The sequence below is a fragment of the Heptranchias perlo genome, chromosome 7, assembly GCF_035084215.1.
Source record: "Heptranchias perlo isolate sHepPer1 chromosome 7, sHepPer1.hap1, whole genome shotgun sequence".
In the NCBI taxonomy this organism is placed as follows: domain Eukaryota; kingdom Metazoa; phylum Chordata; class Chondrichthyes; order Hexanchiformes; family Hexanchidae; genus Heptranchias; species Heptranchias perlo.
The window spans coordinates 81,736,915-81,809,003 of record NC_090331.1 but is presented as its reverse complement, the minus strand read 5'-3'; the positions used below and the strand labels follow the sequence as shown (position 1 = coordinate 81,809,003).

The following is a 72,089-nucleotide window of genomic DNA, read 5'->3' as shown; positions in this document are numbered from 1 at the left end:
GTGTTACGGGGAGTGGGTCTGTGTGTGGTGTTACGGGGAGTGGGTCTGTGTGTGTGTTACGGGGAGTGGGTCTGTGTGTGTGTTACGGGGGATGGGTCTGTGTGTGTTACGGGGAGTGGGTCTGTGTGTGGTGTTACGGGGGAGTGGGTCTGTGTGTGTGTTACGGGGAGTGGGTCTGTGTGTGGTGTTACGGGGAGTGGGTCTGTGTGTGGTGTTACGGGGAGTGGGTCTGTGTGTGGTGTTACGGGGGATGGGTCTGTGTGTGTGTTACGGGGAGTGGGTCTGTGTGGTGTTACGGGGAGTGGGTCTGTGTGTGTGTTACGGGGAGTGGGTCTGTGTGTGTTACGGGGAGTGGGTCTGTGTGTGTTACGGGGAGTGGGTCTGTGTGTGTGTTACGGGGAGTGGGTCTGTGTGTGGTGTTACGGGGGATGGGTCTGTGTGTGTGTTACGGGGAGTGGGTCTGTGTGTGTGTTACGGGGAGTGGGTCTGTGTGTGGTGTTACGGGGAGTGGGTCTGTGTGTGTGTTACGGGGGATGGGTCTGTGTGTGTGTTACGGGGAGTGGGTCTGTGTGTGTGTTACGGGGAGTGGGTCTGTGTGTGTGTTACGGGGAGTGGGTCTGTGTGTGTGGTGTTACGGGGAGTGGGTCTGTGTGTGTGTTACGGGGAGTGGGTCTGTGTGTGTGTTACGGGGAGTGGGTCTGTGTGTGTGTTACGGGGAGTGGGTCTGTGTGTGGTGTTACGGGGAGTGGGTCTGTGTGTGTGTTACGGGGAGTGGGTCTGTGTGTGTGTTACGGGGAGTGGGTCTGTGTGTGTTACGGGGAGTGGGTCTGTGTGTGTTACGGGGAGTGGGTCTGTGTGTGTTACGGGGAGTGGGTCTGTGTGTGGTGTTACGGGGAGTGGGTCTGTGTGTGTTACGGGGAGTGGGTCTGTGTGTGTTACGGGGAGTGGGTCTGTGTGTGTGTTACGGGGGATGGGTCTGTGTGTGGTGTTACGGGGGATGGGTCTGTGTGTGGTGTTACGGGGGATGGGTCTGTGTGTGGTGTTACGGGGAGTGGGTCTGTGTGTGTTACGGGGAGTGGGTCTGTGTGTGTTACGGGGAGTGGGTCTGTGTGTGTTACGGGGAGTGGGTCTGTGTGTGGTGTTACGGGGAGTGGGTCTGTGTGTGTGTTACGGGGAGTGGGTCTGTGTGTGTGGTGTTACGGGGAGTGGGTCTGTGTGTGGTGTTACGGGGAGTGGGTCTGTGTGTGTGGTGTTACGGGGAGTGGGTCTGTGTGTGGTGTTACGGGGAGTGGGTCTGTGTGTGTGTTACGGGGAGTGGGTCTGTGTGTGTGTTACGGGGAGTGGGTCTGTGTGTGTTACGGGGAGTGGGTCTGTGTGTGTTACGGGGAGTGGGTCTGTGTGGTGTTACGGGGAGTGGGTCTGTGTGTGTTACGGGGAGTGGGTCTGTGTGTGTTACGGGGAGTGGGTCTGTGTGTGGTGTTACGGGGAGTGGGTCTGTGTGTGTTACGGGGAGTGGGTCTGTGTGTGTTACGGGGAGTGGGTCTGTGTGTGTGTTACGGGGAGTGGGTCTGTGTGTGTGTTACGGGGGATGGGTCTGTGTGTGTGTTACGGGGAGTGGGTCTGTGTGTGTGTTACGGGGGATGGGTCTGTGTGTGTTACGGGGAGTGGGTCTGTGTGTGTTACGGGGAGTGGGTCTGTGTGTGGTGTTACGGGGAGTGGGTCTGTGTGGTGTTACGGGGAGTGGGTCTGTGTGTGTTACGGGGAGTGGGTCTGTGTGTGTTACGGGGAGTGGGTCTGTGTGTGTTACGGGGAGTGGGTCTGTGTGTGGTGTTACGGGGAGTGGGTCTGTGTGTGGTGTTACGGGGAGTGGGTCTGTGTGGTGTTACGGGGAGTGGGTCTGTGTGTGGTGTTACGGGGAGTGGGTCTGTGTGTGTTACGGGGAGTGGGTCTGTGTGTGTGTGTTACGGGGAGTGGGTCTGTGTGTGTTACGGGGAGTGGGTCTGTGTGTGTGTTACGGGGAGTGGGTCTGTGTGTGTTACGGGGAGTGGGTCTGTGTGTGGTGTTACGGGGGATGGGTCTGTGTGTGTGTTACGGGGGATGGGTCTGTGTGTGGTGTTACGGGGAGTGGGTCTGTGTGTGTTACGGGGAGTGGGTCTGTGTGTGTTACGGGGAGTGGGTCTGTGTGTGTTACGGGGGATGGGTCTGTGTGTGGTGTTACGGGGGATGGGTCTGTGTGTGGTGTTACGGGGGATGGGTCTGTGTGTGGTGTTACGGGGGATGGGTCTGATTTACTAAGAATGAGCATCTGACTCTTATGTAAAGTCCTTGATGTCTGACTCTTTCCTTATTTTCCTGCAGGACGATTTTCGAAGTAAAGTGCAGGATTATATTAAGCGCTTTGCAAGATGATTACATGAGTTGCCTTATGGGACACTTTACTTCAAGCTGCAGAAGCCGAGTCTTCTGTCTTCTGACGTCGATCATCAATTAAACACTGGATTGTGGCAGTCCAGTAACAGTGTTGTTATGAAGAAAAGGCTGTTGGTGCTACTTTGAATTCAGCGTCAGTACAGTACAGCAAGTGATGGGCAACTTTGGGCTAAGATTCAGGAATTATTACTCTTATTGTGACAAAATAGTCGGGTTTTCTTCAATTATAAGGATTGTACAGAGCATCTGGAGTCTGTCTCTTTACTAATTGAGTCACAAAGGACAGTTTTTCTAGTGTAATCTGGTGTGGTTCGGAAACCACAATATTTTGCAACAAATGTCTAAGACAGCAGTGTTTGATTGAAGCATTCGCAGCATGTGGCTTGCAAATATTAAACGATTGTGTGTGGAAAACCCAGTGAGCAACACTTGAGCCAGTGTCTCTATTCTCGGGAGGGGCACTGCCTTAAATAAATTGGACACATATTGCCCACAGCTCCCATTTCGTAAATTAATGCATAAAGTAAGTCTGTTGGTGTAGGTGTGAATTGAATCTGTTTGAGAATTGTAATCCCCTAGATGAAACCTAGGTGTATGTGTGTGATATATAGGGCGTACCTATAAGTACATATATCACCAAATGTGAAATATATTTTCTGTACTTGTATGTATGCATATATATTGCCGTGTGTGTATTATGTAATGTGACTGTGCATTTGCATCCATTACAGTGTGTAGTGTACAGTGCTCCTGTACGCATGCATCTCTCTCTCTCCTAACCACAGTCTGAAGTGTTGAGTTACGGAGTGTGTCCTGCAGCACACTTCTCATTAACAGCTGGTGACCGCTTACTCTCCCCAATCAAGCGATCTGTGACCTCTTCCAACAATGCCCACTGAATTCTCCTCCGCGGGGCGCTGGCCCCCCTCTCCGCAGAGCGCAGGGCGCTGCTCTTCCCCCCCCCCCCCCCCCCCCCCCCCCACAGAGCGCAGGGCGCTGCCCATCTACCGCACCCCACCCCCGGCAGAGTGCTGGTCCCCGGCCACCCCCCTTCGCAGGGCACTGGCCCCCCTCCCCTCCCCCCCCCACAGAGCGCAGGGCGCTGCCCATCTACCCCACCCCACCCCCGGCAGAGTGCTGGTCCCCGGCCACCCCCCTCCGCAGGGTGCTGGCCCCCTCCCCTCACCCCCCCCCCCCCCCCCCCCCCCGCAGAGCGCAGGGCGCTGGCCCCCAGCCACCCACCCCACCCCCCCCCCTCCGCAGGGCGCTGGCCCCCAGCCACCCCCCCCCCCCCCCCCCTCCGCAGGGCGCTGGCCCCCTCCTTCCTCCCCCCCGCCCCCCCCCCAGCACCCTGTGTTACTGACTGGCTCTACTGGTGTTAATCCAGCTCCCTTACGCTCTCGGGCTGGTGTTTACTGGGGCTATTACTGTATATTTGGAATGTAAGGATGTTGCTGCATATGGAGAAAGGATCAAATTCAGGATCAAACGGAACAGTCATTGCCGCAGGACCGCAGAGGTGGGCTCAATGGGCCGAATGGCTAACCCTTGTTCCATACTCCTGGTAAGTATCCTCTACATCGTGTAATCTGCTGTGTGATCTTATTGATGGTTATAAGTTAAGTCTCCCAATCCGTGTACAGATTCAAAAACATAGTTAAGCAGCAAAATGAGTGGGAGATGAGCTTAAGGCCTGTGTGTAACTGAACAGCATTTACAGCAAGATAGCGCTTCAAAAAATATCCACAATGTCACAGAAAAGAGGGAAACACTTCACTAATGAGGGGGCAGCATGATTGTGAAGGAGATCGTAGCCAAGAAGATGTGATTTTCGGAACTAACCGGAATCCTCCAAACTCGTGCACAGGGCGAGACCTATTACTGGGGGCTGGTCGAATTTCTATTTGGCTCCAGATAACTTGCAGGCCAAACTGCTCATGGGCAAGGTGGTCCTAACTGGACAAGCAGCCAGCTACCAGTGCTTTGTGTGAACAAGATTTAGATGCTACCAAGTTTGTGCTGCAGCACTGCTGAATTTTAACCAGCTAAAACCACCCAGCTTCCTGCTTAGCAAATCCCACTATCTGGTCAAATAATCAACACATATAATATCAACAATATGCAGTAAAAGAAACTTCAACAAATGGTAAAACAAAGAGTACCAGGCAGTAAAACAACTCCACTGTAAAACAAACAACTCCCCTGATACTGCATGTTTAGTTACTAGTCTATGACATGGATATGGTAGTGAAACATAGAAAATAGGAGCAAGAGTAGGCCATTCGTCCCTTCAAGCCTGCTCCCCTGTTCCTGCTTTTTCCCCATATCCCTTGAAATATATCTATCTCCTTCTTGAATACATCTAATGACTTGGCCTCCACTGCCTTCTGTGGTAGAGAATTCCACAGGTTCACCACCCTCTAAGTGAAGAAGTTTCTCCTCATCTCGCTTCTAAATGGCATACCCCGTATCCTGAGACTGTGACCCCTGGTTCTGGACTCCCCAGCCATCGGGTACATCCTCCCTGCATCGAGTCTGTCTAGTCCTGTTAGAATTTTATATGTTTCGATGAGATCACCTCTCATTCTTCTAAACTCAAGTGAATATAGGCCAAGTCGACCCAATCTCTCCTCGTACACCAGTCCTGCCATCCCAGGAATCAGTCTGGTAAACCTTCGTTGCACTCCCTCTATGGCAAGGACATCCTTCCTCAGATAAGGAGACCAAAACTGCATACAATACTCCAGATGTGGTCTCACTAAGGCCCTGTATAACTGCAGTAAGACATCCCTGCTCCTGTACTCACATCCTCTTGCAATGAAGGCCAACATACCATTCGCCTTCCTAACTACCTGCTGCACCTGAATGCTCGCTTTCAGCGACTGGTGTACAAGGACACACAGGTCTTGTTGCACCTCCCCTTTTCCCAATCTGTCACCATTCAGATAATCTGTCTTTCTGGTTTTACAACCAAAGTGGATAACCTCACATTTATCCACGTTATACTGCATCTACCATGTTCTTGCCCACTCACCCAACTTGTCTAAATCACATTGGAGCCTCTTTGCATCCTCCTTACAGCTCACATTCCACCCCAGCTTTGTGTTATGGAGGTTATGTTACTGGACTAGTCATCCAGAGAAGGTGAGTTCAAATCCCATCATGGCCGTTTGGAATTTGAATTCAGTTTAAATAAAAAAAACAAATAAATCTGGAATAAAAAGCAGGTATCAGTAAAAGTGAAGCTGTCGGCAAGTCATAAAAACCCAACTGATTCACTAATGTCCTGTAGGGAAGGAAACCTGCCTTACCCAGCATATGTGACTCCAGTCTCACACCAATGTGGTCAGTTCTTAATTTCTCTCTGAAATGGTCTAGTAAACCACTCCATTGTTATATAATGCAATATCGCACGAGTGGCTTGCCTCACATAAAGGCAGCCTACACTACTAATTTGCAAAGTATAAGATACGGGTCCACATGGAGTCTGAACGGAGATCAGACATCGCACACGTAAAACACAGATGCAGGTCCCGTCCCTATATTTACAAACTGTTGAGTTACGTTGAAACATTGAATAAAGGTTGCGCACTACTAAATTCCACATCCTCCAATCTGCACCCCAGACCTCATCAATCTGCCGATCTGAGTTTGTATCAGGCATGCAAGAGAGCGTGCATCAAGGATGTCTGATGATGTGGCCCATGGAATAAAGGGGGCAGTAGCAATATGGATACAGAATTGGCTAAATGACAGGAAACAGAGAGTTGTGGTGAACGGTTGTTTTTCGGACTGGAGGGAGGTGTACAGTGGTGTTCCCCAGGGGTCAGTGCTGGGACCACTGCTTTTCTTGATATGTATTAATAACTTGGACTTGGGTGTACAGGGCACAATTTCAAAATTTGCAGATGACATAAAACTTGGAAGGATAGTGATAGACTTCAAGAGGATATAGACAGGCTGGTGGCATAGGCAGACACGTGGTAGATGAAATTTAACTCAGAAAAATGTGAAATGATACGTTTCAGTAGGAAGAATGAGGAGAGGCAATATGAACTAAAGGGCACAATTCTAAAAGGGGTACAGGAACAGAGAGATCTGGGGATATATGTGCACAAATCGTTTAAGGTGGCGGGGCAAGTTGAGAAAGCGGTTAAAAAAGCATACGGGATCCTGGGCTTTATAAATGGAGGCATAGAGTAGAAAAGTATGGAAATCGTGATGCACCTTTATAAAACACTGGTTTGGCCACAACTGGAGTATTGTATTCAGTTCTGGGCACCGCACTTTAAGACAGACGTGAAGACCTTAGAAAGGTTGCAGAAGAGATTTACTAGAATGATTGCAGGGATGAGGGACTTTAGTTACGTGGATAGACTGGAGAAGCTGGGGTTGTTCTCCTTGGAACAGAGACGGTTGCAAGGAGATTTGTTGGAGGTATTCAAAATCATGAAGGGTCCAGATGGAGAGAAACTGTTCCCATTGGTGGAGGGGTCAAGAACCCAGAAGACATAGATTTAAGGTGATTGGCAAAAGAGCCAAAGGTGACCTGAGGAATAACTTTTTTATACAGTGAGTGGTTAGGATCTGGAAGGCACTGCCTGAGGGGATGGTGGAGGCAGATTCAATCATGGCCTTCAAAAGGGAACTGGATAAGCCCTTGAAAGGAAAAAATTTGCAGGGCTATGGGGATAGGGCGGGGGGAGTGAGACTAGCTGGATTGCTCTTGCATAGAGCCGGCTCGGACTCGATGGGCCAAATGGCCTCTTTCCGTGCTGTAACCTTTCTATGATTCTATGCACTAGAGGCCTTGGTGCAAGAGGTGGACAGAAGGAGGGGCATCCTACACCCGCAGGAGAGCAAGAGGCCCTCCAGATATATGCTCAAGAGGCAGTAGGGGACGAAGTCAATGCTAGGTGCAGTGCAGGAAGAAGTTCAGTGCTTTGACACAAGTGGTCAAGGTGAGGTCAACTGTCAAGTGGCTTCACCTACCAACTGCACCACTAATCCATGCACTACACCCCCATCACCCACCGACCAACAAACTCTTTCAATCAGTACTCAACTCTTCCAATCGGATGCTTCCTTTCACCCTCACACATTACCACTGTTGCAAGCTGCCCACCCACAACTCTCAGGTTGCACACATTGGCAGCTATTCAACCATGACAGGCACATCACCCAAGCATCCTGCAGGATACTCACCGACACACATCCTGCTTTCTTGCAGGAGAAGGTGGCGCACAACAGGAGGCAACAAGTGGCAGTGGCTCCATGGAACATGAACATGCTGTCCTCTCTCAGGATGACAGCATGACTGCATTCTTGTCCCACTCTGCCCGTGCCCTTGCTGTTGCTTGTCAGCTAGCCACTCCCTGTAGAGTATTGAAACTTTATTATAGGAAGATAGGAACAGGAGGATACCATTTATCCCCACGAGCCTGTTCCACCATTCAGTGAGATCATGGTTGATCTGTGACCTAACTCCATATACCTGACTTGGCCCCATATCCCTTAATACCTTTAGTTAACAACAATCTATCAATCTCAGATTTAAAATTAACAATTGAGCTAGCATCAACTAGCAGAAGAGAGTTCCAAACTTCTACCACCCTTTCCCTGTAGAAGTGTTTCCTAACTTCACTCCTGCAAGTCCTGGCTCTAATTTTTAGCCTGTGTCTCCTAGTCCTAGTATTCAAGTATAGGAGACCTCCAAAAACAGGTACAAATGCATCAGCAGCCAGAAGCAATAATCCATCAACTAACCTGTAAATCCTGCATGATCCCTTTAAAGTAGCACTGGTGGGGGGGTTGGGGGGGGGTCCACCGTGCTGTTTACGATTTGTTCAGCTGTACATTGGCTGGAGCATTGAGTTCCAAAATGCATCTGTCCCTTTAAATCAGCGTTGCACACTGATCTACCACATATTCTCCCTACTTTACAGGCTGCTGGCGTTCGTTATCTGCACGTGCGCAAACACGTTTACCAAGATGGCGTGGGCGCACGTCACGCTATGTGCATTCTGGATGTCATTTTGGGTTCTTAGGAGGCCACGCAGCACCTTCAAAACGGGTGCTCCTCAGCCCAATTCATAGCCCCATTTCATCGGCATCCTGAATCTATCTCGATCTATTCTGTCACACAAATTTCTACCCATTTGTTTTACATAACACACCATCAAAAATATTATGACTATCGTTGTGCATTGAATGGTGAGCAAGGGTTTAGAGCCTATTTCTCCCCAAGTACTCCCATATATCAAAAAGTCATCCACTGGAGTTAAAAGATCCTCCGGTATTCTCTTGCTGCTATCCGTGTTGTGGATAATCTTAATCAGATGATCCTTTTACGTGGCCATTAACTGGTCTAATATTAGTGTCAGCTTGGGGGACTCCACCTTAAATTTTGGAATTTCCAATTTTATATCTTTCTCTACTTGAAGTCCCATTCCTCTGATCAGTACCTATGTGTTTAACCCTATCCTAGTTGTTTCATGAATATGTATGCAGAAGGTTGATTTCCTTTTGGGACATTTATGCACAACATGAATGGAAGTGTTCACGTTGGTTGTGCTACAATAAGTATTCTCACTCCCCCGAGCCACATTACAATTACATGTTAGTGTGGCTGTGCGTGTCAGGAACCTGTTCTTCAGTGCAGTTTCATTATGCGTTCCGCATAGTGGTTGTCTCGCGTATAACATGTCACACCTCCACACATCAGTATCCCAAGATCATGCAACATGATGTATCAGGTTCAAACCACTCTCCTTCTTCCAGACTGTAGACCAACAGGCCAGGCGTATAGATGTGCTCTATGAGCACCTCTTGCATGGTCCTGATTTTATGGGCAGTGGCTAGTTTGTGGAATACATCACCTCGCTTAAACACTGGGAGTGAAATGTAATTTCAAGAAGGAAACAGTAACGTTATGGCCTGGCATATCCCGACCTCCTCCATCACCATCAAGTCAGATGATCAACCCTGGTTCAATGAGGAGTGTAGAAGAGCATGCCAGGAGCAGCACCAGGCGTACCTAAAAATGAGGTGCCAACCTGGTGAAGCTACAGCACAGGATTACATGCATGCTAAACAACGGAAGGAACATGCTATAGACAGAACTAATCGATCACACAACCAACAGTCAGATCAAAGCTCTGCAGTCCTGCCACATCCAGTCGTGAATGGTGGTGGACAATTAAACAACTAACGGGAGGAGGCTCTGAAAACATTCCCATCCTTAATGATGGTGGAGAGTAGCACGTGAGTGCAAATGATAAGGCTGAAACTTTCACAACCATCTTCAGCCAGAAGTGCTGAGTGGATGATCCTTCTCGGCCTCCTCCCAATATCCCCACCATTGCAGATATCAGCCTTCAGCCAATATGATTCATTCCACATGATATCAAGAAATGGCTGAGTACATTGGACACAGCAAAGGCTACGGATCCAGACAACATCCTGGCTGTAGTGCTGAAGACTTGTGCTCCAGAACTAGCCACGCCTCTAGCCAAACTGTTCCAGTACAGCTACAACACTGGCATCTACCCGACAATGTGGAAAATTGCCCAGGTACGTCCTGTCCATAAAAAGCAGGACAAATCCAAACCGGCCAATTACTGTCCCATCAGTCTACTCTCAATCATTAGCAAAGTGATGGAAGGTGTCGTCGACAGTGCTATCAAGCAGCACTTACTCACCAATAACCTGCTCACTGATGTTCCGTTTGGTTTCCGCCAGGACCACTCGGCTCCAGACCTCATTACAGCCTTGGTCCAAACATGGACAAAACAGCTGAACTCCAGAGGTGAGGTGAGAGTGACTGCCCTTGACATCAAGGCAGCATTTGACCAAGTGTGGCATCAAGGAGCCCTAGTAAAATTGAAGTCAATGGGAATCAGGGGGAAAACTCTCCAGTGTCTGGAGTCATACCTAGCACAAAGGAAGATGGTAGTGGTTATTGGAGGCCAATCATCTCAGCCCCAGGCAATTGCTGCAGGAGTTCCTCAGGGCAGTGTCCGAGGCCCAACCATCTTCAGCTGCTTCATTGATGACCTTCCCTCCATCATAAGGTCAGAAATGGGGCTGTTGGTTGATGATTGCTCAGTGTTCATTCGTAACCTCTCAGATAATGAAGCAGTCCGTGCCCCCATGCAGCAAGACCTGGACAACATCCAGGTTTGGGCTGATAAGTGGCAAGTAACATTCGCGCCAGACAAACAGGTATGAGGAGTACAATCAAATCCAAAAAGATTTAGATGTGCTAGGGGAGTGGCCCTCACAATGGCAAATAGCGTTTAATTGAGATAAATGTAGTGTCATGCATGTTGGTAGGGCCAACACAGAATACACGTATCATTTGCAGGGAACAATACTGAATGAGGTTGAGAGAGAAAAAGATCTTGGTGTTATTGTGCACAGATCACTGAAGGTTCATGATCAATGTAGAGAAACTGAAGCTAAAACTCAAGAAGCTTGACACCATCCAGGACAAAGCAGTCCGCTTGATCAGCAGCCCATCCACCACCTTAAACACCCACTCCCTCCTCCATCGGCACACCGTGGCTGCAGTGTGTACCATCTACAGGATGCATTGCAGCAACTTGCCATGGGCCCTTCGACAGCACCTCCCAAACCAGCGCCCTCCACCACCTAGAAGGACAAAGGTAGTAGACGCATGGGAACACCACCACCTCCAAGTCACCCACCATCCTGACCTGGACATGGATCGCCGTTCCTTCATTGTCACCGGGTCAAAGTCCTGGAAGGTCCTACCTAACAGCACTGTGGGAGTACCTACACCACATGGACTGCAGCGGTGCGAGAAGGCGGCTCACCATCACCTTTGCAGGAGATACTAGGTATAGACAATAAATGACAGCCTTCCAGGCGACACCCATATCCCAAAAATGAATTAAAAAACACATGATACTTCATGTCCACTTTCTAGCCCATGACACTTGATACTGTGTGTCCAGTTACTAGTCTGTGACACGAGATACTGTGTGTCCAGTTACTAGCCCATGACACGTGATACTGTGTGTCCAGTTACAAGCCCATGACACATGATACTGTGTGTCCAGTTACTAGTCCGTGACACGAGATACTGTGTGTCCAGTTACTAGCCCATGACACGTGATACTGTGTGTCCAGTTACTAGTCCGTGACACGTGATACTGTGTGTCCAGTTACTAGTCCGTGACACGTGATACTGTGTGTCCAGTTACTAGTCCGTGATACTGTGTGTCCAGTTACTAGTCCGTGACACGTGATACTGTGTGTCCAGTTACTAGCCCATGACACGTGATACTGTGTGTCTAGTTACTAGTCCGTGACACGTGACACTGCATACCCAGTCCCAAGTCAGTGACACTGCGTGCCCAGTCACTAGTCTGTGACATGTGACACTGCGTGCCCAGTTACAAGTCCATGGCACATGATACTGCATGCCCAGACACTATTTTGTGATACTGCATCTACAGTCACTAGTCTATGACACGTGATTCTGCATGCCGAGGCCCTAGTCTGTGACACGTGATACTGCGTGCCCAGTCCTTAGTCTGTGACACGGGACACCGCGTGCCCAGTCCCTAGTCTGTGACACGGGACACCGCGTGCCCAGTCCCTAGTCTGTGACACGGGACACCGCGTGCCCAGTCCCTAGTCTGTGACACGGGACACCGCGTGCCCAGTCCCTAGTCTGTGACACGGGACACCGCGTGCCCAGTCACTAGTCTGTGACACGGGACACCGCGTGCCCAGTCCCTAGTCTGTGACACGTGACACCGCGTGCCAGTCCCTAGTCTGTGACACGGGACACCGCGTGCCCAGTCACTAGTCTGTGACACGGGACACCGCGTGCCCAGTCACTAGTCTGTGACACGGGACACCGCGTGCCCAGTCACTAGTCTGTGACACGGGACACCGCGTGCCCAGTCACTAGTCTGTGACACGGGACACCGCGTGCCCAGTCACTAGTCTGTGACACGGGACACCGCGTGCCCAGTCACTAGTCTGTGACACGGGACACCGCGTGCCCAGTCCCTAGTCTGTGACACGGGACACCGTGTCCCCAGTCCCTAGTCTGTGACACGGGACACCACGTGCCCAGTCCCTAGTCTGTGACACGGCACACCGCGTGCCCTGTTACTAGTCTGTGACATGGGACACCGCGTGCCCAGTCACTACTCTGTGACACGGGACACCGCGTGCCCAGTCACTAGTCTGTGACACGGGACACCGCGTGCCCAGTCACTAGTCTGTGACACGGGACACCGCGTGCCCAGTCCCTAGTCTGTGACACGGGACACCTCGTGCCCAGTCACTAGTCTGTGACACGGGACACCGCGTGCCCAGTCCCTAGTCTGTGACACGGGACACCGCGTGCCCAGTCACTAGTCTGTGACACAGGACACCGTGTCCCCAGTCCCTAGTCTGTGACACGGGACACCACGTGCCCAGTCACTAGTCCGGAGTGGGAGTGGGAGTGGGATGGAGAATTCTAGTGGCAAACGACCGGAAGCTCAGGGTCATGCTTGCGGACTGAACGGAGGTGTTCAGCAAAGCGCTCACCCATTCTCTAGTTTGTCTCCTCAATGTAGCGGAAACCTACATAGGGCTTCTACAATAAGATGGCCGACTCCCACAGCTACCTTGATTACACTTCCACCGTGTTTTCTGCAAAGACTCTATTCCATTCTCCCAGTTTCTCCACCTCCGTAGCATCTGTTCTGATGATGCTACCTTCCACACCAGTGCTTTCAAAATGTCTTACTTTTTCCTCAGCCAAGGATTCCCCTCCACTGTAGTTGACAGGTCCCTCGACTACATCCATCCTATTACCCGCACTTCTGCCCGAATCCCTTCCCCTCCCTCCGAGAACCATGATAGGGTCCCCCTTGTCCTCACCTTCCACCCCACCAGCCTCCACATTCAATTAATCATCTTCCAGCACCTCCAGTGCGATCCCACCACCAAACACAGCTTCCCTTCCCCTCCCCTATCTATCAGCATTCTGAAGGGACCGCTCCCTCTGCAACAGCCTGGTCCACTCTTCAATCACCCCCAACACCCACTCCCCTTCCCCCAGCACCTTCCCTTGCAAGCGCAAGAGATGCAACACCTGCCCTTTCACCTCCTCCCTTCCCACTGTCCAAACACTCCTTCCGGGTGAATCAGCAATTTACTTGTACTTCTTCCAACTTGGTTTAATGTATTTACTGCTCACAATGTGGTCTCAACATTTGGAGACCAAATGCAAATTGGGTGATCGATTTGCTGAACACCTCCATTCAGTCCAAAGTGTGACCCTCACCTTCTGGCCACTTGACATTTTAATTTTCCATCCCATTCCCTCTCTGACCTCTCCGTCCATGGCCTCTGTTCCAATGAAATTCGAGCAACAGCGCCTCATCTTGCTATTAGGTAACAGTCTTCTGGACTCAACATTGAGTTTAACAACATTAGATCTGAACCACTGCTCCCATTTTCTTGGACAGCGGGTGCTGGTAATGGAGGATGGTTGCACCAGAGCCACTGGGGGTGGAGGAGAGGTGGGCTGGTGCTGGGGGGGGGATTCCCTATCTGTACACGACCGGCAGGGTGGTCCGCACCCCTGGGGTTTACCCACCTTTCTCCGCCACATTCCCGGGCCATGGCAGCCGTCTCTTTGCCAGATTTTCCATGCTTTCCACCCCCTCTGTTATTCTGCTGTTGCCATTTACACCTCCTCTGGACCCATCTTTTGTTTCTTTATTTGTCCCATTCCCACCCTCCTTGCCTTGCACCATCATCCCTTTTATCATTTAATCATTCCTGCCCTTCACCCGATCACAGACCTTCACCTTTGTTCTTTCCTCCTCCCCCCCGCCCCCTTACCCCTTGCTCTGTATTTGCTCATAAACTGTTAAATCTCTAACTACTTCCAGGTCTGGTGAAAGGTCATCGACCTGAAACGTTAACTTTGTTTCTCTCTCCACAAATGCTGGCTGACGTGCTGAGTGTTTCCAGCATTTTCTGTTCTTATTCCAATCTGTTACTGCTATTTGCTGTTTAATATTTCTGCGGTTCCATTGCATTCTGTTGGTTTAACATATCTTTAATCACAGTGTGACAGATGTACATTTTATTTAATGAACCAATTTTTACAAAAATATTCCATTCCAATTTTCTCCCACTGTTCTCTCCTCCTCTTCTGGAGGTGCTGAATCTTTTTGGGATGCAGTTCCATTCTTCATGTGTTAGCCCAGACAGTGAGTGTTAGAGACTATCTGACAGCAGACACAGTCTAGCCCAATTCTGACCTCACTGGACATCTGAAAGTGAACTTTCCAGCAGGGATGATGGATAGTCAATGGTAGCAGAAACCACTACCAATGTTCCCCTCCTTGGTCCTTTTATTTTGGGCGATGTGGGCGTCGCTGGCAAGGCCAGCATTTATTGCCCATCCCTAATTGCCCTTGAGAAGCGCCTTCTTGAACCACTGCAGTCCGTGTGGTGAAGGTTCTCCCACAGTGCTGTTAGGAAGGGAGTTCCAGGATTTTGACCCAGCGATGATGAAGGAATGGCGATATATTTCCAAGTCAGGATGGTGTGTGACTTGGAGGGGAACGTGCAGGTGGTGTTGTTCCCATGTGCCTGCTGCCCTTGTCCTTCTAGATGGTAGAGGTCGTGGGTTTGGGAGGTGCTGTCGAAGAAGCCTTGGCGAGTTGCTGCAGTGCATCCTGTGGATGGTACACACTGCATCCACTGTGCGCCGGTGGTGAAGGGAGTGAATGTTTAGGCTGATGGATGGGGTGCCAATCAAGCAGGCTGCTTTATCCTGGATGCTATCGAGCTTCTTGAGTGTTGTTGGAGCTGCACTCATCCAGGCAAGGGGAGAGTATTCCAACACACTCCTGACTTGTGCCTCGTAGATGGGGGAAAGGCTTTGGGGAGTCAGGAGGTGAGTCACTTGCCGCAGAATACCCAGCCTCTGACCTGCTCTTGTAGCCACAGTATTGATGGTGGGGGATTCAGTGATGATAATGCCGTTGAATGTTAAGGGGAGGTGGTTAGACTCTCTCTTGTTGGATATGGTCATTGCCTGGCACTTGTCTGGCACGAATGTTACTTGCCATTTATCAGCCCAAGTCTGGATGTTGTCCAGGTCTTGCTGCATGCGGGCACGGACTGCTTCATTATCTGAGGGGTTGCGAATGGAACTGAACACTGTGCAATCATCAGCGAACATCCCCATTTCTGACCTTATGATGAAGGGACGGTCATTAATGAAGCAGCTGAAGACGGTTGGGCCTCGGACACTGCCCTGAGGAACTCCTGCAGCAATGTCCTGGGGCAGAGATGATTGGCCTCCAACAACCACTACCACCTTCCTTTGTGCTTGGTATGACTCCAGCCACTGGAGAGTTTTCCCCCTGATTTCCATTGACTTCAATTTTACAAGGGCTCCTTGGTGCCACACTTGGTCAAATGCTGCCTTGATGTCAAGGGCAGTTACTCTCATCTCACCTCTGGAATTCAGCTCTTTTGTCCATGTTTGGACCAAGCTTTAATGAGGTCTGGAGCTGAGTGGTCCTGGCGGAACCCAAACTGAGCATCGGTGAGCAGGTTATTGGTGAGTAAGTGCCACTTGATAGCACTGTCGATGGCATCTTCTATCACTTTGCTGATGATTAGAGTAGACTGATGGGGCGGTAATTGGCTGGATTGGATTTGTCCTGCCTTTTGTGGACAGGACATACCTGGGCAATTTTCCACATTGTCGGGTAGATGCCAGTGTTGTAGCTGTACTGGAACAGTTTGGATAGAGGCACAGCTAGTTCTGGAGCACAAGCCTTCAGCACTACAGCTGGGATGTTGTCGGGCCCCATAGCCTTTGCTGTATCCAGTGCACTCAGCCATTTCTTGACATCACATGGAGTGAATCGAATTGACTGAAGACTGGCTTCTGTGATGGTGGGGATATCGGGAGGAGGCAGAGATGGTCCAGGGCGCTGAAACTAACTGTAGCGCCCCTGTTGTCACCCTGGTCAAGAGCAGTTATTTTAGCATATGGAAGCTTGAATGTTCCTGCTTTGAATGGCTCAGTACCGTAGCAGCCCCCACTCCGCCACCGCTGCTGCCAATCCAGGATGGGAGCCCCCATGTAATGTTTCATTTCTAGAAAGCAGTGCAGACTGCTGAACTGGTTAGGTGTATTTGGGCAATGAATAGATTTTAACATCCAAAATAATGAAAAACCAGAGATAATATTAGAAAACCTTCTGGATTAAAACAAAAAGTTATGTTTTGGTTCTTTTTTCCTACTTTTTCTCCTTACTTTCTCCTCTCCTCTGATTCTTCTTGGGCACTGTCGGGTTGATTTTGTTAGTTATTACTTTAGATTGTTTATACAATGTTTGGCCAATTCATTTGTAGTGGCATCATGATTCTCGTTCAATAAGTAAAATTCATGTGTGTCAGCATGGACATCAAAAGTCTGCACGAGCATATCAATGGCTTGTGCAAATACATTACTTAGAATCAAACAATGGTATGGATGTCCACACATACATTGAGTACCTAGTATGAGTTCAGTCATTAGCATGGTTTGCCATACATGAGTTGAGAAACCGGCAGGGTTACCCAACACATACGTTATAAAACTTGTCAAAATCATATTCACTAATGTTGCAAATGTCTATTGGCCCAGTCCAGGTTGTTTAACCTTCACTGTGCCCAAGTACTAAGGTTTGAAAGAGAATACTGAATGTTGTAGAATGGTTTGTTAAACACAAGCAATGCCCTGATTAGGACCAGTGAGTGCCTAGAATGTCTTAAGTTTTCCACTTGCTGTTTAGACACCAAAGGACCATTTGACAGTGAGTTTGGTTCCACTTCAGACTCTGCATTCAGACACTTTGCTTTTCATCCCCTCCAATGTAAAGTTGGCTGAAACAGTATCATTGCTTTGCCAGATCAAGGTTAAACACCATAAGTGTCCTCTAACCCAATAGAAGGGCTTGTAAAATTAGTCTTTAGACAATGCCCTCATTCCGTTTGCTTCTCCACACCACAAGTGCTGTTACAAGCAGAGTAATCATCACTGGGATCACAATGAAGGGCCCTAGGATGTTGTTTGGGGGATCCCCCAAGGCTCTCCCAGAGATGGAACAGTTTGCAAAGTATTCCTTGTGGATGGTGATGAAGAACTGGTCCACCACCTGGTTTGGCCAAAAACAGTCCAGCTTCTTAGCGATCAAGAATGTGCAGTTGGTGAGATCTCCATAGGAGCTGCAAGGAAAGTGAGAGCATTCATTAACAAGGCCAGATACAATGGTCACTGCTGAAAACAATTGGGTGCAGATGAAAATAGCTCAATATTGGACAACATGGAGAGGCAGTATAATGTAAATGGCACAATTTTGAGGGGGGTGCAAGAGCAAAGGGACTTGGGGGTGCATATTCATAAATCTTTGAAGGTGGCAGGGTTAAGAAAGCGTACGGAATTCTTGACTTTCAAATAGGGGCATTGAATAAAAAACAAGGAAGTCATGCTCAACCTTTACAAATCACTGGTTAGGCCTCAGCTGGACTATTGTGTCCAATTCTAGGCACTGCACTTTAGGAAGGATGTCAAAGCCTTGGAGAGGGTACAAAGGAGGTTTACCAGAATGACGCCAGGGATGAGGGACTGAAAGATTGGAGATGCTGAGATTGTTCTCCTTAGAGCAGAGAATTGTAAACAATTTTACAACACCAAGTTATAGTCCAGCAATTTTATTTTAAATTCACAAGCTTTCGGAGGCTACCTCCTTCCTCAGGTGAACGATGTGGAAATGAAATCCTCGAAATGAAGTCGCATTTATAATTCACAGAACAATGCTTGGTGATTACAGACAGTTTTTTCAACTGCCCGTTGCCAAGGCAATCAGTGTGCAGACAGACAGGTGTTACCTGCCAGGTCTCAGAATATACAAATCACCAAAAAAAAAAAAAACAAAAAAAAACAAAACTAGAGAGGTCGAAACATAGAAAAGACAGCGACTGACCCGTTATATTAAAACCAGATAACATTTGTTCGCTGGTGGGGTAACGTGTAGCGTGACATGAACCCAAGATCCCGGTTGAGGCCGTCCTCATGGGTGCGGAACTTGGCTATCAATTTCTGCTCGACGATTTTGCGTTGTCGTGTGTCTCGAAGGCCGCCTTGGAGTACGCTTACCCGAAGGTCGGTGGCTGGATGTCCTTAACTGCTGAAGTGTTCCCCGACTGGGAGGGAACCCTCCTGTTTGGCGATTGTTGCGCGGTGTCCGTTCATCCGTTGTCGCAGTGTCTGCATGGTCTCGCCAATGTACCATGCTCTGGGGCATCCTTTCCTGCAACGTATGAGGTAGACAACGTTGGCCGAGTCACAGGAGTATGAACCATGCACCTGGTGGGTGGTGTCCTCTCGTGTGATGGTGGTATCTGTGTCGATGATCTGGCATGTCTTGCAGAGGTTACCGCGGCAGGGTTGTGTGGTGTCGTGGACGCTGTTCTCTTGAAAGCTAGGTAATTTGCTGCGAACGATGGTCTGTTTGAGGTTGGGTGGCTCTTTAAAGGCGAGTAGTGGAGGTGTGGGGATGGCCATAGCGAGGTGTTCGTCGTCATTGATGACATGTTGAAGGCTGCGGAGAACATGGCGTAGTTTCTCCGCTCCGGGGAAGTACTGGACAACAAAGGGTACTCTGTTGGTTGCGTCCCGTGTTAGTCTCCTGAGGAGGTCTATGCGATTTTTTGCTGTGGCCCGTCGGAACTGTCGATCGATGAGTCGAGCGTCATATCCCGTTCTTACTAGGGCGTCTTTCAGCGTCTGTAGGTGTCCATCGCGTTCCTCCTCGTCTGAGCAGACCCTGTGTATTCGCAGGGCCTGTCCATAGGGGATGGCCTCTTTGACGTGGTTAGGGTGGAAGCTGGAAAAGTGGAGCATCGTGGGCTTGCGGTAGAGTGAGGTGCTGAGGTGCCCGTCTTTGATGGAGATTCGTGTGTCCAAGAAAGAAACTGATTCTGAGGAGTAGTCCATGGTGAGCTTGATGGTGGGATGGAACTTGTTGATGTTGTCGTGTAGTCTCTTCAGTGATTCTTCGCCGTGGGTCCATAGAAAGAAAATGTCGTCGATGTATCTGGTGTATAGTGTTGGTTGGAGGTCTTGTGCAGTGAAGAAGTCCTGCTCAAACTTGTGCATGAAAATGTTGGCGTATTGGGGTGCGAATTTGGTCCCCATGGCTGTTCCGTGTGTTTGGGTAAAGAACTGGTTATTGAAGGTGAAGACATTGTGATCCAGGATGAAGCGGATGAGTTGTAGGATGGCGTCCGGAGATTGGCTGTTGTTGGTGTTGAGTATTGATGCTGTCGCAGCGATGCAGTCATCGTGGGGGATACTGGTGTATAGTGCCGAGACGTCCATCGTGGTGAGAAGTGTTCCTGGTTCAACTGGTCCGTGGGTACTGAGTTTTTGTAGGAAGTCTGTGGTGTCGCGACAGAAGCTGGGGGTTCCCTGTACGATGGGTTTCAGGATGCCCTCGATGTATCCAGAGAGGTTCTCACACAGGGTTCCATTGCCTGATACGATAGGACGTCCGGGTGTATTGGCTTTGTGTATCTTTGGGAGGCAGTAGAAGTCTCCCACGTGGGGAGTACGTGGGATGAGAGTGCGTAGGATGCTTTGAAGGTCTGGATCGAAGGTCTTGATCAGTTTGTTGAGCTGGTGGGTGTGTTCTTTGGTCGGGTCTGCGGGTAACCGTCTGTAGTGTTCCTGGTTGTCCAGTTGTCGGTATGCTTCTTTGCAATAGTCCGTTCAGACCTCCTCAGGAGACTAACACGGGACGCAACCAACAGAGTACCCTTTGTCGTCCAGTACTTCCCCGGAGCGGAGAAACTACGCCATGTTCTCCGCAGCCTTCAACATGTCATCAATGACGACGAACACCTCGCTATGGCCATCCCCACACCTCCACAACTCGCCTTTAAACAGCCACCCAACCTCAAACAGACCATCGTTCGCAGCAAATTACCTAGCTTTCAAGAGAACAGCGTCCACAACACCACACAACCCTGCCGTGGTAACCTCTGCAAGACATGCCAGATCATCGACACAGATACCACCATCACACGAGAGGACACCACCCACCAGGTGCATGGTTCATACTCCTGTGACTCGGCCAACGTTGTCTACCTCATACGTTGCAGGAAAGGATGCCCCAGAGCATGGTACATTGGCGAGACCATGCAAACACTGCGACAACGGATGAACGGACACCGCGCAACAATCGCCAAACAGGAGGGTTCCCTCCCAGTCGGGGAACACTTCAGCAGTCAAGGACATTCAGCCACCGACCTTCGGGTAAGCGTACTCCAAGGCGGCCTTCGAGACACACGACAACGCAAAATCGTCGAGCAGAAATTGATTGCCAAGTTCCGCACCCATGAGGACGGCCTCAACCGGGATCTTGGGTTCATGTCACGCTACACGTTACCCCACCAGCGAACAAATGTTATCTGTTTTTAATATAACGGGTCAGTTGCTGTCTTTTCTATGTTTCTACCTCTCTATCTCTGTTTTTTTTTGTTTGTTGTTTTTTTTTGGTGATTTGTATATTCTGAGACCTGGCAGGTAACACCTGTCTGTCTGCACACTGATTGCCTTGGCAACGGGCAGTTGAAAAAACTGTTTGTAATCACCAAGCATTGTTCTGTGAATTATAAATGCGACTTCATTTCGAGGATTTCATTTCCACATCGTTCACCTGAGGAAGGAGGTAGCCTCCGAAAGCTTGTGAATTTAAAATAAAATTGCTGGATTATAACTTGGTGTTGTAAAATTGTTTACAATTGTCAACCCCAGTCCATCACCGGCATCTCCACATCTAGAGCAGAGAAGATTAAGGGGAGACTTGATAGAGGTATTCAAAATCATGAAGGGTTTTGATAGAGCAAATACGGAGAAACTTTCCTCTAGCAAGTTGGTCAGTAACCAGAGGTCATCAATTTAAAATAATTAGCAAAAGAACTAGAGGGGAAATGAGGAGAAATTTTTTCACGCGGGATTGTTAAGATCTGGAACACCCTACCTGAAAGGGAGGTGGAAGCAGATTCCATAGGAACTTTCAAAGGGCAATTGGACATGTACTTGATGAGGACTAATTTGCAGGATTATGGGGAAGAAGCTGGGGTGTGGGACTAAACTGGGCAGCTCTTTCAAAGAGCCAGCACAGGCACGACGGGCCGAATGGCCTCTTTCTGTGCTATAAGATTCTATGATTAAATAAATGAATCAACGTGAGGAAAATGGAATTACAAGGTGAAAAATGGTAAAATGAATAGCAGGCCAACAAGAATCTAAAAGAGAAAAATTATTTTAGTATTTTTTGGTGTGACTCAGCCGCCTGTTCTGAGGAACGGTTTACACCTGAAACTTTCAGATACTCATAGGCCTGTGTATTTCCAGCATTTTTCATTAATCTTTGTATCTCTTATGGAAAACTGGAGACCCACCAAATGGAGAACGGAAGGAGGGGTCCCTAATGAGAATTATAGGATACTGAGCAGGAAAGCAAAAGTAAACCTGGAGCAATTCTGTCAGATACCCCAAGGCAGCAGGGGCCCTTATCGAGGGGTATAAGGTAATGAATGGGATAGAGTAAACACTCCTGGAACAATACTGTCAGATACCCCAGGGCAGGAAGATAAGAGGGCACAGGGTCAGGATATGAAGGGCAAGTTTAGGACTGACAACAGGAAGTATTTCTTTACAAAGAGGGTGATATGCAGCTGGAACAGAGTTACCAGGAAGAGTGGGTGAGGCTGGGACACTGATCTCATTGCTGTTTGTGGGACCTTGCTGTTTGCAATTTGGCTGCCGTGTTTCCTACATTCCTACACTACATTACGACAGTGCCTACTCTTCAAAAGTATTTAATTGGCTATAAAGTGCTTTGGGTCGTCCTGAGGTTGTGAAAGGCTCTATCGAAATGGTTTCTCTTTATTGTCAGTGTTTAGTGACATAGTTCTGAAGTAATGATTGACTTAGGCCCAAGTCACTCTGCTTAACTCTGCCACTGAGTATCAAAGTATTATAGGAAGAAATCTTTTTATTATCTGTGTTCCTCCCACTTCAGTGCCTCCAGTGGCTCACTTGCTAAATGCACATCACCAAACGTAGCACCAAGCTACACAGAGCAGGAAGGTCGCTGGTCGAGTTGAGTTTGCTGATCTCAGCCAGGGCAATGGTTAGGGTACTATAATAGCCCTTAGTACACCTGAGATACGGGAAGTCAGGCACTCCTGATCACTATGAAATTACACATAGAAGGTTCGGGTATGTGGCCGTGTGGTAAGGACAGGATCAGGCTCATGTGTGATGTTCCTCATGGTTGAATATCCTGTGACAATCATTGTCTAGGCTTACACACTGGGATCACATTGGGACGACACTGAGACTACGATGGGATCACACTGGGACTGCACTGCGACACACATAACCATACGCAGATACACATACAGATGAACACACACACACACACACACACACAGATAAACACACGCGCAGGTACAAACACGTTCGAAGAGATGCATGCACAGATACATGCATGCACAGATACACACATGCATACAGGTAAACACACGTAGATACACACGTACACAGATATATACACGCACACAGATACACACACAGATACATTGCTGCACACACAAATATAGACAGACATACACATGCACGCAGATACACACAGACATGTATATACAGATACATGCACATGTCTACACACATGCACGTAAATGCATGTAGGTATGCACACGCAGATACATGCATGCAGATACACACACATGCAGATACACATACCTGCACGTAAGTGCACACACACGCAGATAATCTCACATGCGCTCGCAAATACACACACAGAGGTATACGCATACAGATACACACGCATGCACACAGATAAATACGCACACATGCAGATACACACAAAAGCGCATACACACAGGCACCAAGATACACATGCACATATACACACGTACATAGATATGTACACATGCATGCAGATACACACACAGGTAGCTGCACACACACACACACACACTGATACACCAGCAGATATGCACATGCTCACACAGATACATTCACACACATACACGTGCACTCAGACACACATATGCAGGCAGACACACACATACACACACAGATACACAAATGAACACACAGATACATACACACATTCACGCATACACATACACGCAGATAGATACACCCGCACACTTACACACAGATACACACACACCTGCACGCAGATACACATGCACGCAGATACACACACAAAGATAATCACACACATACACAGCTACGCATATATCTACACACATGCACACAGATAAATATGCACCCACATAGATACACACAGAAATGAAGATACACATGCAAGCAGACACATGCACACCGACACACATGCATACATACAGATGCAGATACGCACACAAAAATGCACACACGTACGCAGATACATGCACGTGATATACATAGATGCACCGCAGATACACAAACACACAAAGGTACACACATGCATGAAGATATACATACATGCAGACACACATGAACATAGACATGCACACAGATACATGCACATTGACATGTAGATACACACGCACGCTGATACAAACAAAAGCAGATACACACATACACAGTTACATTACGCACGGATATGCACGCAGATACACTCACGCAGATACACAAGCAGATACACAAGCAGATACACACGTAGATGCATCACAGATACACACATGTAGATACACACATGCATGCAGATACATGCACGAATTTACACACGTAAGACACACAGATACACGCAGGCACATGGATGCAGACATACACAAACGTAGACACACACATAGATACACGCACGCAGATACACACACTAAAGCAGATACACATACATATATGCACGGATATACACCACAAGCAGACACACATGCACGGACATAGACGCACGCACACACACATGCAAGCACGCGCTCACGCACAGATGTGAGCAGGAGAAACTTAACCATGATCAGGAGTGAGAACGCCGGCTGATTTTTATTTTCCTTCCCTATTGCAGGGATCTAAGGCATCTGTAGTGCCCAGGTTAACTCAGCACAGACCAGAAATAGAACCTGAGAGCTTCCTGTCCTGTAGAGCTCAATACAATACAGGGCAGTCCATTTACCCAACAGAACCTTCTGCTTTGCTGCTCAGCTATGCAGCCAGCCTGGGACGATTTGATGACGACACACATGAAAACAGAAGAAGTGAAAAGAGGTTCAAATGTTCACATCAGTTTTCCCTCTATTACCAAGTTTTATAAAGAATTCCCAGCATACCTTAGTGTTTCATCCCAGTCACACCAGAACTTCTGTCCAATATCTGTCATCTGAAATCTGTAGGCCTCCAAGCAAATGTGTTTGATAAGATAGGAGTAATAAGCTTCATTGCAGGCAGTGAGCAGAATAAGGTGATGCGCTGCAAAGAGACATTGATAACAATTTTAGTGGATCAATAAATACATAACTCTCGCCAATGAGTCAGAAGGTCATGGGTTCGAGCCCCTTTCCAGAGACTTGAGCACATAACCTAGGCTGACACTTCAGTGCAGTACTGAGGGAGTGCTGTGCTGTCGGAGGTGCCATCTTTTGGATGCAATATTAAATTGAGGCCCTGTCTGTCCTCTCAGATGGATGTTAAAGATCCCATGGCAGAACAGGAAGGGACAGTGATGTGTCATTCCTTCAAGATGTGGGAGTTGAGCACCAGTTGTTGAGATGGGCAATCACAGCAATGGTAACGCCACCAACTCATATTGCTCCAGCTCAAAATCTCAGAACTTGAGAAGGAGATAGAGACAGTCCGACAAATCAGGGAGCGAGAGCAATTTCTGGAGTGAGAGTTTGAGAGATAAGGAGCAGGCAGTGGAGGAATAAGATGCGTGACTGACGAAAGGGTGGGGAAAGGCAGGAAGGAAAGGTTAGAGTAGGAGGGCCCAGAGCAACTGATAGTCTCAAACAGAGTTGCAACTCTAGATTCCTGTGTGGAAAATGATAGTCATTTGATGGCCCTGCCCAGAGTCCTCAATAGCACCAACAAACAGGAGATGGCTCAAGACAGAGATGAGCAGCATGGTTGGACATGCAGTAATGATAGGGGATTCAAGTGATAGGCCGACTGAATCCTTTGCAGTCCAGACCGAAAGTCCGGACTGATTGTCCGGACCAACTGATCCAGTGCTTTGATGCCTCCCAGGTGCTGGGGTAAGGGACATATCACATAGATATGTCAGCAGGACAGACCCACCAGAGGTGGCGGTACAGTGATATACAGTCAGAAGGGAGTGGCCCTGGGAGTCCTCAAATTGACTCCAGACCCCATGAAATCTCATGGCAGCAGGTCAAACATTGGCAAGGAAACCTCCTGCTGATTACTACCTATCGCCCTCCCTCAGCTGATGAATCAGTCCTCCTCCATGTTGAGCACAACTTGGAGGAAGCACTGAGGGTAGCAAGGGCACAGAATGTACTCTGGGTGGGGGACTTCAATGTCCATCACCAAGAGTGGCTCGGTAGCACCATGACCGAGCTGGCCGAGTCCTGAAGGATATAGCTGCCAGACTGGGCCTGCGGCAGGTGGTGAGCGAACCAACACGAGGGAAAAACCTACTTGACCTCGTCCTCACCAATCTACCCATCACAGATGCATCTGTCCATGACAGTATTGGTAGGAGTGACCACCATACAGTCCTCATGGAGACGAAGTCCTGTCTTCACACTGAGGACACCATCCAACGTGTTGTGTGGCACTACCACCGTGCTAAATGGGATAGATTCAGAACAGATCTAGCAGCTCAAAATTGGGCAACCATGAGGCACTGTGGGCCATCAGCAGCAGCAGAATTGTATTCCAGCACAATCTGTAACCTCATGGCCCGGCATATTCCTCACTCTACCATTACCAACAAACCAGGGGATCAACCCTGGTTCAATGAGGAGTGTAGAAGAGCATGCCAGGAGCAGCACCAGGCGTACCTAAAAATGAGATGCCAACCTGGTGAAGCTACAACACAGGACTACATGCATGCTAAACAGTGGAAGCAACATGCTATAGACAGAGCTAAGTGATTCCACAACCAACGGATCAGATCAAAGCTCTGCAGTCCTGCCACATCCAGTCATGAATGGTGGTGGACAATTAAACAACTAACGGGAGGAGGAGGCTCTGTAAACATCTCCATTCTCAATGATGGCAGAGTCCAGCACGTGAGTGCAAAAGATAAGGCTGAAGCATTTGCAACCATCTTCAGCCAGAAGTGCTGAGTAGATGATCCATCTCGGCCTCCTCCCGATATCCCCACCATCACAGAAGCCAGTCTTCAGCCAATTCAATTCACTCCACGTGATATCAAGAAACGGCTGAGTGCACTGGATACAACAAAGGCTATGGGCCCCGACAACATCCCGGCTGTATTGCGAAAGACTTGTGCTCCAGAACTAGCCGCGCCTCTAGCCAAACTGTTCCAGTGCAGCTACAACACTGGCATCTACCCAACAATATGGAAAATTGCCCAGGTCTCTCCTGTCCACAAAAAGCAGGACAAATCCAAACCAGCCAATTACCGCCCCATCAGTCCACTCTCAATCATCAGCAAAGTGATGGAAGGTGTCGTCGACAGTGCTATCAAGCGGCACTTACTCACCAATAACCTGCTCACCAATGCTCAGTTTGGGTTCCGCCAGGACCACTCGGCTCCAGACCTCATTACAGCCTTGGTCCAAACATGGACAAAACAGCTGAATTCCAGAGGTGAGGTGAGAGTGACTGCCCTTGATATCAAGGCAGCATTTGACCGAGTGTGGCACCAAGGAGCCCTAGTAAAATTGAAGTCAATGGGAATCAGGGGGAAAACTCTCCAGTGGCTGGAGTTATACCTAGCACAAAGGAAGATTGTAGTGGTTGTTGGACGCCAATCATCTCTGCCCCAGGACATTGCTGCAGGAGTTCCTCAGGGCAATGTCCGAGGCCCAACCATCTTCAGCTGCTTCATTGATGACCTTCCCTCCATCATAAGGTCAGAAATGGGGATGTTCACTGACGATTGCACAGTGTTCAGTTCCACTCGCAACCCCTCAGACAATGAAGCAGTCTGTGCCCGCATGCAGCAAGACCTGGACAACATCCAGGTTTGGGCTGATAAGTGGCAAGTAACATTCGCACCAGACAAGTGCCAAGCAATGACCATCTCCAACAAGAGAGAGTCTAACCACCTCCTCATGACATTCAAATGCTTTACCATTGCTGAATCCCCCACCATCAACATCCTGGGGGTCACCATTAACCAGAAAATTAACTGGACCAGCCACATAAATACTGTGGCTACAAGAGTAGGTCAGAGGCTAGGTATTCTGTGGCGAGTGACTCACCTCCTGACTCCCCAAAACCTTTCCACCATCTACAAGGCACAAGTCAGGACTTGCCTGGATGAGTGCAGCTCCAACAACACTCATGACACTCGACACCATCCAGGACAAAGCAGCCCGCTTGATTGGCACCCCATCCACCACCCTAAACATTCGCACCCTTCACCACCTGCGCACTGTGGCTGCAGTGTGTACCATCTACAGGATGCACTGCAGCAACTCGCCAAGGCTTCTTCGACAGCACCTCCCAAACCCGTGACCTCTACCACCTGGAAGGACAAGGGCAGCAGGCACATGGGAACAACACCACCTGCACATTCCCCTCCAAGTCACACACCATCCCGACTTGGAAATATATCGTCGTTCCTTCATCGTCGCTGGGTCAAAGTCCTGGAACTCCCTTCCTAACAGCACTGTGGGAGAACCTTCATCACACGGACTGCAGCGGTTCAAGGCGGCGGCTCACCACCACCTTCTCAAGGGCAATTAGGGATGGGTAATAAATGCTGGCCTTGCCAGCGTCGCCCACATGCCATGAATGAATAAAAAAAAGATTGGAAAAGATTGTGCAAGGGGAGGGAGAGCAGTCAGTTATCGTGGTCCCAGTGGGAGCTAGTGATGTGGATAAAGAAAGGGCTGAGATCCCGCAAAATGAATTTAAGATGTAAGGAAACGAGTTTAGGAGCAGAGCTTCACAGATGGTAATCTCAGGATTATTTCCCCAGCCACGCGAAAGAATAGGGAAGGACAGGAAGATTACTGAAATCAATGCCTGGCTAAAGGAGCAGTGTCAGGAAGAGAGATTCCACTTTGTAGGATATTGGCACCAGTTCTGGGACAGATGAGAGCTATTCTGCAAGGGTGGGCTACATTTGAACAGGGAGGTTACCAATGTACTCGCAAAATGGTGAAATACAGAAGTGACAAGGTGTTTAAATTAGGGGGCTGGGGAAATAAAATCAACCAGGATCAGCCAATAGTGAAGGGAGAAATAAATAAGGATAATATGCATTCAGAAAACAAGTTAGCAGGAGGGATATGGAGTAAAGAAATACAGTCAGTTATAAATGGAGTAAAGGCTGAAGTAAAGGTAGGGCTTAGTATAGACAAAAGAAAATCATAGAAAAAGGAATAGTATTACAAAAAACAAGTAGGAGGGTGCTGCCCTTGTCCTTCTAGGTGGTAGAGGTCGTGGGTTTGGGAGGTGCTGTCGAAGAAGCCTTGGCGAGTTGCTGCAGTGCATCCTGTGGATGGTACACACTGCAGCCACGGTGGTGAAGGGAGTGAATGTTTAGGGTGGTGGATGGGGTGCCTATCGAGCAGGCTGCTTTGTCCTGGATGGTGTCGAGCTTCACGAATGTTGTTGGAGCTGCACTGTGGGAAGGAAATGGAAGAGGAAACCTGCAATCCCTTTAGAGAGATGTGTCGGAATAATAAAATCATTCTTCGGGGAGATTTTAATTATCAATTGGGACAGGGAGGGAGTAAATGGAGAAAGGGGAATGAAATTCCTAAACTGTACAGGACTCCTTCCTCAAGCAATATGTTAGTCAGCCTTCAAGGGTGGAGGTATTGTTAGATCTGGTCATGAGCAATGAAATAGATCAGGTAGATGAGATAAATGTGGGTAAGAACCTTGGGAGTAGTAACCACAATATCATATGGTTTACGATCCAACTAGAAATGAAAAAATCAGTACAAAAACCAGTAAGCCATATTGGATTAGGTCAGAATTTAGAAAGATAAGTGAGCTAGCTGAGGTAAAGTAGAAAGAGAAATCGGCACAGGTCTGTAGGGCAACAGTGTGATGTTTTAGAAAAAGAGATTGCAAAGGTACAGAATAAGTATATTCCATTAGAAAAGGAAATTACTAGTAGTATCAGGATAACATGGATAAAGAGGTTCGAAACCAATTAAAATTGAAGAGTGTCTATGCAGACTACAAGAATAGGATAACAGCAGGATAAGGAAAGCTAAGAGGGAGCATGAGGTAAAATTCAATAGACATCAAAAGGAACAGAAAAGTATTTTACAAATAGATCAGTAAAAAGAGAATTGTTAAAAGTGTGAGGTGGGGCCTGAGAGGAGAGGGTTGTCAATTTGTGGAGGATAATCAAAAAATGGCAGAGATATTTAACAAATATTTTGCATCGGTCTTTATTAAAGTGAAGCTTTTCAGAGAGGAGTTGAATCCTGAAGTGGTTGAGAGTGAGATGAGCAAAATTGTAATGGATAAAAGAAAAATTTTAGATAAGTTAGTTAAGCTAAAGGAAGACAAAACACCAGGGCCCAACAGGATACATTCTAGGATCCTGAGGGAGATGAGGGAGGAAATTGCAGAGGCCCTAGAAATTTTATTTCAGGCTCTACTGGGAGTTGATGTGTGCCAGAGGACTGGAGAGTGGCCAATGCAGTCCCGTTTTTAAAAGGGTAATTATAGTTCAGTTAGTTTAACATCTGTGGTGGGGATAATTTTAGGGTCTTCAATTAAGATCTAGATAAAGAGACATAGTAGATAAAGAGAAAATAGTTAGAAGTAGCCAGCATGGATTTCAAAAGGGACGATCATGCTTGATAAACTTCAGAATTCTTTGAGGAGGATGTGGTTGATGGAGGAAATGCAGTGGATGTAATGTACATGGACTTTAGGAAAGCCTTTGGCAAGGTACCACATTGGAGATGACTGGAGAAGAGGAAGGGATAGGGATTTAGGGAGGAATTCAAAAACATGGATTGAAAATGGTTAGAAGGGAGGAACAGAGCAGGAGTTGAGAGCAGTTTTTCAGAGTGGTTGGAAGTGGGTAGTGGTGTCCCTCAGGGTTCAGTTCTAGGACCACTTATGTTCACTGTGCATATCAATGATTTGGATATAGACCTAGAGGGAGTGGTATCGAAGTTTGCAGATGATACTAAAATAGACAATATAGTGAATTCTTTAGAAGACTAAAGGAAACTGTAAAGGCATATTTATAAGATGGGGGAATGGGCTAAAAAGTGGCAGATGGAATTCAATGTCAGTAAGTGTGAGGTGATACAATTTGGTTAAAAAAGCAGTATTTATACTCTTAGTGGAAGTAGGGTCGGTGCTGTGGGAGAGCAGAGGGATTTGGGGTATAGGTTCACAGGTCATTAAAGGCAGCGCCTCAGGTTGATAAAGCTGTAAAAATAAAAGTATAAAATATACAAGTCAAGAGGTAATGATGAGCCTATATAAAACCTTACTAAGACCTCAGTTAGAGCACTGTGTGCAGTATTGGGCTCCACACTATATGAAGGATATTGAGGCTTTAAAGAGGATGCTTCCTGGTATGAAGAAATACAAATACGAAGAAAGACTTGAAAAATTAGATCTATTTTCGTTAGAACAATGCAGATTATGGGGCGATATAATAGAAATATTTAAAATGACGAAAGGATGGGACGAGGTAGATAGAGGCAGACTGTTTCCAGTCATTGCGGGGTCAAGAATGAGGGGGCCATAGATACAGGATTAAATATATGAGATTTAGACAAAGGGCAGGAGAAACTTCTTCACACACAGTTGTGAGCCTGTGGAATTCACTTCCAGGGTTAGTGGTCGAGGCAGAAACTATCAACATTCACGATTAGATTGGATGGGTGGATGGATGAAGGAAAATGGAATGAAGAGAAATAGGAAAAGTGGGGGGGTAAATGTGATTTTGAACTATTTGCTTGTGCGGAGGGTAAACGGATACATGGACTGGTTGGGCCAAATGGCCTACTTCCATGTTGTAACTTCTATGTATATCAGCCCTCATGACTCAGAGCCATCTATCAGGATGGTTGATTGATGATCAGGATTATCTACCACAGGCAGAGGGAAGCAACAGATATAATGAAACTCATTGCACTACAAGAAGTGTTATAGAACAGACTATAAGCATTCTGAAGTCTTGTATTAGGTGCCTGGATAAACCCTGCAATATAGCCCAACAAGAATCATTGTAGCCCTGGTATCATTCTGCTGAATCTGCACTGCACACCTGCAACACCAATATATCCTTCCTGAGGTTCGGTGTCCAAACTGAACACAATACTCCAGATAGGATCTGACCAAGGCTCTGTACAAATGATGCATCACCTCCTCCCTTTGGTAATCCAACCTCCTTGAGATGAAGGTCAACATTCCATTATCCTTTTTGATTACCTTTTATACCTGTGCTCTGGCTTTTAGTGATCTGTGCACATTGACATCTAAATCCTTTTGCTCCTCCACAGCTCCCAATCTCTCACCATTAAGAAAATATTCCAATTTGTCTTTCTCAGATCCAAAGTGGATCACCTCACATTACCCCACATTGAACTCCATCTGTCATAATTTGCCCACTCACTTAGTCTGTCTATGTCCCTTTATAACTTTCTGCTCCCACCTACACAACTTTCTGTGCTCCTAACAGTGTTACCTGCAAACTTGGATATACGACTCTCTATTCCTTCATCCAAGTCATTGGTATAAATGGTAAAAAGCTGAGGCCCCAGCACAAATCCCTAGGGAACACCACTTGTCACATTCCGCCAATCAGAGAATATTCCCTTTATCCCTACTTTGTCTCCTACCTCCCAACCAATTACTAACCCATGTCACAAAGTTACCTCCAATTCCATGCACTTCCATTTTTGCTAATTACGCAGAACCTTACCAAATGCCTTCTGGAAGTCCATATAGACAATATACATAGACACTTCCCTATCCACCATGCTAGTGTCCTCCTCAAAACTTCAACTAGATTAGTCAGACGTGATCTACCCTTCACAAATTCATGCTGACTCTTTTTGATCAGCTCACATGTGTCTAAGTACTCAGTCATTCTGACCCTGATGATAAATTCCAGCAACTTCCCCACAACTGTTAAAGCGATGGGTCTGGAGTTATCTCGTTTCTTCCTCCCTCCCTTCTTAAATAATGAAGTGCAATGTGAAATTTTCCAATCCAAGGGCACAATTCTTGAATCTAGAGAGTTTTGGAAATACTACTAACGCATTTACGATTTCTCCACCTGTTTCTTTTAATACCCCAGGCTGGAAACCATCAGGCCCTGGAAATTTGTCTATTTTAAGTCCCACTATTTTCTCCATTACAATTTTTTAACATATTAAATCCACTAAGTGCCTTCCCTTGACTTATTATTAGGTTCCCTTGTACTGCTGAAATTTTGTCCTCTTCCTCCACTGTGAAAACGGATACAAAGTATTAATTTAACGTCTGCCATTTTCCTTATTGTTCATTATAATCTCGCCTGCATCTGTCTTTAATGGGTCCACACTCCCCTTTACCACTCTCTTTCTCTTAATATATTTATAAAAACTTTTGCTGTGGCTTTGATATCATTTGCAAGTTTTCTTTTATATTCCCTTTTTGCACCTATTACTTTCTTTATATTGCTTTGTTTCTTTTTATAGCTCTCCTGGAGAATGTTTCCCTATTTTCCCTTCTTTACAGGCTATGCAAGGTTTGTGTGTTCCAGCATAACCACATTCCATTTCATTAGGGATGAAATTCATTTTGGTGCTAGTGATAACAGGAGATAGCAAATTGGCATTGACTTCAATGGAAAAGAAAACTGGGTGGAGTGTAAAACATTCTGCTGATTTGCTATCCCCAGTTTTGCAGTACTACCCAAGACAAATTTTACCCCCATTGTTTGTTTCTCTGCTTCTCCCCTACTTCCTGAGCCCTTGTGTTTACTTTCTCTACTTTCCTCTTGATTTCAGTCCTGTTACACACTGTTCCCTCAATTATTAACGACCTGTCCCTTTGTACGTGACAGTGAGTGAGTGACCTTTGAAATATGACAGTCCGCAGTACACAGTTATACATCTGATTGGCTTTTGTTACATAGAATTACATAGAATCTACAGCACAGAAACAGGCCATTCGGTCCAACCGGTCTACGCTAGTGTTTATGCTCCATGCAAGCCTCCTCACACACTTTTTCATCTCACCCCATTAACATATCCTTCTATTTCTTTCTCCCTCAAGTGTTTATCTAGCTTCCTCTTAAATGCATCTATGCCATTTGCCTCAACTACTCCTTGTGGTAGCAAGCTCCACATTCTAACTGGGGAAAGAAGTTCCTCCTGAATTCCCTATTGGAATTATTAGTGATTATCATATATTTATGGCTCCTAGTTCTGGTCTCCCTCTCAAGTGGAAACATTTTCTCCACATCTACCCTACCAAACCCTTTCATAATCTTAAAGACCTCTATCAGGTCACCCCTCAGTCTTCTTTTTTTCTAGAGAAAAGAGCCCCAGCCTGTTCTGTCTTTCCTGATAGGTATAACCTCTCAGTTCTGGTATCATCCTTATGAATCTTTTTTGCATCATCTCCAGTGCCTCTATGTCCTTATTATAATATGGAGACCAGAACTGTTCACAGTATTCCAAGTGCGGTCTAACAAGTTTAACATAACTTTCCTGTTTTTCAATTCTATCTTTCTAGAAATGAACCCCAGTGCTTTGTTTGCTTTTTTTATATCCTTATTACCCTGCATCATTACTTTTAATGATTTGTGTATCTGTATCCCCAGATCCCTCTGCTCCTCTACCCCATTTAGACCGTTATTTTCTGAGTGTGTGGCCTCCATATTCATTCTACCAAAATGCATCATCTCACACTTTCCTATATTGAAATGCATTTGCTAATTACACACCCATTCTACAAGTTTATTGATGTCTTCCTGTATTTTGTCGCACTCCTATAGCCCCCAATTTGGTGTCATTCACAAATTTTGAAATTGTACTTCCAATTCCCGAGTCCAAATCATTTATGTAAATGGTGAACAACAGTGGTCCCAGCACCAATCCTTGGGGAACACCTCTCTCCACCTTTTGCCAGTCTGAGTAACTACCTTTAACCCCTACTCTCTGTTTTCTGTTTTGTAGCCAGCTTTTTTTTTATTTGTTCATGGGATGTGGGCGTCGCTGGCGAGGCCTGCATTTATTGCCCATCCCTAATTGCCCTTGAGAAGGTGGTGGTGAGCCGCCTTCTTGAACTGCTGCAGTCCGTCTGGTGAAGGTTCTCCCACAGTGCTGTTAGGAAGGGAGTTCCAGGATTTCGACCCAGCGACGATGAAGGAACGGCGATATATTTCCAAGTTGGGATGGTGTGTGACTTGGAGGGGAACGTGCAGGTGGTGATGTTCCCATGTACCTTCTGCTCTTGTCCTTCTAGGTGGTAGAGGTCGCGGGTTTGGGAGGTGCTGTCGAAGAAGCCTTGGTGAGTTGCTGCAGTGCATCCTGTGGATGGTACACACTGCAGCCACTGTGTGCCGGTGGTGAAGGGAGTGAATGTTTAGGGTGGTGGATGGGGTGCCAATCAAGCGGGCTGCTTTGTCCTGGATGGTGTCGAGCTTCTTGAGTGTTGTTGGAGCTGCACTCATCCAGGCAAATGGAGAGTATTCCATTGCAATCCTGACTTGTGCCTTGTAGATGGTGGAAAGGCTTTGGGGAGTCAGGAGGTGAGTCACTTGCTGCAGAATACCCAGCCTCTGACCTGCTCTTGTAGCCACAGTATTTATATGACTGGTCCAGTTAAGTTTCTGGTCAATGGTGACCCCCAGGATGTTGATGGCGGGGGATTCGGCGATGGTAATGCCGATGAATGTCAAGGGGAGGTGGTCATTGCCTGGCACTTGTCCGGCACAAATGTTACTTGTCATCCATTCTGCTACTTGTCCCCGACTCCACATGCTCTGAGCTTAGTCATGAGTCTACTATGCAGTACCTTATCGAAGGCCTTTTGAATATTCAAATATATTACATCTACTACATTACCCTTGTCTAACTGTTCAGTGACTTTTTCAAAGAATTCAATAAGGTTATTCAAGTATGACCTTCCCTTTTGAAATCCATGCTGACTATTCTTTATTATACTTTCAGTTTCTAGATGTTTTTCTATTACATCTTTGAGTAAGGATTCCATTGTCTTTCCTACCACCAACATTAAGTTAATTGGTCTATAGTTCCCCGGACTGGTTCTATCTCTCTTTTTAAATATAGGAATCACATTAGCTGTTCGCCAGTCCTCTGGCACTATTCCCTTTTCTAATGAATTTTTATATATGTGTAATAGTATCTCTGCTATCTCTTCCCTAACTTCTTTTAATACACGCGGATGCAATCCATCCGGCCCAGGGGTTTTATCCTCTCTAAGTTTGATTAGTTTATCAATTATTTCCTCCCTTTCTATCTTAAATGTCTTTATATCTTTTTTGATCTCTTCTTCGAATGTCATGTCCACCATGTTAGTCTCCCTGGTAAATACTGAGGCAAAGTAATTATTTAATATTTTTGCCATTTCGCTGTCATTACTTGTGAGTTTATTGGGTGTATGCCTTAGTGGCCCTATCACTATCCTGATTGTTCTTTTGTTATTTGTGTCTGTAGAATACTTTACTATTTCTTTTTATATTCCTTGATAATTTAATTTTGTAGTTTCTCTTTGCCTTCCTAATTGTGTTTTTTTTACTTCTTTCCTAACCTCTTCGTGTTCCCTTTTGTCATCCTCTCCTTTATTGTCTATGTACTTAGTGTATGCCTTTCTCTTTAGTTTCAATTTTTTCCTTATTTCTTTATTCATCCATAGTGTGTCATTACTGGCTAGTTTGTTCTTACTTTTTAGTAGGATATATTTCTCCTGGACTCTACCTATCACTGTTTTAAATGTTATCTCTAATTAGTACAGCTACTCCATCACCCTCCTTTCTTCCTTCCCTATCCTTTCTGATTATGTTATAACCTGCAATATTTCATTGCCAGTCCTGTTCTTTATGTAGCCATGTTTCAGTTATTCCGACTACATCTGGTTCCTCACTACAGATCATTGCCTCCAGTTCCCCAGTTTTATTTTGGACACTGTGCAAATTGCTGTACAGGCAGTTTAATTAATCTTTAATAGCTATTCCTTTTACTTTATTTTTAATTCACTCTCAAGATGTGGGCGTTACTGGCAGGACTAGCACTTACTGCCCATCAATGTAAAAAAGATGGTCTTAGATCATCAGTATAGAATGAAGGTCACCTTAATAAAGTATTCAAGAGCTGAGAAGTACACAGACCTCAGCTTGAACTCTGGATTTGAACTGATCCCTGCAGCATGTTTTATTTGAGATTTGAATCCATATTTAACTAGATCGATCGATGTCAGAGGGTTAGGAGATTCTGTTACATCCAAACCAACCAATATCCCAAGGGCAAAAAAATCCTCAATTAGAAACTAGCTTCTCTCAAAGGGGCACTAACTTCATCAAAATGCTGGTAAATCTTTACCTCTTAGTATAAACCAGCCAGATAATGATGCAAACCATGTCCACATGTTGCCAGCAGCTGATGTTAAATAACAAGCAGCTTTTCTACAGAATCAACATCAACAATCACTTGCATTTATATAGCGTTTTTAATGTAGTAAAATGTCCTAAGGCACTTCACAGGAGCGTTATCAGACAAAATTTGACTGAACCATATAAAGAAATATTAGGACAGGTGACCAAAAGTTTGGTCAAAGAGATAGGTTTTAAGGAGCATCTTAAAGGAGAAGATAGAGGTAGAGGGCAGAGAGGTTTAAGGAGGGAATTCCAAAGCTTTGGGCCTAGACAGCCGAAGGTACAGCCACCAATGACGGAGTGATTAATATCGGGGATGCGCAAGAGGCCAGAATTGGAGAAGTGCAGAGATCTTGGAGGGTTATAGGGCTGGAAGAGAATCATAGAAGTTTGCAGCACTGGAGGATATTCAGCCCATTGTGTCAGTGCTGGCTCATTACTAAAGCAATACAAAACTAATCCCATTGCCCTGCTCTCTCCCCATCACCCTAAATCTTACTCTGCTTCAAGTAATTCCCTTAGAAGATGCAATGGTCTCTGCCTCAACCACTCCCTATGGCAAAGCATTCCATGCTCCCAACAGCCCACTCCCTTCCCATTCTCTGTGTCAATTTTAAATTGATGACCCCTCATCACTGACTCCCCAATTATAGGAAATACTCCTTCCACATTCACTCAATAAAAACTCTTCATCATTTTAAGAACCTCTATTAAATCTCCTCTTTGCCTTCTCTGCTCCAATGGAAATAGTCCCAGTATCTCAAGTCTCCCCATATAACTATAGCTTCCCATCCCTGGCATCATCCTGGTGAATCTATGCTGCACGCTATGGCTTTAATATCCTTTCTATAATGGGGCTCCCAACCTACACACAGTACTGTAACTGTGGCCTAACCAATGATTTGTATAAATCCATCATTACTTCTCTGTACTCCTTAGTCTGCCCCTATTTATAAAACTGTAAATGCTGCTGCCCTTTTTATGGCTTTATTTACCTGGAAAGGATAAAGTTCTGTGAAAAGATAGAGATATTTAAACTAGGCTGAAACTTACAAGGAGAAGGCACATGATAAAATTGGTGCTAATAATACTAAAAATAATGATGATAAGTATAGAAAGTCTAGTAGGGAGGGGAAAAGGGAATGTGAAAAAAGGCTAGCAGTTATTATAAAAGGAAATAATGAGGGCTTTTATAAGCAAATAAAAAGTAAAAGGCCCTTACAATTTTCTTTTATGTTATCTGCTGCTGGGCTTTTGTCACATTCCCCCTTTTAGCCTTTCTAACCTCATCACTACACTTCCTATATTCATGATTTTCTCTCCTGTTAGCCCTAACTTTTATCATAGGCCTTTCTTTTCCGTTTTAGTTTAGTTTAAATTTCTCTATTTATTCCTTGATGCATCTCCGTTTCTGCCTCATAAGAATATATTTATTTCATACACTTTCTGTCTCATATTTGAAGATTTCCCACTGCCAATCCATGATGCTGTTTGCTAACTTTTCTGCCCTGCTAATTTGTCCCTGACCCCTTCTTATCTCACTGAATGTTGCCTTTTTCTAGTCCAGCACATTTACCATTGTCTCATCATTCTCATTTTCAATTCTTACATTGAACCTAATTATGTATGGTTGCTGTTTTCCAATTGTTCTCCTGCACTCACATCAGTTATTTGCCCACTTCATTTCCCAGAACTAAATCAAGCAATGCTTCTTTCCTTGTTGGACTAGAAACAGAATGATCTAGGAAACAGTCCCCTCTCTGCCCACCCGCATTACCTTTATTTCAGTCCAACTTGGGATAGTTAAGATCATTGCCCCGTTGGTCTTACATCTCTCTCTGAACTGTCTGCAGATCTCTCCCTATCTTATCTCCACTGTTTGGTGGCCTGTAATGCACACTGAGAATTGGATCATTTCCCTTCCTATTTCTTAAATCTATCTATATGACTTTTGTCTTAACACAACCCCCAGGATAGTCTGGTGCTGTGATCGACTTCGTGATAGACTTCCAGAAGGCATTTGATAAGGTGCCGCTCAGAGATTATTAGCAAAAGTGAGAGCGCGTGGAATTAAAGGTAACCTTGTGACATGGGTTCTTAATTGGTTGGGAGGTAGGAGGCAGAGAGTAGGGATAAAGGGTTCATTTTCTGATTGGCAGAATGTGACAAGTGGTGTTCCCCAGGGATCTGTACTGAGGCCTCAGCTTTTCACCATATGTATTAATGAATAGAGAGTTGTACATCCAAGTTTGCAGATGACACTAAGTTAGGAGGCATAGTAAGTTGTGTAGATGGGAGGAGGAAGCTGCAAAGGGACATAGACAGATTAAGTAAGTGGGCAAAACTGACAGATGGAGTTCAATGTGGGGAAGTGTGAGGTCATCCATTTTTGATCTGAGAAAGACAAACTGCAATATTTTCTTAATGGTGAGAGACTAGGAACTGTGATGGATCAAAGGGATTTGGGTGTCCATGTACACAAATCACTGCAAGCTAGTGCACAGGTATAAAAAGCAATCATAGAGGCTAATGGAATGTTGGCCATTATCTCAAGGGGGCTGGAATAAAAATGGGTGGTTTAGCGAGGTCAACACATAGCAAGTGAAACGCAAAAATTGAAAAGGCCTCGTGAAAGACAGGCAGCACGTTAATTATTCGGCTATTTCCATTGTGCTGGTGGGCATTCCTCTTGACATCGTATCCTCCTTAACTAATATGGTGGGCGCTCCTCCCGACATTGTAACCTCCTTAACTAGAGTGATGGGCACTCCTCCCGACATTGTAACCTCCTTAACCAATATGGTGGGCGCTCCTTCCGACATTGTAACCTCCTTAACCAATATGGTGGGCGCTCCTTCCGACATTGTAACCTCCTTAACCAATATGGTGGGCACTCCTCCCGACATTGTAACCTCCTTAACCAATATGGTGGGCACTCCTCACGACATTGTAACCTCCTTAACCAATATGGTGGGCGCTCCTTCCGACATTGTAACCTCCTTAACCAATATGGTGGGCGCTCCTTCCGACATTGTAACCTCCTTAACCAATATGGTGGGCACTCCTCCCGACATTGTAACCTCCTTAACCAATATGGTGGGCACTCCTCCCAACATTGTAACCTCCTTAACCAATATGACGGCCGCCGCACTTCTGGCTGGAAGTGTGCATGCTCGAAAAAGGGGGGCTCTCCGGACCAATTCCTAGGCCCTATGTTTTATAGATATGGATATAGTGTATTGCCCATGATCCCGACAGATATGCTGAAGTTTGCAGGATCAGTAGGTGGGTGGGAACCTCATTTACACGGGGCGGGCAGGAGTCCTCGCAATTACGAGCACATCTCTGCAACCATCTGCCCAATACTACCGTAAAATCCAGTGGCTGCCCGCTGGGAGGGGGAGGGTGGGTTCCCCAGACCCACCTCAACATCCCATAATGCTCCTTCCTAAGGGGCACACCCAATTTTTTTTGTAAAAAAAACTTTCTTTTGGGGGTCTAGGCTGTCGCCCTGCTTGCCCTTCCCCCCATTGTTGCAAAATTGCACGCATCTGGAGGCCAGTATGGCTCACCTGACTTGATGTACCAGCCTCCAGTAGTGCACTGGGTCCTGAGTCGGTGTACCAGCCTCCAGTAGTGCACTGGGTCCTGAGTCGGTGTACCAGCCTCCAGTAGTACACTGGGTCTTGACTCAGTGTACCAGCCTCCAGTAGTACACTGGGTCTTGACTCAGTGTACCAGCCTCCAGTAGTACACTGGGTCCTGACTCAGTGTACCAGATTTCAGTTGTACACTGGGTCCTGACTCTGCATACCAGTTTCCAACAGAATGCTGGGTCCTGACTCACCCCAGGGATGCCCCCTGTCTTTACTGACCATGTAAGGAGCGGGAGGAGGTCCCACCTCTTACAAGTCCAACTGGTTTATCCTAGAATCAGTGGGGACCCATTGCAACCAGAACCCTGCTGTTTTCCGGTGGGTTCCCTGGACTCCCAATGGGTTTAAAAGAGCTCAGTGGAATCCCTGAGGAAATTCAGAGCCATTGTGTCCAGTTTTGTGCACCTTTAGGACGGATGTCAAGGCCAGGGAAAGGGCGCAGAAGAGATTCATTAAGGTGATCCCAGGGGTGAAATGTTTTAATAATGAAGAGATACTGGAGAAATTGGGATCTTGTCATCAGAGCAAAGAAGGTTAAGAGGAGACCTGATACAGATGTTCAAAATGATGAGGGGTTTTGATCAGGTAAAGAAAGAGCTTGTCCCCATGTAGTGCCTGTCACGTCAGCAAGATGCCCCAATGGGCTCAAAGCCAATGAATTATTTTTGAGCTGAAGAGCATTTCAGGTCACAAATCGTAAAACATAGGACATCTGTTACGTAGGCAAACTAAATTGGAATAACTATTTTCACTAGTTGGTGAGTCAGTAACTAGAGGACATAAATCTATTACAATAATAAACACTAATGTTATAATAAAAGCACTAGTATACAGTAATAAACACTAATATTACTATATTATAGTGATAACATGAATGGTGTAGTAATAAACACTTACTGTACAGTTTTTCCTACTTACAGTTTGCCTATAAAACAACAGTACCCTCCTACTTTTAAAGATTTGTGTATCTGAAATCAAGTCTCTGCTCTTCAATTTAAAAACAATTGGCTCCATAGCATCATTTCGCTTCTGCCTAAAAGAGACCAATGTGTTAGGACTATTTGGGGGAAGGGAATATACACCGTTTAATAAAAGCCACTGAAGTTTATTGGTGCTAAAACAGATTTTCTGTTCAGACTGCACATTTTAAGAAAGGCAATTCATGCCAATCCATTTAAATACAGTGGTTTTATTCAGAAACGTGCAAGTGTTGGGACATCTTGAGAATGTGACAGGTGCTACATAACTGCAAGTCTTTTCTTTCTTCACCTGATCAAAACATCTCAGGATTTTGAACAGTGCTCACAGATCTCCTCTTAACCTCCTTTGCTCTAATGAAAAGAGCACCAGTTCCTCTTGTCTCTCTTCATAACTAAAGCCTCTCATCCCTGGGATCATTCGAGTGAATCTCTTATGCACCCTCTCCATGACCACGAACACCTAAAGTAAGACACCTAAAACTGGACACAAGCATCAGGAATATCCTTGGCGGTTCCTCTTGATCAGCTGATGTAACTTTGCAGACACCCGATTTATGCGTTATCCAGGGTTTCAGTCGAAGTTACAGTGGTCAATTGGGAGACTCTCCAAGGAAATTACTGGTGTATATTCTATCTGTGGCCTTATCAATGATTTGTATAGATTTATTATAATCTCTTTGCTTTTGTACTCTGTGCCCCTATTTAGATAACCTGGGATTCCCATATGCTTTTTGTAGTTTTATCAACTTAACTCCACCCCCCACCCCATCTTTTTAAAGGTTTGTATAGCGGAAGCCCTCTCGGTTCCTCTACTCCAATTAAAGTTTTATCATTTAGTGTATGTTTCTCCTCCTTATTAATCTTTCAAATACATATCATCTCACACTGCTTTGCATTAAATGTCACCTATCTACTAGCCTGTCTGTCCCACTGTCATGTACAGTGCTTATTACTGCAATATTAGTGTTTATGAATGTTCTATTAGTGTTTACCATTGTTATTAGTGTTTATTACTCTAATATTAATATTTAATATTGTGTTATTAGCTTTTATTATTGTACCATTAGTGTTACTTCTTGTACTATTAGTATCTATTATTGTACCAATAGCATTTGTCATTGTACTACTGGTGTTTATTGTAATATTAGCATGATTGCAGTAATATTACTGTGTCTATTGTAATATTAGTGTTTAATACTATACTATTAGTATTTAATATTGTATTGTTAGTGTCAATTATTATGCCATTAGTGTTTATATTATTAGTGTTTATTACTGTACTGTTAATTTTCATTACAAAGTCAATTCCTGAACTCTAAGCAAACAATATCAGTGGTGCAGAGAGAGTGGAATTTCTCTGAATCTGCTGGCAGTGTAAGGGTTAAAGACGTGAGGCTTAATAGCGTTGATCAAACCTTCAGTAGCAGGGACCAACTGTTTTCTTTAAAAGAACTCTTGGTCTTAACACGAGTCTGAGTTATTCAACTGTATAAATATGGGTCTGAAATTATCCTGAAGCTGTTTGGCATTTAATTACATCGTTTTATATTACCGCACGTTGCTATATAAAGATCGGCGTTGACTTTGTCTATATAAAATGAATTAACTAAAGATTAACTAACTATTTAAGCCTGCAGTTGAACAAATTGCTACTGTATTTTAATCAACAATTAATCTCAACGAACTAAATTCAAAACTCAACAGTATTCCAGTTTAATCGTTGTGCTGCTTGAATTCCAACTGCAGATTGCACGACTGCCGATGCAACCAGTGCCAGAGACTGCACATTTACTGCCAATCAAATGTGTCATTGATTCTAACCTTCGGCATCTCTGAAAGGGGCTAATTCCGATGGCAGTGCTACTTATTTGGTTTCATGGTTTTAAGGTTACTTTCAAAATCAACCATCATTGAACAAAGAGGAAAATGTGTCTCAGCAACAATCATTTCATTACAGAGAATTCCTTCAACAACGCGTGAGAAACGTCCCCTTCATCCATCCATTTCTCTGAAGCAAAAACTACGGCAGGTGTGAATGGGAAAAGGGACTTTGAGAAAAAAAACTAGTACCAGCCAACCGTGCATAAAAAACGCAATTGGTAAATATACACTTTAAACGATGAGATTTGGAAATAAGGCTTTAAATGAAGCGTTTCTGAAGCTGTCTGTTGTAATGCTGCAAGTGACAGCTGTGGGAAACGGTGCTTACACTGTCCATTTTCACAAGAGTTAGGGAAAACAGAGGTCTATGCTGGCCTTCGATACGGTGACATTTCTATTTTCACATCGTTCACCTGACGAAGGGGGAAGCCTCCGAAAGCTTGTGAATTTAAAATAAAATTGCTGGACTATAACTTGGTGTTGTAAAATTGTTTACAAGTGACATTTCTAGTTAGAGAGTAGGAGGATGAATCAGCTCCATCCCAGCAAGGCACAGTTCGGGTGTGCATGACGAAGTTTAGAAAGTGACGGGCCAGCAGCGGGAGCTGATGCCCAGTGATTTAATTCAAACCGTTAGTTTCCATCAGTGTCAGAATTTTACTGCAAGTTCAATATTAGACCGCAGGCGGGACGCGCTGCCACCCAGTGTACGGAGTAACTGGGATCTATCGTACAATTCTTTTGCAGCATGGAAAAGCCTTTGTTTCACTCGATTCCTCCATGAGTGCGTGTGTCTCTCACTCTGTGTCCCATGTTGGACTCACTTTGTATCTGTGTTCCACTCTCCTTCAGTCTGCGCCTCTATCTGTGTCTCTCTGTATCACTTTGTCTCTGTATCTCACTCTGTACTGTCTCACTTAGTGCTGTGTCTCTGTGCTTCTCCAGCTCACTCTGTGTCACTTAGTGCTGTGCCTCTGTGCTTCTCCAGCTCACTCTGTGTCACGGTGTCTCACTGTGTGTGTGTCTGTGCCTCTCTCTCCAGCTCACTCTGTGTCTCACCGTGTCTCACTGTGTGTCTGAGTCTGTGCTCTCTCTAGCTCACTGTCTCACTGTGTGTTTGAGTCTGTACTTCTCTAGCTCACTCTGTCTCACCGTGTGTCACGGTGTCTCACTGTGTGTCAGAGTCTGTGCTTCTCTAACTCACTCTGTCTCACTGTGTGAGTCTGTGCCTCTCTAGCTCACTATCTCACTGTGTGAGTCTGTGCCTCTCTAGCTCACTCTGTCTCGCTGTGTGTCTCAGTCTGTGCCTCTCTCTCTGTCTCACTCTGTGTCTCAGTCTGTGCCTTTCTCTCTAGCTCACTCTGTCTCACTGTGTGTCTCAGTCTGTGCCTCTCTCTCTAGCTCACTCTATGCCTCTCTCTCTAGCTCACTCTGTCTCACCGTGTGTCTCAGTCTGTGCCTCTCTCTCTAGCTCACTCTGTCTCACCGTGTGTCTCAGTCTGTGCCTCTCTCTCTAGCTCACTCTGTCTCACCGTGTGTCTCAGTCTGTGCCTCTCTCTCTAGCTCACTCTGTCTCACCGTGTGTCTCAGTCTGTGCCTCTCTCTCTGTCTCACTCTGTGTCTCAGTCTGTGCTTCTCTCTCTCTGTCTCACTGTGTCTCAGTCTGTGCCTCTCTCCAGCTCACTCTGTCTCACTGTGTGTCTCAGTCTGTGCCTCTCTCTAGCTCACTCTGTCTCACCATGTGTCTCAGTCTGTGCCTCTCTCTCTAGCTCACTCTGTCTCACCGTGTGTCTCAGTCTGTGCCTCTCTCTCTGTCTCACTCTGTGTCTCAGTCTGTGCCTCTCTCTCTGTCTCACTGTGTCTCAGTCTGTGCCTCTCTAGCTCTCTCTGTCTCACTCTGTGTCTCAGTCTGTGCCTCTCTCTAGCTCACTCTGTCTCAGTCTGTGTCTCAGTCTGTGCCTCTCTAGCTCACTCTGTCTCACCGTGTGTCTCAGTCTGTGCCTCTCTCTCAAGCTCACTCTGTCTCACCATGTGTCTCAGTCTGTGCCTCTCTCTCTAGCTCACTCTGTCTCACCGTGTGTCTCAGTCTGTGCCTCTCTCTCTGTCTCACTGTGTCTCAGTCTGTGCCTCTCTCTAGCTCACTCTGTCTCACTGTGTGTCTCAGTCTGTGCCTCTCTAGCTCTCTCTGTCTCACTCTGTGTCTCAGTCTGTGCCTCTCTCTAGCTCACTCTGTCTCACTGTGTGTCTCAGTCTGTGCCTCTCTCTCTAGCTCACTCTGTCTCACCGTGTGTCTCAGTCGGTGCCTCTCTCTCTAGCTCACTCTGTCTCACCGTGTGTCTCAGTCTGTGCCTCTCTCTGTCTCAGTCTGTGTCTCAGTCTGTGATCCTCTCTCTCTAGCTCAATCTGTCTCACCGTGTGTCTCAGTCTGTGCCTCTCTCAAGCTCACTCTGTCTCACCGTGTGTCTCAGTCTGTGCCTCTCTAGCTCACTCTGTCTCACCGTGTGTCTCAGTCTGTGCCTCTCTCTCTAGCTCACTGTCTCACCGTGTGTCTCAGTCTGTGCCTCTCTCTAGCTCACTCTGTCTCACCGTGTGTCTCAGTCTGTGCCTCTCTCTCTAGCTCACTCTGTCTCACCGTGTGTCTCAGTCTGTGCCTCTCTCTCTGTCTCACTCTGTGCCTCAGTCTGTGCTTCTCTCTCTGTCTCACTGTGTCTCAGTCTGTGCCTCTCTCTAGCTCACTCTGTCTCACCGTGTGTCTCAGTCTGTGCCTCTCTCTCTAGCTCACTCTGTCTCACCGTGTGTCTCAGTCTGTGCCTCTCTCTCTAGCTCACTCTGTCTCACCGTGTGTCTCAGTCTGTGCCTCTCTCTCTGTCTCACCGTGTGTCTCAGTCTGTGCCTCTCTCTCTAGCTCACTCTGTCTCACCGTGTGTCTCAGTCTGTGCCTCTCTAGCTCACTCTGTCTCACCGTGTGTCTCAGTCTGTGCCTCTCTCTCTGTCTCACTCTGTGTCTCAGTCTGTGCCTCTCTCTCTAGCTCACTCTGTGTCTCGGTATCTCCTGTCCACAAACGTCACATCACTCCCACTTTGATAACCGACTGACAGTGATGCTGGTGGCGAGCAATGTGCATCCTGCAGCCTTCTAGTAAACGCTGGGAGCAGAAGGTAGGCGACAAGAGCCGTGACTGGTGCCCAGCCGACGGACACGGCCCCGCGGCGCCGCTCCCCAGCCTTTAAACCGCGTTCTGCCGGTCGGGTTGAAAAGAGAAGGGAACCGCAGACAGCGAGAGCCACATTAGCACCACCTTACCGAGCAGAAGCAGGCCGAGGACCCGGCCGGTCCAGGGAGCCATCGGGAGGAGAGAGGAGAGAGAGCCGGTCCACTGGCTGCCTTCCGACAGCCGCTCACTGCATTTACCCCGCCGCTCGCAGCCAATCCCAGCCTGCCCAACCCTCCTCTCCTCCGCTATTTAAAGTCTGTCCCAGGAGCAGGGCTCCTCCTCCGGCTCAGAATCAGCTTCTCTCCCCAAACTACCGATTCATCTATATCTGATTTAACCTTTTCAACCGTCCGAGTGATGGAGACTGACCCCCAAACCCGCAGACTGACCCCCAAACCCGCAGACTGACCCCCAAACCCGCAGACTGACCCCCCAAACCCGCAGACTGACCCCCAAACCCGTAGACTGACCCCCAAACCCGCAGACTGACCCCCAAACCCGCAGACTGACCCCCAAACCCGTAGACTGACCCCCAAACCCGCAGACTGACCCCCAAACCCGCAGACTGACCCCCAAACCCGCAGACTGACCCCCAAACCCGCAGACTGACCCCCAAACCCGCAGACTGACCCTCAAACCCGTAGACTGACCCCCAAACCCGCAGACTGACCCCCAAACCCACAGACTGACCCCCCAAACCCGCAGACTGACCCCCCAAACCCGCAGACTGACCCCCCAAACCCGCAGACTGACCCCCAAACCCACAGACTGACCCCGAAACACACACAGACTGACCCACAAACCCGCAGACTGACCCCCAAACCCATAGACTGACCCCCAAACCCACAGGCTGACCCCCAAACCCGCAGACTGACCCTCAAACCCACAGACTGACCCTCAATCCCACAGACTGACCCCCAAACCAGCAGACTGACCCCCAAACCCAGAGACTGACCCCCAAACCCAGAGACTGACCCCCAAACCCACAGGCTGACCCCCAAACCCGCAGACTGACCCTCAAACCCACAGACTGACCCTCAAACCCGTAGACTGACCCCCAAACCCGCAGACTGACCCCGAAACAAACACAGACTGACCCCCAAACCCGCAGACTGACCCCCAAACCCACAGACTGACCCCCAAACCCGCAGACTGACCCCCAAACCCGCAGACTGACCCCAAACCCACAGACTGACCCCCAAACCCACAGACTGACCCCCAAACCCACAGACTGACCCTCAAACCCACAGACTGACCCCCAAACCCACAGACTGACCCCGAAACACACGCAGACTGACCCCCAAACCCGCAGACTGACCCCCAAACCCGCAGACTGACCCCCAAACCCGCAGACTGACCCCCAAACCCATAGACTGACCCCCAAATCCACAGGCTGACCCCCAAACCCACAGACTGACCCCCAAATACACACACTGACCCCGAAACACACGCAGACTGACCCCCAAACCCGCAGACTGACCCCCAAACCCGCAGACTGACCCCCAAACCCGCAGGCTGACCCCCAAACCCGCAGGCTGACCCTCAAACCCGCAGACTGACCCTCAAACCCGCAGACTGACCCCCAAACCCGCAGACTGACCCCAAACCCGCAGACTGACCCCCAAACCCAGAGACTGACCCCCAAACCCACAGGCTGACCCTCAAACCCACAGACTGACCCTCAAACCCACAGACTGACCCTCAAACCCACAGACTGACCCCCAAACCCACAGGCTGACACCGAAACACACAGACTGACCCCCAAACCCATAGACTGACCCCCAAATCCACAGGCTGACCCTGAAACACACAGACTGACCCCCAAACCCACAGACTGACCCCCAAATCCACACACTGACACCGAAACACACACAGACTGACCCCAAACCCACAGACTGACCCCCAAACCCACAGGCTGACCCCCAAACCCACAGGCTGACCCCCAAACCCACAGACTGACCCACAGACTGACCCTCAAATCCATAGACTGACCCCCAAACCCACAGGCTGACCCCGAAACACACAGACTGACCCCCAAACCCACAGACTGACCCCCAAACCCACAGACTGACCCTCAAACCCATAGACTGACCCCCAAACCCACAGACTGACCCCCAAACCCACACAGTGACCCCGAAACCCACACAGTGACCCCGAAACCCACACAGTGACCCCGAAACCCACAGACTGACCCCCAAACCCACACAGTGACCCCCAAACCAACAGACTGACCCCCAAACCCACAGACTGACCCCCAAACCCACACAGTGACCCCAAAACCCACACAGTGACCCCAAAACACGCAGACTGACCCCCAAACCCACACAGTGACCCAGAAACCCGCAGATTGACTCTGAATCCCACACAGACTGACCCCCAAACCCACACAGTGACCCCGAAACACACAGACTGACCCCCAAACCCACAGTGACACCGAAACACACAGACTGACCCCCAATCCCACACAGTGACCCCGAAACCCACAGACTGACCCCCAAACCCACACAGTGACCCTGAAACACACAGACTGACCCCAAAACCCACATAGTGACCCCGAAACCCACAAAATGACCCCAAAACACACAGACTGACCCCAAAACACACAGACTGACCCCCAAACCCACAGTGACCCTGAAACACACAGACTAACCCCAAACCCGCACAGTGACCCCGAAACACATACAGTGAACCCCCAAACTCAAACAGTGACCCAAAAACCTGAAGATTGACTCTGAATCCCACACAGTGACCCCGAAACCCACAGACTGACCCCCAAACCCACACAGTGACCCCAGAACACACAGACTGACTGACCCCCCAATCCCACACAGTGACCCCAAAACACACAGACTGACCCCCAAACCCACAGTGACACCGAAACACACAGACTGACCTCCAAATCCCACACAGTGACCCCAAAACACACAGACTGACCCCAAAACCCACAGTGACACCGAAACACACAGACTGACCCCCAATCCCACACAGTGACCCCGAAACCCACAGACTGACCCCCAAACCCACACAGTGACCCCGAAAACCACACAGTGACCCCAAAACACACAGACTGACCCCCAAACCCACACAGTGATCCTGAAACACTCAGACTGACCCCAAACCCGCACAGTGACCCCCAAACCAACAGACTGACCCCCAAACCCACAGACTGACCCCCAAACCCACACAGTGACCCCAAAACACACAGACTGACCCCAAAACCCACACAGTGACCCCGAAACCCACACAGTGACCCCAAAACACACAGACCGACCCCCAAACCCACACAGTGACCCTGAAACACTCAGACTGACCCCCAAACCCGCACAGTGACCCCCAAACCAACAGACTGACCCCCAAACCCACAGACTGACCCCCAAACCCACACAGTGACCCCAAAACCCACACAGTGACCCCAAAACACGCAGACTGACCCCCAAACCCACACAGTGACCCAGAAACCCGCAGATTGACTCTGAATCCCACACAGACTGATCCCAAACCCACACAGTGACCCCGAAACACACAGACTGACCCCCAAACCCACAGTGACACCGAAACACAGAGACTGACCCCCAATCCCACACAGTGACCCCGAAACCCACAGACTGACCCCCAAACCCACACAGTGACCCTGAAACACACAGACTGACCCCAAAACCCACAGTGACCCCGAAACCCACAAAATGACCCCAAAACACACAGACTGACCCGCAAACCCACACAGTGACCCTGAAACACACAGACTAACCCCAAACCCGCACCGTGACCCCGAAACACACACAGTGAACCCCCAAACTCAAACAGTGTCCTAAAAACCTGAAGATTGACGCTGAATCCCACACAGTGACCCCGAAACCCACAGACTGACCCCCAAACCCACACAGTGACCCCAGAACACACAGACTGACTGACCCCCAATCCCACACAGTGACCCCAAAACACACAGACTGACCCCCAAACCCACAGTGACACCGAAACACACAGACTGACCTCCAAATCCCATACAGTGACCCCAAAACACACAGACTGACCCCCAAACCCACACAGTGACCCCAAAACTTACAGACTGACCTCCAAATCCCACACAGTGACCCCAAAACACACAGACTGACCCCCAAACCCACAGTGACACCGAAACACACAGACTGACCCCCAATCCCACACAGTGACCCCGAAACCCACACAGTGACCCCGAAACACACAGACTGACCCCAAAACCCACACAGTGACCCCGAAACACACACAGTGACCCCAAAACACACAGACTGACCCCCAAACCCACACAGTGACCCTGAAACACTCAGACTGACCCCAAACCCACACAGTGACCCCGAAACACACAGACTGACCCCCAAACCCACACAGTGACCCCAAAACACACAGACTGACCCCCAAACCCACACAGTGACCCCAAATCACCCAGTCAGACCGCCAAACCCATACAGTGACCCCGAAACCCGCAGACTGACCCCCAAACCCGCAGACTGACCCCCAAACCCGCAGACTGACCCCCAAACACACACAGACTGACCCCAAACCCACAGGCTGACCCCCAAACCCACAGACTGACCCCCAAACCTACAGACTGACCCCCAAACCCGCAGACTGACCCCGAAACACACACAGACTGACCCCCAAACCCACAGACTGACCCCCAAACCCACAGACTGACCCCCAAACCCACAGACTGACCCCCAAACCCACAGACTGACCCCGAAACACACAGACTGACCCCCAAACCCATAGACTGACCCCCAAACCCACACACTGACCTCAAAACACACACAGACTGACCCCAAACTCACAGGCTGACCCCCAAACCCACAGGCTGACCCCCAAACCCACAGGCTGACCCCCAAACCCACAGACTGACCCTCAAACCCACAGACTGACCCCCAAACCCACAGGCTGACCCTGAAACACACAGACTGACCCCCAAACCCACACAGTGACCCTGAAACCCACAGACTGACCCCCAAACCCACACAGTGACCCCGAAACCCACAGACTGATCCCCAAACCCACACAGTGACCCCCAAACCAACAGACTGACCCCCAAACCCACTGACTGACCCCCAAACCCACACAGTGACCCAGAAACCCGCAGATTGACTCTGAATCCCACACAGACTGACCCCCAAACCCACACAGTGACCCCAAAACACACAGACTGACCCCCAAACCCACAGACTGACCCCCAATCCCACACAGTGACCCCGAAACCCACAGACTGACCCCCAAACCCACACAGTGACCCTGAAACACACAGACTGACCCCAAAACCCACATAGTGACCCCGAAACCCACAAAATGACCCCAAAACACACAGACTGACCCCCAAACCCACACAGTGACCCTGAAACACACAGACTAACCCCAAACCCGCACAGTGACCCCGAAACACACACAGTGAACCCCCAAACTCAAACAGTGACCCAAAAACTTGAAGATTGACTCTGAATCCCACACAGTGACCCCGAAACCCACAGACTGACCCCCAAACCCACACAGTGACCCCAAAACACACAGACTGACTTCCAAATCCCACACAGTGACCCCAAAACACACAGACTGACCTCCAAATCCCACACAGTGACCCCAAAACACATAGACTGACCCCCAAACCCACAGTGACACCGAAACACACAGACTGACCCCCAATCCCACACAGTGACCCCGAAACCCACAGACTGACCCCTAAACCCACACAGTGACCCCGAAACACACAGACTGACCCCAAAACCCACACAGTGACCCCAAAACACACAGACTGACCCCCAAACCCACACAGTGACCCCGAAACACACAGTCAGACCGCCAAACCCATACAATGACCCCGAAACACACAGACTGACCCCCAAATCCTACAGTGACCCCGAAACACACACAGTGAACCCCCAAACCCAAACAGTGACCCAAAAACCTGAAGATTGACTCTGAATCCCACACAGTGACCCCGAAACCCACAGATTGACCTCCAAATCCCACACAGTGAACCCAAAACACACACAGTGACCCCCCAAACCCATACAGTGACCCAGAAACCTGCAGATTGACACTGAATCCCACACAGTGACCCCGAAACCCACACAGTGACCCCGAAACACACAGACTGACCCCCCAAACCCACACATTGACCCCAAATCCCACACCATGACCCCCAAACCAACACAGTGACCCCGAAATCCAGAGATTGATCCCGAAACCCACAGTGACCCCAAAACCCACAGTGACCCCAAAAGCCAGAGAGTGATTCTAAAACCCACACCGTAACCCCAAATCCCATAGATTGACCCCAAAACACACACAGTGACCCCAAAACCCAGAGATTGATCCCGAAACCCAAACAGTGACGCAGAAACCCATATACTGACCCTGAAACCCAAACAGTGACGCAGAAACCCATATACTGACCCTGAAACCCAAACAGTGACCCAGAAACCCATATACTGACCCTGAAACCCACATACTGACCCTGAAACCCACACAGTGACCCAGAAACCCATATACTGACACTGAAACCCAAACAGTGACCCTGAAACCCACATACCGACCCTGAAACCCACACAGTGACCCAGAAACCCATATACTGACACTGAAACCCAAACACTGACCCTGAAACCCACATACCGACCCTGAAACCCAAACAGTGACCCAGAAACGTACAGAGTGACGTTGAAACCCACACAGTGACCCTGAAACTCACAGATTGATCCTGGAATCCACACAGTGACCCTAAAGCTCACAGTGACCCCATAACCCACACAGTCACACCGAAACACACAGAGTAACTTTGAAACCCACAGAGTGACCCCAAAACCCACAGAGTGACCCAAAAACCCACAAAGTGACCCTAAAACCCAAACAGTGGCCCTGAAACACTCAGTGACACTGAAACCCTCAAATTGAGTCTGAAGCACACTCAGTGACTCCAAAACCCACAGAGTGACCCCAAAACTCACAGTCACCCCGAAACCTACACAGCGACTTTGAAATCCACAGTAACCCCAAAACCACAGAGTGACCCATAAACTCACAGTGATCCCAAAACCCACAAACTGCCCCCAAAACCCACAGAGTGACCTTGAAACCCGTACAGTGACCCCGAAAGTCACACAGCAAACCTGAAACCCACAGAGTGACCCCAAAACCTGCAGAGTGACCCCAAAACCCACAGAGTGACCCCAAAACCCACACAGTGATCCTAAAACCCACACAATGACCCTCAAACCCACACAGTGACTCTCAAAACCACACAGTGACCCTCAAACCCACAGAGTGACCCTGAAATCCGCATAGTGTCCCCGAAACTCACATAGTGAACCTGAAACCCACACAGTACCCTGAAACCCGCAGAGTGACCCCAAAACCCAGAGTGACCCTGAAACCCAGAGTGACAAAACCCATAGAGTAATCCAAAAACCACCGTGACCCTGAAACCCAGAGTGACCCCGAAACCTACAGAGTGACCCCCAAAATCACAGAGTAACCCCAAAACCCATAGAGTGACCTCAAAACCCACAGAATGACCCCAAAACCCACAGATTGAACCCAAAACCTACAGAGTGACTTCATAACCTACACAGTGACCCTAAAACCCAGAGTGTTCCCGAAATCCAGAAACTGACCCCAAAACCCACAGAGTGACCTTAAGACATACAGACTGACCCTGAAAATCACAGAATGACCCTGAAACCCACAAATTGACCCTGAAATCACACAGATACCCCAAAACCTACCGAATGACCCTAAGACCGACAGAATGACCCCAAAACCCACAGAGTGACCTTAAAATCCACAGAATCAAAGGAAGCGTAGGACCAATTAGGGACAAAAAAAGGAGATCTTCTTGTGGAGACAGAGGGCATGGCTAAGACACTAAATGAATACTTCGCATCCGTCTTCAATAGAGAAGAGGAGCTGCCATTGTAGCAATAAAGAAGGAGATAGTAGCGATATTGGATAGGATAAAAATAGATAAAGAGGAGGTACTTAAAAGACTGGCAGTACTCAAAGTAGAAAAGTCACCCGGTCCAGGTGGGATGTATCCTGGGTTACTGAGGGAAGGAAGGGTAGAAATTGCGGAGGCTCTGGCCACGATCTTCCAATCCTCCATAAATATGGGGGCGGTACCAGAGGACTGGATGATTGCAAATGTTACACCCCTGTTCAAAAAAGAGGAGAGTGATAAACCCGGCAATTACAGGCCAGTCAGCCTAACGTCAGTGGTGGGGAAACATTTAGAGACGTTAATACAGGGCAAAATTAATTGGTGCTTGGATAAGTATGGGCTAATAAATGAAAATTAGCATGTATTTGTTAAAGGGAAATCATGTTTGACGAACTTGATTGAGTTCTTTGATGAAGTAGCGGAGAGGGTTGATGAGGGTAGTGTGGTTGATGTTGTGTATATGGACTTTCAAAAGGCATTTGATAAAGTACCACCTAATAGACTTGTTCGCAAAATTAATGCCCATGGGATTAAAGGGACAGTGGCAGTGTGGATACAAAATTGGCTAGGGGCAGAAAGCAGAGAGTGGTGGTGAATGGTTGTTTTTCAGACGGGAGGGAAGTATACAGTGATGTTCCCCAGGGGTCAGTATTAGGACCACTGCTCTTTTTGATTTATATTAATGACCTGGACTTAGGTATAGAGGGTGTAATTTCAAAGTTTGCAAACTCGGGAATGTAGTAAACAATGTGGAGGATAGTAACAGACTTCAGGAGGACATAGACGGACTGGTGAAATGGGCAGACACATGGCAGATGAAATTTAATGCAGAGAAGTGTGAAGTGATACAATGTGGTAGGAAGAATGAGGAGAGGCAATTGCACTAAATAGTAAATTTAAAGGGGGTCCAGGAACAGAGAGACTTGGGTGTGTGTGTGTACACAAATCTTTGAAGGTGGCAGGACAAGCTGAGAAGGCTGTTAAAAAGCATATGGGATCCTTGGCTTTAATAGAGGCACAGGGTAAAAAAGCAAGGAAGTTATGCTAAACCTTTATAAAACACTGGTTAGGCCTCAGCTGAAGTATTGTGTTCAATTCTGGGCATCACACTTTAGGAAGGATGTCAAGTCCTTGGAGAGGGTGCGGAAGAGATTTACTAGAATGATATCGGGGATGAGGGACTTCAGTTATGTGGAGAGACTGGAGAAGCTGAGATTGTTCTCCTTAGAGCAGAGAAGGTTAAGAGAAGATTTGATAGAGGTGTTCAAAATCATGAACGGTTTTGATAGAATAAATAAGGAGAAACAGTTTCCAGTGGCAGAAGGGTTGGTAACCAGAGGACACAGATTCACGGTGATTGGCAAAAGAACCAGAGGCAACATGAGGAAACATTTTTTTATGGAGAGTTATGATCTGGAATGTGCTGCCTGAAAGGGTGGTGGATGCAGATTCAATAATAATGTTTAAAAAGGAGTTGGATAAATACTTGAAGGGAAAAAGTTTACAAGGCTATGGGGACAAAGCAGGGGAGTGGGACTATTTGAATAGCTCTTTCAAAGCGCCGGCACAGACATAATGGGCTGAATGGCCTCCTTCTGTGCTGTAATATACTATGATGTGGAGATGCCGGTGATGGACTGGGGTTGACAATTGTAAACAATTTTACAACACCAAGTTATAGTCCAGCAATTTTATTTTAAATTCACAAGCTTTCGGAGGCTTCCTCCTTCCTCAGGTAAATGTTCAGGAGCTCCTCGAAGCCTACGCATTTATACATATAGAACAATACATGGTGTTTACAGAATGCCCCTGCAACTGCCCGTTGCCAAGGCAATCACCGTGTTCAGACAGAGAGGTGTTACCTGCAGAACCCCCGAATACACATTCAACAAAAAAACAAACAGGAAAAAAAACAGAGAGAGGCAGAAACATCCGGAAGGCAGAGAAAGCCAGCAAATGACCCATTATATTAAAAACAGATAACATTTGTTCGCTGGTGGGGTAACGTGTAGCGTGACATGAACCCAAGATCCCGGTTGAGGCCGTCCTCATGGTTGCAAAGAAGCATACCGACAACTGGACAACCAGGAACACTACAGACGGTTACCCGCAGATCCGACCAAAGAACACACCCACCAGCTCAACAAACTGATCAAGACCTTCGATCCAGACCTTCAAAGCATCCTACGCACTCTCATCCCACGTACTCCCCGCGTGGGAGACTTCTACTGCCTCCCAAAGATACACAAAGCCAACACACCCGGACGTCCCATCGTATCAGGCAACGGAACCCTGTGTGAGAACCTCTCTGGATACATCGAGGGCATCCTGAAACCCATCGTACAGGGAACCCCCAGCTTCTGTCGCGACACCACAGACTTCCTACAAAAACTCAGTACCCACGGACCAGTTGAACCAGGAACACTTCTCACCACGATGGACGTCTCGGCACTATACACCAATATCCCCCACGATGACGGCATCGCTGCGACAGCATCAATACTCAACACCAACAACAGCCAATCTCCGGAAGCCATCCTACAACTCATCCGCTTCATCCTGGATCACAATGTCTTCACCTTCGATAACCAGTTCTTTACCCAAACACACGGAACAGCCATGGGGACCAAATTCGCACCCCAATACGCCAACATTTTCATGCACAAGTTCGAGCAGGACTTCTTCACTGCACAAGACCTCCAACCAACACTATACACCAGATACATCGACGACATTTTCTTTCTATGGACCCACGGCAAGGAATCACTGAAGAGACTACACGATAACATCAACAAGTTCCATCCCACCATCAAGCTCACCTCAGAATCAGTTTCTTTCTTGGACACACGAATCTCCATCAAAGACGGGCACCTCAGCACCTCACTCTACCGCAAGCCCACGGACAACCTCACGATGCTCCACTTTTCCAGCTTCCACCCTAACCACGTCAAAGAGGCCATCCCCTATGGACAGGCCCTGCGAATACACAGGGTCTGCTCAGACGAGGAGGAACGCGATGGACACCTACAGACGCTGAAAGACGCCCTAGTGAGAACGGGATATGACGCTCGACTCATCGATCGACAGTTCCGACGGGCCACAGCAAAAAATCGCATAGACCTCCTCAGGAGACTAACACGGGACGCAACCAACAGAGTACCCTTTGTCGTCCAGTACTTCCCCGGAGCGGAGAAACTACGCCATGTTCTCCGCAGCCTTCAACATGTCATCAATGAGGACAAACACCTCGCTATGGCCATCCCCACACCTCCACTACTCGCCTTTAAACAGCCACCCAACCTCAAACAGACCATCGTTCGCAGCAAATTACCTAGCTTTCAAGAGAACAGCGTCCACGACACCACACAACCCTGCCACGGTAACCTCTGCAAGACATGCCAGATCATCGACACAGATACCACCATCACACGAGAGGACACCACCCACCAGGTGCATGGTTCATACTCCTGTGACTCGGCCAACGTTGTCTACCTCATACGTTGCAGGAAAGGATGCCCCAGAGCATGGTACATTGGCGAGACCATGCAGACGCTGCGACAACGGATGAACGGACACCGCGCAACAATCGCCAAACAGGAGGGTTCCCTCCCAGTCGGGGAACACTTCAGCAGTCATGGACATTCATCCACCGACCTTCGGGTAAGCGTACTCCAAGGCGGCCTTCGAGACACACGACAACGCAAAATCGTCGAGCAGAAATTGATAGCCAAGTTCCGCACCCATGAGGATGGCCTCAACCGGGATCTTGGGTTCATGTCACGCTACACGTTACCCCACCAGCGAACAAATGTTATCTGTTTTTAATATAATGGGTCATTTGCTGGCTTTCTCTGCCTTCCGGATGTTTCTGCCTCTCTCTGTTTTTTTTCCTGTTTGTTTTTTTGTTGAATGTGTATTCGGGGGTTCTGCAGGTGACACCTCTCTGTCTGAACACGGTGATTGCCTTGGCAACGGGCAGTTGCAGGGGCATTCTGTAAACACCATGTATTGTTCTATATGTATAAATGCGTAGGCTTCGAGGAGCTCCTGAACATTTACCTGAGGAAGGAGGAAGCCTCCGAAAGCTTGTGAATTTAAAATAAAATTGCTGGACTATAACTTGGTGTTGTAAAATTGTTTACAGTAATATACTATGACACTATGATACTATAAGTGATCCCGAAACCCACAGAGTGACCTTAAAACCCACACAGTGACCCCAAAACTCACAGAGCGACCCCGAAACTCGGAGTGACCCCGAAACCCACAGGGTAATCCTGAAACCACCTAGTAACTCAAAAACCCACAGACTGACCCCAAAACCCACAGAGAGCTCTCGCAACTCATAGAGCAGCCCTGAAACCCACAGAGTGACACTGGGACCCAGAGTGACCCTAAAACCTACAGAGTGATCCCGAAACTCACAGACTGACCCCGAAACCCACAGTGACCCTGAAACCCACACAGTGACCCTGACAACCACAGTGACCCTAAAACCCACAAATTGATCCCGAAATTCACTCAGTGACCCGCAAACCCACAGAGTGACTTGAAACCCATACAGTGACCCGAAAACCCACAGACTGTCCATGAAACCCACAGAGTGATCTGAAAACCCACAGAGTGTCTATGAAACCTACAGAGTGACTATGAAACCCACAGAGTGACTATGAAACCCACAGAGTGACTATGAAACCCACAGAATGACAATGAAACCCACAGAATGACAATGAAACGTACAGAATGACCGTGAAACCCACTGAGTGACTATGAAACCCACAGAATGACTATGAAACCTACAGGACTATGAAATCTATAGAGTGACTATGAAACCCACAGAATTACTATGAAACCCACAGAATGACTATTAAATCCACAGAAGGACTATGAAACCCACAGAAGGACTATGAAACCCACAGAATGACTATGAAACCCACAGAATGACTATGAAACCTACAGAAGGACTATGAAACCCACAGAATGACAATGAAACCCAGAGTGACTATGAAACCCACAGAGTGACTATGAAACCCACAGAATGACTATGAAACCCAGAGTGACTATGAAACCCACAGAATGACTATGAAACCCACAGAATTACTATGAAACCCACAGAATGACTATGAAACCTATAGAGTGACTATGAAACCCACAGAGTGACTATGAAACCTACAGAATTACGATGAAACCCACAGAGTGACTATGAAACCCACAGAGTGACTGTGAAACCCACAGAGTGACAGTGAAACCCACAGAGTGACTGTGAAACCCACAGAGTGACTGTGAAACCCACAGAGTGACTGTGAAACCCACAGAATGACTATGAAACCCACAGAGTGACTATGAAACCCACAGAGTGACTATGAAACCCACAGAGTGACTATGAAACCCACAGAATGACTATTAAACCCACAGAGTGACCAAGAAACCTACAGAATGACAATGAAACCCACAGAGTGACCATGAAACCCACAGAGTGACTATGAAAACCACAGAATGACTATGAAACCTACAGAGTGACTATGAAACCCACAGAGTGACTATGAAAACCACAGAATGACTATGAAACCCACAGAGTGACCATGAAAACCACAGAATGACCATGAAACCGACAGAGTGACTATGAAACCCACAGAGTGACTATGAAAACCACACAATGACTATGAAACCTACAGGGTGACTATGAAACCCACAGAGTGACAATGCAACCCACAGAGTGACTATGAAAACCACAGAATGACTATGAAACCGACAGAGTGAATATGAAACCTACAGAGTGACTATGAAACCTACAGATTGACTATGAAACCCACAGAATGACAATGAAATCCAAAAAATGACTATGAAACTCACAGAATGACTATGAAACCCACAGGATGACTATGAAACCCACAGAATGACTATGAAACCCACAGAATGACTATGAAACCCACAGAATGACTATGAAACCCACAGAATGACTATGAAACCTACAGAATGACTATGAAACCTACAGAATGACTAGAAAACCCACAGAATGACTATGAAACCCACAGAGTGACTATGAAACCTACAGAATGACTATGAAACCCACAGAATGACTATGAAACCCAGAGAATGACTATGAAACCCACAGAATGACTATGAAACCTACAGAATGACTATGAAACCCACAGAGTGACTATGAAAACCACACAATGACTATGAAACCTACAGAGTGACGATGAAACCAACAGAGTGACTATGAAACCCACAGAATGAATATGAAACCAACAGAGTGACTATGAAACCCACAGAATGACTATGAAACCCACAGAATGACTATGAAACCCACAGAATGACTATGAAACCCACAGAGTTACTATGAAACCCAGAGTGACTATGAAACCCACAGAGTTACTATGAAACCCACAGAATGACTATGAAACGTACAGAGTCACTATGACACCCACAGAGTTACTATGAAACCCACAGAATGACTATGAAACCTACAGAATGACTATGAAACCCATAGAATGACTATGAAACCTACAGAGTGACTATGAAACCCACAGAAAGACTATGAAACCTACAGAATGACTATGAAACCCACAGAGTGACTATGAAACCCACAGAATGACTATGAAACCCACAGAGTGACTATGAAAGCCAAAGAGTGACTATGAAAGCCAAAGAGTGACTATGAAACCCACAGAATGACTATGAAACCCACAGAATGACTATGAAACCTACAGAATGACTATGAAACCCACAGAGTGACTATGAAACCCACAGAGTGACTATGAAAGCCAAAGAGTGACTATGAAACCCACAGAATGACTATGAAACCCACAGAATGACTATGAAACCTACAGAATGACTATGAAACCCACAGAGTGACTATGAAACCCATAGAATAACTATGAAACCCACAGAGTGACTATGAAACCTACAGAATGACTATGAAACCTATAGAGTTACTATGAAACCCACAGAGTGACTATGAAACCCACAGAGTGACTATGAAACCCACAGAGTGACTATGAAACCCACAGAATGACTATGAATCCCACAGAGTTACTATGAAACCCACAGAATGACTATGAAACCCATAGAATGACTATGAAACCCACAGAGTGACTATGAAACCCACAGAATGACTATGAAACCCATAGAATGACTATTAAACCCACAGAGTGACCAAGAAACCTACAGAATGACAATGAAACCCACAGAGTGACCATGAAACCCACAGAGTGACTATGAAAACCACAGAATGACTATGAAACCTACAGAGTGACTATGAAACCCACAGAGTGACTATGAAAACCACAGAATGACTATGAAACCCACAGAGTGACCATGAAAACCACAGAATGACCATGAAACCGACAGAGTGACTATGAAACCCACAGAGTGACTATGAAAACCACACAATGACTATGAAACCTACAGGGTGACTATGAAACCCACAGAGTGACAATGCAACCCACAGAGTGACTATGAAAACCACAGAATGACTATGAAACCGACAGAGTGAATATGAAACCTACAGAGTGACTATGAAACCTACAGATTGACTATGAAACCCACAGAATGACAATGAAATCCAAAAAATGACTATGAAACTCACAGAATGACTATGAAACCCACAGGATGACTATGAAACCCACAGAATGACTATGAAACCCACAGAATGACTATGAAACCCACAGAATGACTATGAAACCCACAGAATGACTATGAAACCTACAGAATGACTATGAAACCTACAGAATGACTATGAAACCCACAGAGTGACTATGAAACCTACAGAATGACTATGAAACCCACAGAATGACTATGAAACCCAGAGAATGACTATGAAACCCACAGAATGACTATGAAACCTACAGAATGACTATGAAACCCACAGAGTGACTATGAAAACCACACAATGACTATGAAACCTACAGAGTGACGATGAAACCAACAGAGTGACTATGAAACCCACAGAATGAATATGAAACCAACAGAGTGACTATGAAACCCACAGAATGACTATGAAACCCACAGAATGACTATGAAACCCACAGAATGACTATGAAACCCACAGAGTTACTATGAAACCCAGAGTGACTATGAAACCCACAGAGTTACTATGAAACCCACAGAATGACTATGAAACGTACAGAGTCACTATGACACCCACAGAGTTACTATGAAACCCACAGAATGACTATGAAACCTACAGAATGACTATGAAACCCATAGAATGACTATGAAACCTACAGAGTGACTATGAAACCCACAGAAAGACTATGAAACCTACAGAATGACTATGAAACCCACAGAGTGACTATGAAACCCACAGAATGACTATGAAACCCACAGAGTGACTATGAAAGCCAAAGAGTGACTATGAAAGCCAAAGAGTGACTATGAAACCCACAGAATGACTATGAAACCCACAGAATGACTATGAAACCTACAGAATGACTATGAAACCCACAGAGTGACTATGAAACCCACAGAGTGACTATGAAAGCCAAAGAGTGACTATGAAACCCACAGAATGACTATGAAACCCACAGAATGACTATGAAACCTACAGAATGACTATGAAACCCACAGAGTGACTATGAAACCCATAGAATAACTATGAAACCCACAGAGTGACTATGAAACCTACAGAATGACTATGAAACCTATAGAGTTACTATGAAACCCACAGAGTGACTATGAAACCCACAGAGTGACTATGAAACCCACAGAGTGACTATGAAACCCACAGAATGACTATGAATCCCACAGAGTTACTATGAAACCCACAGAATGACTATGAAACCCATAGAATGACTATGAAACCCACAGAGTGACTATGAAACCCACAGAATGACTATGAAACCCACAGAATGACTATGAAACCCACAGAGTGACTATGAAACCCACAGAGTGACTATGAAACCCACAGAGTGACTATGAAACCCACAGAGTGACTATGAAACCCACAGAGTGACTATGAAACCCACAGAGTGACTATGAAACCCACAGAGTGACTATGAAAGCCAAAGAGTGACTATGAAACCTGCAGAATGACTATGAAACCCATAGAATGACTATGAAACCCACAGAGTGACTATGAAACCCACAGAGTGACTATGAAACCCACAGAGTGACTATGAAACCCACAGAATGACTATGAAACCCACAGAATGACTATGAAACCTACAGAATGACTATGAAACCCACAGAGTTAGTATGAAACCCACAGAATGACTATGAAACCCACAGAGTGACTATGAAACCCACAGAGTGACTATGAAACCCACAGAGTGACTATGAAACCCACAGAATGACTATGAAACCTACAGAATGACTATGAATCCCACAGAATGACTATGAAACCCATAGAGTGACCCTGAATCCAAAACAGTGACCCTGAAGCCCAAACAGTGATCCCATAACCCACAGAATGACCCCGGAAACCCATTGAGTTACCCTGAAACCCACAGTGACCCTGAAACCCAAAGTGCAATCCCAAAACCTACAGACTGACCCAAAACCTACAGACTGACCCCGAAACCCACAGACTGACCCCGAAACCCACAGACTGACCCCGAAACCCACAGACTGACCCCGAAATCCACAGACTGACCCTGAAATCCACAGACTGACCCTGAAATCCACAGACAGAATCTGGACCCACAGAGTGACTCTGAAACCCACAGACTGACCTTGAAACCCATATCGTGACCCTGAAACCTACATTGTGACCATATTAAGGATAGAGTGACTGAACATCTTGAAAATTTTCAGCTGATCAGAGAGATCCAGTATGGATTTGTAAAGGATAGGTCATGCCTGACGAACATGATTGAATTTTTTGAAGAGGTGACTAAAGTAATGGACAGGGGAATGTCTAAGGATGTTGTTTATATGGACTTCCAGAAGGCATTCTCATAAGAGACTTTTAGCTAAAATTGAAGCTCATGGAATTGAGGGCAAATTCTTGACCTGCTTCGGAAATTGACTGACCGGCAGGAGACAGAGAGTAGGGTTAATGGGCAGATACTCAATTTGGCAGGATGTGACTAGTGGTGTCCCACAGGGATCTGTGTTGGGGCTTCAAATATTCATTGTATTTATTAACAACTTAGATGACGGGATAGAGAGCCACATACCCAAGTTTGCAGATGACACAAAGTTCGGCAGCATTGTAAGTAGTGTAGATGGAAGCATAAAATTAGAGACGGATATTAATAGATTAAGTGAATGGGCAAAACTGTGGCAAATGGATTTCAATGTAGGCAAGTGTGAGGTCATCCACTTTGGACCTAAAAAGGATAGATCAGAGTACTTTCTAAATGGTGAAAAGCTCGAAACAGTGGAGGTCCAATGAGACTATGGGGTCCATGCACATAGATCATTAAAATGTCATGGACAGGTACAGAAAATAATCAAAAAGGCTAATGGAATGCTGGCCTTTCTATCTAGAGGACTAGAAAACAAGGGGGTAGAAGTTATGATACAGCTATACAAAGCCCTGGTTAGACCACACCTGGAGTATTGTGAGCAGTTCTGGGCTCTGCACCTTAGGAAGGACATATTGGCCTTGGAGGGAGTGCAGCGCAGATGGTACCCGGATTCCAAAGGTTAAATTACAAGGAGAGATTACATGAACTAGGGTTGTATTCCCTGGAATTTAGAAGATTAAGGGTTGATTTGATCGAAGTTTTCAAGATATTAAGGAGAACCGATAGGGTTGATAGAGAGAAACTATTTCCGCTTGTTGAGGAGTCTAGGACTAGGGGACATAGACAATAAAATTAGAGCCAGGACATTCAGGAGTGAAGTTAGGAAACACTTCTACACGTAAAGGGTGGTAGAAGTTTGGAAATCTCTTCCACAAACGGCAGTTGATGCTAGCTCAACTGTTAAATTTAAATCTGAGATTGATAGATTTTTGATAACCAAAGGTATCAAGGGATATGGGGCTACAGCGGGTATATGGAGTTAGGTCATAGATTAACTATGCTCTCATTGAATGGCGGAACAGGATCAGAGAACCCACAGACTGACCCCGAAACCCACAGAATAATCCCAAAACCCACAGACTGACCCCGAAACCCACACAGTGATCCCGAAACCCACACAGTGACTCCGAAACCCACACAGTGACCCCGAAACCCACTCAGTGACCCCGAAACCCACTCAGTGACCCCGAAACCCACACAGTGACCCCGAAACCCACTCAGTGACCCTGAAATAACAGAATTACCTTGAAACCCACAGAGTGATCCTGAAACCCACACACTAACCCTGAAACCCACACAGTGATCCTGAAACCCACACACTGACCCCGAAACCCACTCAGTGACTCCAAAATCCACACAGTGACCCTGAAATCAACAGAATAACCTTGAAATCCACAGATTGACCCTGAAACCCACAAAGTGACACTGAAACCCACAGAGTGACCCCTATATTACCAGGGAGGCGGGATGGCAGCTGGGGGGGGTGGGGTGGGGGGGGGGGGTGGGGGGGGGCGACTGGGCGTGTGGGTAGCCCGCCCAGTAAAATCCGTCCGTTCCCACGCGATGGCGGGTAAATTGAAGCCACTTAACGTGGCTTCTGGCTTTCCCGTCGTCAACCTGCGCAGCGGGCGGACTGCCCACCCGCATCACAGGCTGTCAGCTGGAGGAGCCCTATTTAAAGGGGCAGTCCTCCAATGACTGCTCCTGCAGCAAAGAACCAAAATTATACAATGGAGCAACTCAGGGGAAAGGCTGCTCCTAGATTCAGTGATGCCTCACTCCAGGTCTTACTGGATGGGGTGAGGAGGAGGAGGGAGATCTTCTACCCGGCGGATGGGAGGAAGTGGCCTGCCTCTGCCATCAAGAAGGCGTGGCTCGAGGTGGCAGAGGAGGTCAGCAGCAGCAGCAATGACTTCCGCACCTGGATGCAGTGCAGGAAGTGCTTCAATGACCTAACTAGGTCAGCCAAAGTGAGCACACTTACTCATTCTCCTACATTCCGTCTTCCACATCACCGCCCCCAACCCACAACTCCTTCTGCACTGCCAACACTACTCTATCACATCACTCCTCGCACCCACTCAAACCTCATCCTCAACTTACCTGTACTTACTCACCTCCCCAGTACTCATCCCACCACTACCACTCAACCCAATCTTCATACAATGTCATGGCTCTGTCTCATACTCACCCTCTGATGCATCTCTTTCACGGTCAGCCTCACCCAAACCAATGCACTCAGCAGTTGGCCACGTCACCATCCCTCACTCATGCCTCTCTACTTTCTCCCCTTATAGGAGAAGAGAGCCCAGAATGCACGGGAGAAGGCGAAAACTGGAGGGGGGCCACAATATCAAGTCGTCCTCATGGACGCGGAGCAGGAGGCTCTTGAATTGAGCCACACCCTCGAGTGCCTGTCTGTCGGAGATGCCGAGACTGCCACCCGACAAACGGCTGGTGACAGAACTTTAACATTCAGCACTCATAATAGCAAAAGATGTTAACATGCCTTGCCATCTTCAGCACCTCAACATCTGTCATCATGCTTAATATTGCCTTCTATTTTCTTACAGCGCCTTCAGCGACCGCCGTGACGGCGGAGGGCAATTCCTCAGAGGACCTGCCGGCCTCTGAGGGGCACCGTCACATCTGAGCGAGCCATCCACCAGTGCAGATACACACACCTCGGTGGGGCCCCGCCCTCAGTTAGTTGGGGTCGCACATGGTGAGTCACCACACACATGAGCACGAGCAGACACTGGTGGCAGGGCAGCTGTGGAGAGTCTGCCTTGGTGGGAGCACTCTTCTCCAGGCTCTGCTCAGCTGGACACAGATGCTGAACCCTGGGGGCCATCCATGAAAAGGAAAATGATCGAGGGGCAGCAGCACATTTGCGAGATGCTGGAACAGGTGCCATGCGCACTCTCCACAACCGCGCAGAGGATGGAAGAGTCCAACTCCTGCATGAGTGGAATGGTGGCACAGGTACAGGAGGGAATCTCTGAGATACTGTCACAGGGACGTGAAGGCATCTTTGAGATAGTGTCGCGGGTAAGTGCGGGAATGTCGGCGATGCAGGGAAGGCTAGCCTCCATCGAACTTCAAGCACGGCTCAACAATGAGTGACAACAGCCATTAGGGTGAGCAACTTTCTGCCGTCTTAAACAGGCAGGTACACTCGCACTGGCCTTACAAGGCTTCACACATGTCCTCCAAACTGTTGTCCAGCAGGGTGGTAGGAGTGGTGTGGGCCTGGTCCAGAAGAGGGATGATGGCGAAAGGAGACATGGAAGTGGAGACGCCACTCAAAGCACCCCAACGTCTCACCCGTTGCCCCCCTCTCAACCAATACCCACAATGCTGCCTCCTCTCCAGGTGGCCGAGTCTGCCCCTGCACAGGTGCAAGTGGAGCAGTCTTTGGAGGGGCCCTCACGGGCACCCAAACCCAGAGGGCGTCGGCCCAAGGCATCTAATCGGTCAGGGCATGAATAAGAGCAACCTGCCACTACCTCTGCTGCAGCCACAGGGGAAGCACCACGTAGGAGTGGTAGGAAGCGTAAGGCAAAGGTTTTGTGAGCGCAAAGGGGAAGTGCAGGAATGTTTGACGGTTTGTCATGTTTTTTATTTATATTTCATTTTTGTTCAACTCACATTAAATATTATATTGTCACCACAACTGCCACGTCTTGGCCATTCTTGACTGGCTTGTGTAATAAGTCCCTTTCATGAGGTTCACCATGAACACCCATACTTGATGCCACCCATTGGGTCACCCTACAGTGGGTGTATGTGTAGTTGCACGACTATTTTGTGCAGGTGCCTGAGGCGCAGCTCTGTGTTGTGGAGCTCCACGTGGCGGAGGTGGATGGTGTGCTTGGTGAGACTGGTGATGTTGCTCGTCCTCGGATGAAGTGATGAATGCAGCTATGGCGCCCCCCCATCCTGACGGTGTGAGTTTGAGGGGGTCCGCAAAGTAGGTAAATGTGTTTGCACAGCAGAGTTTAGGCTATAAAGTAATAATTTTGAATGGAAAGACAAAGGTGTTGCAGTCAAAACTTTGTCTGAAGTGACAGAGTGCCCTGTTGCAATAAATGAGGTTTTCCCCCCACCTGTCAAATAATCCTTTGCATCTCCCACTGGCTGCTGTCTGAAACACGTCTGCTCCAACAGGGAGTGTTTCCCACAGCACGGGAAACACGCTGAGGATCCTTCAAAATTGCACTCCTGCCAAAATCTCCTGTCAATGACGTCTGTCAAGTACCTCAACTAGCTATATGAGTATATATGTAAATTAATTGCCGGTAGGAGTCCCGCATGCGGGAGCTGCGCGCACACCCGAACACGTTATTGAGGAACCCGGAAGTGAGCGGGTTGGAGCCAGGCTCTGAACCCGCTCTGGGATTCCGTCATTTTAGGAGCCCCCCCCCGCCCCCAACGCACCCCCTTGGCCATCCGAAAATCGGCCCCAGTGACTGAAATCGACAGAATAACCTTGAAACCCACAGAGTGACCCTGAAACCCACACAATGGCCCCAAAACCCATGCAGTGACCCTGAAACCCACGGACTGACCCTGAAACCCACAGTGACCCCAAAACCCACACAGTGACCTCGTAACCTACAGCATGACCCCAAAACCCATTCAGTGACCCTAAAGTCCACACAGTGACCCCAAAACCCACAGACTGAACCCAAAATCACAGACAAGGCCATCTCTGATCACTTCCATGCATCCTTCCCAACTCACATCCCCTTTCCCCCTTCCAACCCCGTGCCCTTCTGTGTCCGCCCCTGGAAAAATCTCTCCCACCACATCACTTACAAAGGCACTTTCAAACACCCAACTGTTTAGCTGTTGGCCCTCCATTCACCACAACATTTCTGCAGCTACTGATCTGCTCAATCACACCCTCACTTCTACCTTTGATGCCCTTGTTCCTGGTAAAACACCTACACTCTCCCACGCTGGTTGTTCCCCTTGGTCTGGCCCCTCTCTCCTCTCCTTTAATCCAAGGGACGCAGATTTGAATATTTATGATGCACAATTAATTTAGCCATTCATTGCCAGAGCTGTCTGGACCACATCAAGCACTATTGGGCCCTGCTCTCCTCTGCAAAACTGATCACTTCTCCAGGATCATCCTGGAAAGCAAAGCTAACCTTGGTTTCTTTTCTCAACTACAAACCATCTTCTTAACCCCTCTCCCCTGCCTCCTCCACCCTCACCTCCAACAACAAGTGCAAGGAGCTCATGAACTACTTTTGTTCAGCTCCCTCTGCCGCTTCCATCCCTTCCCCTGGCCCACCAAGCCAAACTTCTGCCAAGGATCCCCCCTGCTCTAGACCTGAAGTCACATCTGCCTCTAGTTTCTCTCCCATCTTCCCTCATGCCCTCTCCAACCTTATCTTGTCCATGAGACCCACCCCCTGCTCCTTTGACCCAATTCCCACTAAATTACTGACCACCGAACTTCCATTCCTGGCCCCAATGCTAGCTTATATTGTATATGGTTCCCTCTCCTCAGAAACTGTCCTGCTCCCTTTCAAATCTGCCATCATTGCCGCCTCCTCAAAAAACTCACCCTTGACCCCTCTGACCTTGCAAACTACCGCCCCATCTCCAACCTCCCTTTCCTTCCAAAGCTCTTGAACGTGTTGTCGCTTCCCAAATTCCTGGCCATCTATCCCGCAAGTCCATGTTTGAACCTCTTCAGTTTGGTTTCTGCCACTGCCACAGTACCTAATCCGAGTCACAAATGAGTGTAACTGTGACTGTGGTGCACTATCCCTCCTCATCCTTCTCGACCTCTCTGCAGCCTTTGACATGGTTCACCGCACCATCACTCCATTGTCCAGCTGGGTACCTGTTTCACAAGTCCACTATTCTCTGAAAAAAGAACCACCTCCTAACATCTAATCTAGATCTGGCCTTAAATAACTTAAGATTGTGACCCTTGGTCCTCCCAAACCAATTTAGTTGAAATAAACTGTCTACACAAACATAATCTAATCCCTTCATCATTTTATAAACCTCGATCAAATCATCCCCCAAAATCTTCTCTAAAGTTGAGACTTTCAGCCTATCTGGGTAGCTAAGATGCTTTAAACTGGTAATTAATCTTGTTACCCGCGTCTCCACCCTTTCCAAAGCCTCAATATCACCCACTATGTGAGGAGACCAAAATTTTACACAGTATTCTAACTGAGCTCAAAGTGCACCCCCTACCATAGTGGATCGGGCTGCTCCATTAGCGTCCAGGGTGCATGCCGGAACTATGGAAAGCACTGAATAATATATTCAAGATGTGGAGATGCCGGTGATGGACTGGGGTTGACAATTGTAAACAATTTTACAACACCAAGTTATAGTCCAGCAATTTTATTTTAAATTCACAAGCTTTCGGAGGCTTCCTCCTTCGTCCTTCGGAGGCTTCCTCCTTCCTCCTTCCTCCTTCGGAGGCTTCCTCCTTCGGAGGCTTCCTCCTTCGGAGGCTTCCTCCTTCGTTCACCTGACGAAGGAGGAAGCCTCCGAAAGCTTGTGAATTTAAAATAAAATTGCTGGACTATAACTTGGTGTTGTAATATATTCAAATTAGAGTCCTGTGCTTGGTGTAGAACCATTTTCTGACATTGGGCTGCTCCAGTGCCGGATTCACCATGTGATAAACTCGCCCAAGAACTCGTGGCACTAACAGGTAGCTACGACATTGTACACAAGCTCTCTGGCAGGCTGCAGAGTGAGCCTAGTATTTCCTGGTAGATGCCCACCAGCATTCTTTGGTAGGCTGGGCCTTCGAGGTCAGTATCTGAGTCCTCTGCAGCAGAGCTGGTATGTGATTGTGCCCTCCAGCGAGCTGGCACCTGTGGGGGCTTATCCCCCTGCCCACTTGTGCCCGGTGATTCACCATCTGAAGACATCTCTAGCCTAGCCTCTAAAGTAGGCAGGGCGCTTGCGAAGGTGAGATCGAGTGACGGTGCATCTTCCTGAAGGTTAACCTCCACTTCCTCCACTGGTAGAGGGGCCTGCACATTTTCAGCCCCTAAAATGAAAGAGAGGGACAAGGGTTAGCTTTTAGTGTGACGGGAGAACAGAGAGAGGCTGGTGAAAGCAGCATGCAGAATGTGTAGAATGAGATAGAGGTAAGAAGGGACAAAAAGCATGAAGTGTGAATGCACCCTGCGCAACATCTCCTCCAGCCAG

At 47.4% G+C, this 72,089-nt stretch overlaps 2 protein-coding genes across 2 annotated transcripts in view; both read right to left on the bottom strand.

Annotated features, from left to right (window-relative positions):
• Positions 1-3,931, bottom strand: part of LOC137324053 (origin recognition complex subunit 2-like) — a 13,158-nt gene extending 9,227 nt beyond the window's left edge. Inside the window, exon 1 of the mRNA XM_067988222.1 lies at positions 3,827-3,931. Coding sequence (XP_067844323.1) covers positions 3,827-3,931 — 105 coding nt within the window. The remainder of the gene's footprint in view (positions 1-3,826) is intronic.
• Positions 3,932-14,539: 10,608 nt separating this feature from the next.
• On the bottom strand, positions 14,540-47,176 carry ramp1 (receptor activity modifying protein 1). Its single transcript, XM_067987979.1, has 3 exons — positions 47,054-47,176; positions 24,805-24,943; positions 14,540-17,703 (listed from the first exon to the last, which is right to left on the bottom strand). The coding sequence occupies exons 1-3, from the start codon at positions 47,094-47,096 to the stop codon at positions 17,448-17,450; spliced, it is 438 nt and encodes a 145-aa protein (XP_067844080.1). The 5' UTR covers positions 47,097-47,176; the 3' UTR covers positions 14,540-17,447.
• Positions 47,177-72,089: the final 24,913 nt, after the last annotated feature.

Coding starts and splice junctions, on each gene's coding strand:
- ramp1 (XM_067987979.1), bottom strand. CDS start 47,096: ATGGCTCCCTGGACCGGCCGGGTCCTCGGCCTGCTTCTGCTCG. Junction 24,944..47,053: donor CCTCGGCCTGCTTCTGCTCG/GTAAGGTGGTGC, acceptor GTCTCTTTGCAG/CGCATCACCTTATTCTGCTC. Junction 17,704..24,804: donor GACTGGGATGAAACACTAAG/GTATGCTGGGAA, acceptor CTTTCCTTGCAG/CTCCTATGGAGATCTCACCA.